Here is a 68,048-nt window from a genome sequence, read left to right as displayed (position 1 = left end):
CGCCGGAGAGGGTAGATAAACATGGTTTTCAATCACTCAAGAGAAAAACTGAAGGAATTTGGGAAAGTGGAGCATCAAAAATCTATTAAAGCTCAATGGTACCTCAAAAAGCTTGAACTTAGAAGTAAATTTAGTGCTTCCGAAGACTCTATGTCAAAAGGCTGTTTCCCCTTTCAAAAAAAAAAAAATCAAAAAAAAGAAAAAGAAATATGAAAGGAAAGGAAACCAAAAGCCTAAAGAGTCTAGGATGGCCGAAATCATTGGAAGCAAAGGCTACAAGTATTCATCTGTAAGGATTGGTTTTAAAACCTGGACAAAAATCTAAGTCTGGGGGAGTCATGAGGAGAACCTGAAGATAGGAGATCAAGAATCTTAAGGCAAGAAGAATGTGACTGGAAACTGTGGGGGCATTTATAGTTCCATCCTCTCTTGCTGTTTTGCATAATGTCATGTCTCTCCAGAAAGAGGTAACCCTAAACACATCAAGCCTTACCATTAAAAAACCATTTTGAATACCTAGCCTTGATTGCTTTACTAAAGTCCTTTGATGAGAACCACTTGAACTTTTAAATGAATGTTAAGAGCTAGTTGACTGGAGGATAGGTTTAAGTGTGTAGATTTTTGCATGACGGATCAACGGACTAGTTATGCCTGTTCTTTAGTGAGAATTTTCTAGACTATACCCGATTTGAGCATAATGATTAAACTCTTGTTTGGAAGCATTTTCTCTGAGATTTTGTTAGTTCCAGCGATTTTCAAACCTCTTCTCTAGGATTCAGATCTTTGGTTTTGTTTGAGGACAAACAATGGTTTAAGTCTAGGGGAGTTGATAACACCTGATTTTGACCATTTTTATGGATCACTTTTAATATCTTATGCAGGTGTTTTCACTCAGTTTTAAATGGTTTTAAGTTATTTCTATGTTTTAGAATCTCAAAAGAGTTTTCAGGATATTTTGACAAAAGGAATGCACTTGGGAGCAAAAAGCATAACTTTGGATAAATTCAGACCGTCGGAAGTTTGGTAACAAATGGAGGCCTTCCACCGTCTGATCATCCCCAACTTGTGATAAAAGATATAGGAGACAACCAGCTTTCCAATACAAGTGGAATCAAAGCAATCCAACGGTTAGATCTCCAGATATGGTCGATAAACTAAAGGTGAATCGTCACAGTCAGAAGCTCACCCGCGGCCAGAACATCATTCGCCGGGGGTGCGAAATTTTAGAACGCGGGGAGCTCAATTCCGAGCCTAAGAAGTCCATATCAAAGCCCAAGTCACTCCCGTCATTATTCCTGCAAGCCCTAAGCGTTCCTGAGGACTCAAGACACTATATAAACCCTTTTTTAAGTCGGTTAGAAGGGTGTGCCACATTTTTCACCAGGAACCTTAGAAGAGAGTCACGCCCAGAAGAGGAGCCACCGAGAGGGGCACCATCGGATCTCCTGCTTCAACCTGTTCTTCGTTTCTAAACTCTGTCTATTTCAATTTTCTGCAATTCTAAATACTCTTGTGATGTTGAATTCAACTATGTCTGAGTAGTTCCACAGTTGGGTTTATAAGGGATTTTTCAAAGGGAAATTCATGTCTTGATCTTATGCTTTATTCGATTTAGGTTTTAAAGTCTTCTAGGAGTCCTTCGTTCATTCTTGTTCCCTATGTTGTTTCTGTTGCTAACCGCTTCGAAATTGATCTCAGTAATTGGAGCCTTGAGAGTGCTGTATCGAATAACCAGACCTAGAAGTGATCGAGCGAAATTGATGTAGGAGACGAAAGCTACCTACAGAGAATCGCGAGCGTAGATGAATTCTGTTTTTAATGCATGATCTTATTCCCAGCATGAGAGCGAGAGTTAATTGCTGTGTTGAGTGATTAGATGATTAGGGTGACGACAGTTGGCTAATCTTATATGTGTCTATTCTAGTTCGGGATCCTCACTAGATGATTACCTTTATCAATTTGTATGTCTTTTGATCAGTTCATGAACCCCTGCGAAAACCCTTTGAACCCAGGGCCTGTTTCTTATTGTTTTACAACTTGTTTATTTCGATTGCTTTTAGATTTAGTGACACCAAAACCAAAACCCCCATTTGTTTGTTCTAGTAGTCTTAAGTCTTGATTGATTTGTACTGAAAGCTCAAAATCCCTGTGGTTCGACCCCTAAGTACTACAGCGTACATCTGTGCATTTGCAGATATTTAGGGTTATAAATTTAAAACGTGAAGCTAGAAGTAACCCTTGATTCTCTTATCATCAAGTTTTTGGCGCCGGTGCCGGGGAATTTGATTCCTTTCGTTGCGAATCTCTGCTTAATTCTGTAGAACTTTTTCTAATTTTTGTTTTTCTTTGATTTTTCAGGTACTTTTTCGATGAGGGGTCAAGAACACATCCTTGATCCTCTCGCTGAAGAGGACCCTTTTCTAGATGGTGATCCATCAGATGATGAGCTTAAAGACCCAATCGATGATGGCAATGAATCGATTGGAGAACCAGAGTATGCCAAGAAGGGAGAACAGCTGATTGGAGAATGTGATACACACAAACTTTTCGCAGATAGGCGAGCAATTCGACCACCCTTACCTAAGGATGGCGACTCTGAGCTAAGGTACAATACATTAGCTATATCAAAAAGTATAACGGGTTTTCTACTGAACACCCAATCGATCATATTGAAAATTTTGAAGAGTTGTTTTCAACCATAATGAAAAAATACCGATTACCATATGTGTGTCCTTTTCTCATTCTCTCTAACTGGTAAAGCTAGTGAATAGCTTAAAACTTTGCCACCTACGTCCTTGAAGATGTGGAAAGAGTGTAGAGAGGCTTTCCTAAGTCACTTTTACACCAGAGATCGTTCCAATCTCTTAATTGACAAGATCCAAAAATTTCAGCAGGAGGACACAGAAGACCTCTATGATGCCTGGGAAAGATTCAGAGATTACCAAAGAGATTGCCCACACCATGGTTTCTCTGATGACCATCTTCTACCATGGAGTTAATGAAGAACTGAAGTTTTCTTTTGATACCTCTAGCAATGGAGACTTTTCCACTAGAACTATAGATGAGGCTCACACCTATATCACTAATCTAGCTGGGAGTATCTGAAATAGGAGGCTTCTAACCCAATCTAGATGTTCTAAGATCGAGAAAAAAGAACCACCTGTTAGTAAAGAATGTTTAGATCAGATTAGGGAAGACATCCGGAAGATTCTTAGTGCGATTGGTCCGATTCATAACTCTGATGATAGAAGCAAACATAATAAACCCTGCGTCGAAAAGATAAACGACCTTGGGGTAGAGAGGAGTTTCCGAACTCAGGAGATGATGCAAACTGCCGATGTCTATCAGATTGAAGAGGCTGAGCAGAATCAACCCCACCAGGGATGGGAGCCTTTCAACCGCGGCAAAACTGACCTCCACCGCGGGTGGGAAGCTTTTGGCCGCGGCCAAGAAGAGTTTCACTGCAGGTCAGAGCATTTTGACCGCGGCAAGCCTAGTTTTCAACCTACCTTCCAACCTTCTTTTGAGCAAAGCCAATCTGATCAATCCAATCCCACAATACCTCCTTATTATCCTTTCTCCAAGATTGAAGAACTAGAAAAAGAGGTTGCAAGACTCAAAAAGAAGATGCAGAGCCAATCAAAGAAGCATGAAGATGCTATTAACAAGCTCTCCACCCTTTTTCTTCTTCAGAATAATGATAAATCAAAGGAGACAGATTCTTCTGTTAATGATCTTGATGAACCTTTTTCTGAAAGAATAAATGAATTGGAGACCTCTGATCATTTAAAAGCAATAACCCTCAGGAGTGGTTTAGCTTACAAGGAACCAGAATATCCAAAAGATTACGAAGAAAGAGAAAAAGGAAAAGTTTTGGCTGATAAAGAAGGAGATGCAGCAGTTGAGAAAGTGCTGGCTAACCGTATTTTGACCACTTTTATGGATCGTTTTGAAATACTAATCTATGTTTTTAATTGCTTTTAAGTACTTATTATGTTTTTCTAGTATTTGTAGTTCCAAACTCTTTTCAGGTAACTTAGGGAAAAGCTTAACAAAATGGATAGAAAACCAGATTTCAGCTCAGAGTAAAACCGTCAGAAGTTCACCCCTGATTGAAGGCCTTCTCACCGTCTGATCCAGCTCAAATTTGGAGATCTTAAATATGGAAGTATAAACTTTCCAGCACACTTTACAGCTTGGCAATCCAACGGTTCAATCAAAAGATACGCGAAGAGCAAGATGTCATGTCAACCAGCCGGCAAGCATTTCCACCCGCGGCCAACAGACCAATCCCCGCGGTCAGAAGCACCGCGACCGCGGCCAGCCACCCATTTCCCACGGTCGCACTCATCCCGACCACGGCCAGCCAACTCCGACTTTGAAGGCCCATTTCTGAAGCCCGTATCATTTTCCCAGCCTCAAATCCGGAACCCTAGACACCAGAGAGTATTGGAGACTATAAATACATGTCATTTAGGTCGTTTTTAAGAAGAGAAAAAGAGACACGAAATACTTTACAGAAATTTTACTTTAAGCTTTGTTTTTAGGTTTTAGGGAGAGAGAGATTTGTCTCTTGAACCCTTGTTCTTTCTTTTTCAATTTCGGTTTCTATTCTACTTTTTAATACTATGTTTTTGATTCCGTTCATTATGTCTGAGTAGTTTTATTGTTGGGACTAAGAGATTTTCGATCGGGATTTATATGTTCGGTGAGGATTCCATGAGCTTTTGAGCCGAATCTTAGAACTTGTTCTTCTGAATTCTTTTTTACTGATGAGAGTAGCGTCATGAACTACAATCTGATCCAGATGCTTAGTGACACGAAAGTGTTCATCCGGTGTCCGATCTAGTTTGGGAGAGCAAAACAAACATAGGAGTGGAAACCTACCTATGGGCGATTTGTGAATGCTGACGAGTCTTAAACATAATGCATCTCTTCTTTTCCAGGGCCAGAGTGGAAACCTACTGGTCAGGGTTGAGAGAGATAGTTGTCTATGACCACGACAGTGGCGTATTCATACGTCTGTGACTCCAGTTCAAAAAGTTTAAGCTAAGATCTTATCAAATTTATTCTCTAGCAATGTTTTGAATCGTTCGTACCCTTGAGAAAACTTCCCTGAACCCCAGCACCTCTTTTCTTATAGATTTACACTGATTTTCATTCAAGCTTTAGTCTAGTTTATTTACTCTTTCAAACGATTTTCATTTAAGCAATTAGGTTTGCCGTTTTTCTCGTTTTTACTCTTTTTCGTTAAGCTTAGTTATTAGGTCATTTTAATTCCCGTATTTTCTCTTTAAGATTCGTTTTTACATTTTAAACACACCACCAAAACCCCCACAAAACCGTTTGATTCTACACTTCCTTACTTTATATTTCTTTCGAAGGCTTTTGCAGGAAAGATCCTCCTTCCGTGTGGATTCGATCCCTAAGTACTACAATCGATCAGCTGTGCACTTGCAGCTATTGATTTCATTTAGGGTAAAACTTGACAACCCTCGACACACACCGCATCAAGTTTTTGGCGCTGTTGCCGAGGAAGGCACGCATTTTCTTTTCCGCAAAACCCTTAGAAAGGTTGGTAAATCGACTCTAGAACCTCCTTTTCTGCATTTTCCATTTTTCGGTTATTTTGTTTCATTTCTGAAGATATGGATCCTATAAATCGAAATACACACTATGAGGAAGGTTTCTATAACACTCCTCAAGCCACCAGACGCAGAGAGAAGCAGTACTTACGCGATCTCTACGAAGAAATTCGAACTGAAGACTACAAAACGTTCCAGAACGAGCCCTACGTACCTCCAATGGCTAACCCTAGACATCCTGCTCGTCGTCTGCCTAACCAAGATGAAAACGTCCAACTCATTCACCGATTGAGTCGACTAGAGATGGTGGTCATGCACTTAATCGACGCTCAAGCAACATCAAGAGCCGCCCTTCGCGAGAAAATTGACAACATGTCAACTCACTTTAACAAAAAGCTTGAAGATCTTTCTGCTCAAGTCAAAACCATCGAAACTCAAGCAAACAAGGATGCTGAAACTATCAAAGAGAGGATGGAAGCAGTTGAAGGACGAGTTGGAGAGAACGAAGTTAGCATTCGCAAAGCTAGTGGAAACACCCGCACCTTAGAGGTCAAGCTGGATGAAGCAGAAGAAACTATTAACGACCATAACAACCAAACCTACTCCTAACGTGGAAGAGATTTGGGATGGAGTACACAAGGTTCAAGACAAAGCAGAGGAAATCGACTCAACCGTGGACAAAGTTGTCTATGCTCTTGATGAAGTTGAAGAAAAGGTTGAGGAGATCATACAAGGACTTGGAGAGCAGATTCCAGCAACCAAAACTAAAGACTTGAGTCCAGAGAGGAAGTACATCAAGCCAGAAGACCCAGGAGATCATCCAGGAAGCAAAGGAGCAAGCAACAGCAGCAATTCAACTCGGAGACATCTTCCTGCGGTCGCGTCGCTTCCGACCGCGGCCAAGAAGCATCTTCCCGCGGTCGTGTTAGGTCTGCCCACGGCCCATGGTCGTTTTCCCGCGGTCGCGTCACCTGCAGTCAAGGCCAACCGGAAAAACGTTCCAAAACAGTCCCGTTCGACTCATACAAGCATCTGTGCGTCTGATACACCTCCTGGGATGACTAAACCACTCCATCAACAACTGGTTCGCTCCATCAGCACCCAAAGATCTGAAGACAAGGACAAGTCGTGGCCCTGCAACATGGCTTTGTCTTGTGAAGATGAGTATGAAGAGCAATACTCTGAAGATGAAGAGTATGGGTTGTTTGTAGAAGATCCAAACGCAGGATATTCCTCAGAGGACAGTTCAGGAGAAATTCAATGGATCACAAACAACATCAGTAGAGAGAAGCTAATGGAATTGAACAACGTAGTCAGGTAATTCCCTGCTCACCTAAGTTTTGATGAAATCTGGAAGCTTGGTCGTTTGCAAGTCTTTTTCAGGTACTGCAAGGAGTCTAAAGAGGATATCCATAGAAATTTTATGCGAGCTCGATACATGACAACACCAGAAGCAGCTGTCTATGCGATTCACCTCAAAAAGCCTGAAGACTGCAGCCACTACACCAACAAAATCAGCAAGGAAAAGCTCGACGATTTCAATGAAGTGGTTCGAAATTTGCCTGAAGGAATCACCTTTGCCAGAGCTTGCAAAGACTTCATGATAGGCCATTACTTCTGTGAGAGCAAGGAATCAACCCCTGAGATAAAAGACTTGTTCAACAATGCAAGAAGAGGTAAACCTGTTCGAACACTTCACAAAATCGAAGGTGTAGGTCAGTTTCCTATCTCTTGTTCTATTAGAGGAGAAATGTTTAAAAACGTGCTTTGTGATTCTGGAGCTTGTCTTAACATAATGTCCAAGGCAATTGCTTTGAGACTTGGTATTAAACACCTGCGCAGGACTAGAGCAAAGATTAGTCTAGCTGATGATTCCAATGCAACACCTCAAGGAATAGCTCATGAAATTCCTTTGAGAATAGGAGATTGCATAGTGCCTGTCGACTTCTACATTGTCGAGACGAGAGATGCAACATATCCAGTGATTCTCGGATGGTCTTTTCTAGCAACTTCCGGAGCTATAATGGACTGGCCAAACCGGAGGATTTCATTTGCTAATATCGACAAAGATGTCTTCACAGAAGTTGTCCCATACAACACCAAAGCAGGAAAACGTTCTGCAACAGAAGAGTTTATGGAAGAACTTTGGAGTGACGAAGAACCTGCTAGACAAAGCAAGGAGATGTCGAAAAAGACTTGTCTAAGAACAAGGTCTTCTTCATTAGACTAAGCCACGTCCAACACCAAAAGTCGAGCTAAACGACTTAAAACAGAAGAAGCGCTTAATGGGAGGCAACCCATTTAGGTATTGTTTTATATAGGATTTTTCTTTCTTTTTCTATTGATCTTTTTCTTTTTCTTAGTTTCATGTGTTCTTATAAAATAAAAAAGCCAAAAAAATCAAAAAACCCGAAAAAACCAAAAAGAAGGATGGTCCCTGACTGCTCGGCCCAGCAGGAACCAAGGAGAAGCAGGAAGAGGCCGCGAAATAAGCTCCCGCGGTCGCAGATGTTCTGACCGCGGGAAACACCCATTCGACCGCGGCCGCGTATTCCTAACCGCGGCCAAGCACAGGTTTGCCGCGGTCGCGTGGCTCCTGACCGCGGCAAATGGTCGTTGAGATCAAACCTGACCCCAAACCACCCACTTCACCTCATTTCACCTCACCAATCCCCACTCCACCTCATTCATCACCCTCCACCACCTTCATCACCACCTATCACCTTCCCAAACCTCTTCGAATGAATCCGGTTCATCTCCACCAGCATCCCGGATCCAGGTAAGTTCTCTTTGGCCTTACCAATTCGATTATCTATGCATTTTTCTCATCCAATCTCGACTTGTTTCACACTGAGGACAGTGTGATTTAAGTCTGGGGGAGGATTTCATCCGTTTCTAACCACTTTTCTTTCATGAGTCTTGCATTATCTACACTTTTTCCTTAAAGTTTTTCAAAATCGGTTTTCAAAATACGTTTTAAAAGGGAATGGTGAACATGAATCAATGATAGTTGACTGTGTGATTTTAGACTGTTCCTAGTGACATGCTCATTCATGATTTAGGACTAGACTAGGCGGTAGCTAAGCACATTTGAAACGAAGTACCCCAGAGGAATTGAATGATTTCGATTTAGATGAAGGAATACACTAGCTCTGTTTTATTTGGACTTAATTTGGACTTAATTTTCTCATTGAAGCATTAGACCAGGGAAACGAATCATACATTCAGGACTCCTTTATCCTTTTACCACTCTCAGTTGATCCTGAATGGCTAGTTCATCTTTAGCTAGTTCCCCACCTTAACCAATCCTCTTTCAAACCACATGCACTCTTGTTTTCTATTGTCTTATATGCAGATAAGTGCAAAAATGTTGGAGAGAAAGAGGAACGACGCAGTTTTCAGTCACCAAGGACAGAGACCTGCGATTTGCCAGAAAAGTTCCCGGAAGGATTCAACACAAGAGGAAGCTCAGTTTGCCTTAGAAAAATCTCAAATTTTGGTACAATCTCGTCCTCTAGTCTCTCTCTCTTTAAAAGGCATTTCCTTTTCAAAAAAAAAACCAAAATCCGAAAATAAGAAAAGAAGGAAATAAAAGCCTTAGAGAGTCTAGAGACGTCGAATTTTAAGTCCCAAAGCAACTGGAGTCTGATTTTATGGAGTTTTGGAGATCATTTTCTGATTCCCGGAAAGAATCTAAGTCTGGGGGAATAGCGGTTTACAACAAAGGAGGAAGGATTATGCAGCAACGTTTGGCAAGAAGAAGTGACTGAAAATTGTGGTCATCAACAGGTCCTTATCTCTCTTGCGGTTTTGCATATTATCTTGCATTCTCCTGATCTTCAGGTAACCTAAAACACTTTAACTCCACCACTTAAACAGCCCTTTAATGCCAAACGCCGTCTACCCTGGATGATGTCTTTAATGAGAACTCACTATTGAACTTAATGAATGTAGAAAGCTAGTTGACTGGAATCAAGATTTAGATTGTTTAAGTTTTGCATGACGGAAAAAGTGGACTAGTATCTTTTGTTCATTGGTGAGAATTTTCTAGACTAAGTTGTGGATTGATGCACGATCTTTGGTCCTAGTTTAGGAGTTCATGTCTCTGAGATTTGTGCATTCCCTATTTTTGTTTTCACTTCACCAGTTTAGGCTTTTGCTTTGTTTGAGGACAAACAAAGGTTTAAGTCTGGGGGAGTTGATAACACCGTATTTTGACCACTTTTATGAATCATTTTGAAATACTTTTTCTATGTTTTTAATTGCTTTTAAGTACTTTTATTACGTTTTTCTAGTATTTGTAGTTCCAAGACTCTTTTCAGGTAACTTAGAGAAGAGCTTAACAAAATGTATAGAAAACCAGATTTCAGCTCAGAGTCAAACCGTCAGAAGTTCACCCCTGATTGAAGGCCTTCTCACCGTCTGATCCTGCTCAAATTTGGAGATCTTAAATATGGAAGTATCAGCTTTCCATCACACTTTACAGCTTGGCAATCCAACGGTTCAATCAAAAGATACGCAAGGAGCAAGATGTCATGTAAACCAGCCGGCAAGCATTTCCACCCGCGGCCAACAGACCAATCCCCGCAGTCAGAAGCACCACGACCGCGGCCAGCCACCCATTTCCCGCGGTCGCACTCATCCCGACCGTGGCCAGCCAACTCCGACTTTGAAGTCCCATTTCTGAAGCCCGTATCATTTTCCCAGCCTCAAATCCGGAACCCTAGACACCAGAGAGTATTGGAGACTATAAATACATGTCATTTAGGTCGTTTTTAAGAAGAGAAAAAGAGACACGAAATACTTTACAGAAATTTTACTTTAAGCTTTGTTTTTAGGTTTTAGGGAGAGAGAGATTTGTCTCTTGAACCCTTGTTCTTTCTTTTTCAATTTCGGTTTCTATTCTACTTTTTAATACTATGTTTTTGATTTGGTTCATCATGTCTGAGTAGTTTTATTGTTGGGACTAAGTGATTTTCGATGGGGATTTATATGTTCGGTGAGGATTCCATGAGCTTTTGAGCCGAATCTTAGAACTTTTTCTTCTGAATTCGTTTTTACTGCATGAGAGTAGCGTCATGAACTTCAATCTGATCTAGATGCTTGGTGACACGAAAGTGTTCATCCGGTGTCAGATCTAGTTTGGGAGAGCAAAACAAACATAGGAGTGGAAACCTACCTATGGGCGATTTGTGAATGCTGACGAGTCTTAAACATAATGCATCTCTTCTTTTCCAGGGCCAGAGTGGAAACCTACTGGTCAGGGTTGAGAGAGATAGTTGTCTATGATCACGACATTGGCGTATTCATACGTCCGTGACTCCAGTTCGAAAAGTTTAAGCTAAGATCTTATCAAATTTACTCTCTAGCAATGTTTTGAATCGTTCGTACCCCTGAGAAAACTTCCCTGAACCCCAGCGCCTCTTTTCTTATAGATTTACACCAATTTTCATTCAAGCTTTAGTGTAGTTTATTTACTCTTTCAATCGATTTTCATTTAAGCAATTAGGTTAGCCGTTTTTCTCGTTTTTACTCGTTTTTGTTAAGCTTAGTTATTAGGTCATTTAATTCCCGTATTTTCTCTTTAAGATTCGTTTTTACATTTTAAACACACCACCAAAACCCCACAAAACCGTTTGGTTCTAGACTTCCTTACTTTATATTTCTTTCGAAGGCTTTTGCAGGAAAGATCATCATTCCCTGTGGATTCGATCCCTAAGTACTACAATCGATCAGCTGTGCACTTGCGGCTATTGATTTCATTTACGGTAAAACTTGACAACCCTCAACACACACCGCATCAGAAAGAAAGTGATAAGGAGAACGAAAACGCCCCTCAAGAAATCGTTGAAGAAGAACCTGTACCTCCTCCTCTTACTCGTGTCCACAAGCCCAAACCACCATACCCACGAGCTTTGAAAGGACCAAAGAAAGAGAAAGAAAGGCTAAGCTGAAAGAGATAATCGAGCAGTTAAATGTGAGGTTACCTTTCATTGAAGCTTGTGCAATGATACTTGCTCTTAGGAAATACATGAAGGGCATTCTAACAAATTCTCTAGCATTAGAAGAAGGCGTTATGATGATAACTCATTAATGTAGTTCCATCTTACAAAACCATGTCCCCCAGAAGAAAGAAGATTCGGGAAGTTTTGTACTCTCTTGCACAATCAGGAATATGACTTTTGAACGTTGTCTATGTGATTTGGGATCGAGCATCAACATGATGCCTGTCTCAGTCGCAAAACGCTTAGGATATCATACTTTCCAGACCACAAAAATCTCTCTGATCCTTGCCGATCGATCAGTCAGACGACCAGAAGGATTTTTAGTTGATGTATCAGTCATGATTGGAGAAAACTGTATTCCGACTGATTTTGTAGTGCTTGAATTAGAAAGAGAACCAAAGGATCCTATGATTCTCGGAAGATATCAACTGCAAGAGCAATAATCAATGTTTCGGAAGGAAAGATAGACCTCCATCTAGGGAGTCTGATTATGCAGTTCGATATGAACAAGAGTCTTGAGAAACCCACCATAGATGGCGGGCTCTGTCGGGTTGATGAGCTTGATGTTATTACTGAGGGAGTTTATGAAGAAATCCTTCTTGATGACCCTTTGAGAATCATCCTCACCACCACAAATGATGATCGTAACCTGCTCGAAGAAGTTTCAAAAGAGTGTGCGCAAATGCTTGATAAAGCCGAGGATTATGCAAAGCTTGTGAATTATCTAGACCTGAATGAGAAAACTCACATCCCTACTTCTCCCAAAGATACCTTGGCAGCTATAAACGACCCATGGAGCGAGCTCAAAGCTCCAAAAGTTGAGCTTAAACCTCTTCCTGATGGGCTCAAGTATGCTTTTCTTGGACCAAACTCAACTTACCCTCTCATCATAAATTCTGGCTTAAGTAGAGCTGAAACTACTAAGCTGTTAAATGAGTTAAGTATAGGAAAGCCATAGGTTATTCTCTTGATGACATACAAGGAATCTCCCCAGACCTCTGTATGCATAAGATAAATCTTGAGGACAATGCCTAGAATTGGATTGAGAGCCAAAGAAGGTTGAATCCAAACCAGCTGGAAGTGGTAAAGAAGGAGACCATGAAACTTTTGGAAGCAGGAATCATATTCCCCATCTTGGACAGCACCTGGGTTAGTCCTGTACATGTTGTCCCGAAGAAGGGAGGAGTAACTGTTATCAAAAATGAGAACGATGAAATGATTGCTACAAGAACAGTAACGGGACATCGAATGTGCATTGATTACCGAAAACTGAATGCAGCAACTCGGAAAGATCATTTTCCTTTACCCTTGATTGACCAAATGCTAGAAAGATTGGCAAATTACGAATACTACTGCTTTCTAGATGGTTATTCCGGATTCTTCCAAATTCCAATTAGACCGGAAGATCAAGAAAAGATGACATTCACCTGTTTATACGGAACTTTTGCCTATCGGCGAATGCCTTTTGGATTGTGTAATGCACCTGCAACCTTTCAGCGGTGCATAATGTCTATTTTCATTGATTTCATCGAAGATTTCATGGAAGTCTTCATGGATGATTTTTCAGTCTATGGATCCTCTTTCGACACATGCTTGGCAAACTTAGGGAAAGTTTTGCAGCGCTGTGAAGACAAGCATCTTGTCCTTAACTGGGAAAAATGTCACTTCATGGTCCGCGAGAGAATTGTGCTTGGACATAAAATATCTGGAAAAGGTATTGAAGTTGACAAAGCAAAGATTGAAGTCATGACTAGCCTACAACCTCCAACTAATGTGAAGGGAATCCGAAGTTTTCTTGGGCATGCTGGAAATTGCTAGACCTCTCACACGCCTGCTTTGCAAGGAAACAAACTTTGAATTTGATGATAAGTGCTTGGCAGCATTTCATAAGATCAAAAACGCCCTTGTTTCCGCTCCAGTTGTGCAACCACCTGATTGGGAACAACCATTCGAAATCATGTGTGATGCAAGTGATTTTTCTGTTGGAGCTGTGCTTGGTCAGCGGAAAGAAAAGAAACTACATGCAATCTACTATGCAAGTAGAACTCTGGATGAAGCTCAATGTAATTACACGACTACAGAGAAGGAGCTTTTAGCCGTCGTTTTTGCATTTGAGAAGTTTCGATCTTATCTCGTAGGATCTAAGGTTATCGTCCATACTGACCATGCTGCAATCAAGTATCTAATGGCAAAGAAAGATGCCAAACCAAGGCTGATCAGATGGATACTCCTGCTGCAAGAATTTGATATTGAAATCCGAGATCCGAAAGGAGCAGATAATGGAATAGCTGATCATCTTTCTAGAATTCGAGTAGAAGAAAAACTCCCTTTGAATGATAGTTTTCCAGAAGAAAATGTCTACGCTATGGAGACTATACCTATTACCATGCAAGAAAAGCCATCCCAACCTCCTATACGGCGGTCAGATGCTTTTGACATCCCATGGTTTAGGCATATAGCAAACTACTTAGCTGCAGACATCAAACCTCCACAATTCTTTGGCTATAAAAAGAAGAAATTCTTAGAGGAAATCCGGCATTATTTCTGGGACGAACCTTATCTCTATAGGAGATGTGTAGATGGTTTATTCAGAAGGTGTGTGGCTGAAGAAGAAATAGAAGGAATACTGTTTGGATGCCATAGTTCAGCATATGCAGGACATTTCGCGACCTACAAAACAGTTCCTAAAGTTCTTCAAGCAGGATTTTGGTGGCCTACTATGTTCAAAGACACTCACGCCTACATCTCACGCTGTGATCATGCCAACGAATGGGCAACATCAGTAAGAGGAATGAAATGCCTCAAAACTTCATTCTTGAAGTCGAAATCTTTGATGTATGGGGAATTGATTTCATGGGACCTTTCCCAACTTCTTTCGGAAACCAATACATCTTAGTAGCGGTAGACTATGTCTCTAAATGGATAGAATCAGTCGCCAGCCCTACTAATGACATAAAAGTGGTTATAAAGCTGTTTATATCAATCATTTTCCCTCGTTTTGGAGTTCCTCGAATTGTGATAAGCGATGGAAGATCCCATTTCATCAACAGAGTCTTCAAAAATCTGCTAAAAAAGAATGGAGTCACGCATAAAGTTGTATCTCCATATCACCCTCAAACAAGTGGACAAGTGGAAATCTCTAACAGAGAGATCAAATCGATTTTACAAAAGACAACTGGCATAAATCGCAAAGATTGGTCTGAAAAACTCGACAATGCACTTTGGGCCTATCGGACGGCATACAAAACTCCTTTAGGGACCACGCCGTTCAATCTTGTTTATGGAAAAGCATGTCACCTCCCTGTAGAGCTGGAGTATAAAGCACAATGGACTATTAAGGAGATGAACATGGACTTTAAGCCAGCTGGAGAAAGAAGAATGTTTCAAATGCACGAATTAGAAGAAATCCGCCATAATGCCTATGAAAACTCCAAGATATACAAGGAGAAGACGAAGGCATATCACGATAGAAGGATCATACATCAGTCCTTTGCTCCAAATGAAAGAGTTCTTCTTTTCAATTCTCGCCTTAAGCTTTTTCCAGGAAAGCTACAATCTAGATGGTCTGGACCTTTCACAGTAAAGGAAGTCAAACCGTATGGAGCACTCATTCTTTAAGGTAAGAAAGGAGATACATTTGTCGTCAACAGACAACGTGTAAAACCATACCTCGCAGAAGAAGAAGGAAGAGAAGCAATGCTCTTGGCAGACCCGCCAGGCTAGAGCATCACCAAAGTCAAGCTAATGACTTTAAGCAAGCGCTTAGTAGGAGGCAACCCACTTGGTATTTTACTTATTCCCTTTGATTCGCCTTTTTTCTATTTTTGCTGCTTTGTTTTTGTTTTCTATAATTTCAGGTTTTTAAGCGAAGAACGAATAAGAGGTAAACAGAAATCACAAACCAGGAAGCACATTACCAGGTAAGTACACTTAAACATTCCAAATTTCAGTCCATGATTATCCCATCCTCTCAAAGATTTGACACACTGGGGGCAGTGTGATTTAAGTCTGGGGGAGGATGTTCATCCTTTACTAATGAAATTTGGTCTGTCTTGAGTTTGTGTTTCATAAAAAGTTTTCAAAACAGGAACACCGGAACAAAATCATATGCTTCTAGACTTTACATGTTAGTTCTTTTGTGGTTAGTACTAGACTAGGCGGTAGCTAGAGTACTCGCACTACGAACTCCCACCAGAGGATTTCTATTCACGGAGATATTTTCTGCCAGGATACACTAGCTCATTCTACTTGAACATAATATTGACATCTAATTTTCTCATCATTATTTTTAGGCAGACATCATGATATACATCTAGGACATCTTTACATCATTATTACCACTCTTTGTTGTCCTAGATGGCCAGTTCATCTGTAGCTGGTACCACAACCTTTACCCAGAACCATTATTTCAAACTTCATGCATTCTCTCTTTAGCTCTTTTGGCAGATATGTGCAAAAACGCCGGAGAGGGAGGAACAACATGGTTTTCAATCACTCAAGAGAAAGACTGAAGGAATTTGGGAAAGTGGAGCATCAAAAATCTATTAAAGCTCAATGGTACCTCAAAAAGCTTGAACTTAGAAGTAAATTTAGTGCTTCCGAAGACTCTATGTCAAAAGGCTGTTTCCCCTTTCAAAAAAAAAAAAAATCAAAAAAAAAGAAAAAGAAATATGAAAGGAAAGGAAACCAAAAGCCTAAAGAGTCTAGGATGGCCGAAATCATTGGAAGCAAAGGCTACAAGTATTCATCTGTAAGGATTGGTTTTAAAACCTGGACAAAAATCTAAGTCTGGGGGAGTCATGAGGAGAACCTGAAGATAGGAGATCAAGAATCTTAAGGCAAGAAGAATGTGACTGGAAACTGTCGGGGCATTTATAGTTCCATCCTCTCTTGCTGTTTTGCATTATGTCATGTCTCCAGAAAGAGGTAACCCTAAACACATCAAGCCTTACCATTAAAAAACCATTTTGAATACCTAGCCTTGATTGCTTTACTAAAGTCCTTTGATGAGAACCACTTGAACTTTTAAATGAATGTTAAGAGCTAGTTGACTGGAGGATAGGTTTAAGTGTGTAGATTTTCGCATGACGGATCAACGGACTAGTTATGCCTGTGCTTTAGTGAGAATTTTCTAGACTATACCCGATTTGAGCATAATGATTAAACTCTTGTTTGGAAGCATTGTCTCTGAGATTTTGTTAGTTCCAGCGATTTTCAAACCTCTTCTCTAGGATTCAGATCTTTGGTTTTGTTTGAGGACAAACAAAGGTTTAAGTCTAGGGGAGTTGATAACACCTGATTTTGACCATTTTTATGGATTACTTTTAATATATTATGCAGGTGTTTTCACTCAGTTTTAAATGTTTTTAAGTGATTTCTATGTTTTAGAATCTCAAAAGAGTTTTCAGGATATTTTGACAAAAGGAATGCACTTGGGAGCAAAAAGCATAACTTTGGATAAATTCAGACCGTCGGAAGTTTGGTAACAAATGGAGGCCTTCCACCGTCTGATAATCCCCAACTTGTGATAAAAGATATAGGAGACAACCAGCTTTCCAATACAAGTGGAATCAAAGCAATCCAACGGTTAGATCTCCAGATATGGTCGATAAACTGAAGGTGAATCGTCACAGTCAGAAGCTCACCCGCGGCCAGAACATCATTCGCCGGGGGTGCGAAATTTTAGAACGCGGGGAGCTCAATTCCGAGCCTAAGAAGTCCATATCAAAGCCCAAGTCACTCCCGTCATTATTCCTGCAAGCCCTAAGCGTTCCTGAGGACTCAAGACACTATATAAACCCTTTTTTAAGTCGGTTAGAAGGGTGTGCCACATTTTTCACCAGGAACCTTAGAAGAGAGTCACGCCCAGAAGAGGAGCCACCGAGAGGGGCACCATCGGATCTCCTGCTTTAACCTGTTCTTCGTTTCTAAACTCTGTCTATTTCAATTTTCTGCAATTCTAAATACTCTTGTGATGTTGAATTCAACTATGTCTGAGTAGTTCCCAGTTGGGTTTATAAGGGATTTTTCAAAGGGAAATTCATGTCTTGATCTTATGCTTTATTCGATTTAGGTTTTAAAGTCTTCTAGGAGTCCTTCGTTCATTCTTGTTCCCTATGTTGTTTCTGTTGCTAACCGCTTAGAAATTGATCTCAGTAATTGGAGCCTTGAGAGTGCTGTATCGAATAACCAGACCTAGAAGTGATCGAGCGAAATTGATGTAGGAGACGAAAGCTACCTACAGAGAATCGCGAGTGTTGATGAATTCTGTTTTTAATGCATGATCTTATTCGCAGCATGAGAGCGAGAGTTATTTGCTGTGTTGAGTGATTAGATGATTAGGGTGACGATAGTTGGCTAATCTTATATGTGTCTATTCTAGTTCGGGATCCTCACTAGATGATTACCTTTATCAATTTGTATGTCTTTTGATCAGTTCATGAACCCCTGCGAAAACCCTTTGAACCCAGGGCCTGTTTCTTATTGTTTTACAACTTGTTTATTTCGATTGCTTTTAGATTTATTGACACCAAAACCAAAACCCCCATTTGTTTGTTCTACTAGTCTTAAGTCTTGATTGATTCGTACTGAAAGCTCAAAATCCCTGTGGTTCGACCCCTAAGTACTACAGCGTACATCTGTGCATTTGCAGATATTTATGGTTATAAATTTAAAACGTGAAGATAGAAGTAACCCTTGATTCTCTTAGCATCATCGGATTTATCCGGAATGGATGCAAGACAGGTTCATCTTATGTTGGCCATATCTTTCAGATCACTAATCCAAATCCATTGATTCTAAGTGTTCAGGAATCATTATTCGATCCTCTTGAGTTTTGATGAATACCCCAAAAATTGGATCGGACGGGAAGGCTTTCCGGTACCGCGATCTTTAAAGCGTCTCAGCGCCTTGGAGTTTTGGCCAAGATAACATGCAAGCGGTACAGGTTTTGGCCGAGAGATTGCAACCCGCGGTAAGATTTTTGGCCGAGAAGTCCTTCCTTCGTACACCAGTTTGGCCGATAAACTCCATATGTTCATTTTCACCATTTCTTCACCTTCTTTCACCATTTCTTCCACTGGTTCCATCTTTTCCACTCCAAAATAAGTTCCAAAGCATCTGATTGACACTCTAAACATGCAAGACTCACTTGGACCTAATGCAAAATCCTAAAACTCTAAAACAAGAACAAAACATGAAGAATATATCTAAAATGCATGCATGGGACTCAATGCTTGGACCAAAAATGCATCCCAAACATGCAATGTGAATATATCAACTCCCCCACACTTATCCTTTGCTTGCTCTCAAGTAAACTAGAACAAATGAGAGAGAGGTTTAGGAGTTCACATTTCTTTAAAGAGAGAGAGAGTTGATCGTAAAAGAATTCAAGCTCACGATCCTAGTTGCTAATTCTGAAATGCAATGCAAACAAGATTACTCATAAAACATTAGCCATAGTCATCACAAAGTAAATCAAGCCAAAGCATCAGCCTTCACAAGGACTCATAGTTCCAACCCTTTGACATTCATTAAAGTTTCATGTGGATCCTGTTCATGCAAAAGAAGTCGACTCATTTGGCTAGGGACAATTAACTTCTCTGAAATAGTTTCACGGGATTCATCTAATTGTCTTGATCATTGGATACGATTTAGAAATAGGAATCCGTGTTATCAAAAGATTTCATGCGATTCTTTCTAGTATGGATGAGTCAATCATCCACTTTGGTATCTTATTGAACAAAAATGGTGATATTGTTCCTCCATTGATCAAGAATTTTGATTTTTGAGAAGTATTATGATCATCCAATAAAAAGGGTTTCAAGTTTTTCAAATGAACGATTTGAAGACCTATTGATTCTAACAACTGGTTAGGGTCTTGAGATTAAAGTGATCTCAATTAAGCAACTGGTACTCCATGCAAGGGATCTCTCAATGAAAAAGCAGACTTTAGTAAAATGCTAAAAGGGTGAAAAGCAATGGATGCATACAGAGATAGAACTACATCTACCCGACACCCCAAATGCTTTCACTCCCTAATCTATACCCATAAAATCTCTCTGTCTAAGCTACCCTCTTCCAAAAGGCGTTTTGCCTGATGATCTCCAGCTCTCATTCATTTATTTCGCTTCGTCTTTAGGGGAATGCTCTTTTTCCTTTCAACACTTGGTGAGTTTTTTTTTTTCATTAAACACTTAGCTCTCTTTCTTTCTTTTAGTCTCTCTCTTTTGATCACTTTCATTTTTTTTTTGTTGAGACTACTTGTCCACTTAGAGCTTTTCTTTTTATTTCTCACTCACCACTTTCTTTTGCAGAGTTCATTCCCCTATTCCATTCCCATTTCTTTCCTCATTTCCACACTCTCTAAGATATCACTTTCAGCTCAAAGCTCAATCAACCCTCAAACCTCAACCAATCCTAGGCTATTCCTGATTATGGACTAGAATCTATATGCAGCCCTATCTCTGTCGCTCTAGACCCAACACTTTTTACCAATTCTACTTTGAAAGAGGCCTCACATGCACAAAGTAATGATTTGGCTTCAAGGATGGTTAAGTTCAAGGTGTGGTAACTGTCTTAAAAGTGGAGAACAGCTATTTGAGTTAGCAAGAGTGGCAAAAAAGGATAAGAAAGTTCAAATATGTATAGTGATACCTATTAATCAACAAGCAGATGCATGAACATGATATTTAAGAGGTCAAATTCAGGGTTATCACTTTAAGTAGGGCTAGAACTATTCAAAGCCTGATCCAACTAACACAAAGACAGTGAGAACAAGTTCCAAGCATGAATCAATCTTGATTTCTTTCTTGTTTGCAACCATCAAAGAATTAGAAACTAGGGCCATGAACTAAATTCTTAAGATGATGCTCTCTCAAAGAAACCTATCATTACTCCCATGCAAATGATGCAAACCTATATGATTATGCAACTCTGGACTCGGTCCTAAAGTGGGAATGCAACAAAATGAACATTTTTGTGAAAATTTTTCAGATTCTTTATTTTTTTTGGTTTTTGTATGCACTTAGATGCTATGCATGATCAAATGAGACTCAAGGTGTAGAAGAGAAAATACAAACATAGAAAACATGATTAGTAGACATAAAACCCCTCCCCCACACTTAAATTACATAGTCCATGTGTAATAAAAGCATGAGAAAGAGGAAAAATCAAACAAAAATGCAAAATATAAAAGAAAGAAGCTATATGCATATGTACAAAGTTTGGAGTGTACCTAGCTACTCAGGTCTGACCCCAAGTAGTAAGAGAGGTTTGAAGAGAAGCAGGAAGGAGTGTTTCCCAATGGCAAGCCGCCCTCTGATGACTCCTCATGGAAAACCCCGGAAGCTGTATCAGACGGGAGGGCTTTCTGGTAACACGATCTTCGAAGCGTATCGGCGCCTGGGAGTTTTGGCCGAGAGAACATGCATGCGGTACAGGTTTTGGCCGAGAAATTGCAGCCGGCGGTAAGATTTTTGGCCAAGAAATCCTTCCTTCGGTACACCAGTTTGGCCGATGAACTCCATATGCCCATTTTCACAATTTCTTCACCTTCTTCCACCATTTCTTCCACCGGTTCCATATTTTCCACTCCAAATAAGTTCCAAAGAACCTGATTGACACTCCAAACATGCAAGATTCACTTGGACCTAATGCAACGTCCTAAAACTCTAAAACAAGAACAAAACATGAAGAATCTATCTAAAATGCATGCATGGGACTCAATGCTTGGACCAAAAATGCAACCTAAGCATGTAATGTTATGAATATATCATTGGGACGAATATATTTTTTCATCGTCCCGAGGAATTTCTATCAAACGTTAGATGTCGGTCAGAATCTTGTCAGAATCGGAGTTGGGCCGAAGATATTTTCCATTGTTTCCGGGAAATTTTTGAGAAAGCTAATCTATCAGAAGTTCCGATAATTTTTCGATGATATTCTGGTCAATTTCCAAGAAAATATTTTCTCAAAATTTTCCTAAAATATTCCGAGTAGATTGCGAGAAACTTTCTCGAAACATTTTCTTGTCGAAAATTTCCGAGAAAATACAAACGAATTTTGTTGGTTATGCGTCAGCAATTTTCCGACAACAGATTTTGTCGGAAATTCTCGTAGGAAATCCATATGTTTTCTTGTAGTGTTGCCTAAGGATTCCAGTTTTGATATTTGGGTTTGATTTTTTTAGGGACAAATGGTTTGATTCTTTGAGGCTGCAGTCGAATAGAAAAGGATTGAAGAGTGCAATCGACAAAGGTTTTTGTTAAACCCTAGGTATGTAACTATGATTTGTCGAGTACGTATTTTTTCGGGTATCTGAATACCTGATAGGTTTTCGGTTAATATCCGGAGCCGAATTGATACCCACGGGTCTAAGCTCTAGGATCCATCAGGTGTAATGTCGCTATTCACACTTGATGTGGACATCGATCCAACAAATCCATCAAATATCTTGGAACACTTGCCACCGGTCCAAGATGGAGCCATAACGCAGTCTAAGATTAAACAGATGAGAAACAGATATATTGCCGGACTTACAAGTCATAAACTAAGATTAGTATTTCTCATCATTTTTTTATTTCTATAACGATAAGAATTGAGATGATATTAGCATCTGTTTTTTCAAACTAAGATTAGTATTTATATAAAATTTGTATTATTAGGAATGATGATGAAGGAGGCGCAAGGAGCACAGTGTCGTGACTATCTTGAAGGAGACTATTGTGACAATAAACGGTGTAACTCTGATTGTGCTGCCAAATGGAAAGGTGGAGTAGGTTCGTGTGTACCACCAAAGGTCAAACTATTAGACGAATACCAAAGCTGCTTTTGTACTTTTAACTGTGAAAATAAAATTTCTGTTTTTATATATAACTAGGTGTTTGGCCAACACCTTTTATCTATTTATACATGATAAAATAAAGCAAACCGAAAAAGTAAATTCTATCTAAAATTAAAGAAAAAAATGTTTAGTAAATAAATGTATTGAACTCACAAACCAATTGAAGTAAAACAAAAATGAGTATTTCGTCTTCACATAATTGTTACATCTTCTTCTTTTGTTTTCTCTTATTTATCTTTTAACTTTTCTTCTTTATCATCTTTTCCTTATATTTCTTTATCATCATCCATCTTTATCTCTCATTCTTCTCTCACATCTTCTTCTTAGTTTTCTTTCATTTTTTTTTTCCTTTTCCTCTTCATACTATATATCTTTTCATACTTTTTATTCTATTTTTTTGTCACATCTTCTTCTTATTCGCTGTTTTCCACATCTTTTCTCATCTTCTTCCTATTCTACTTCATATTCTTATTCTTCATCACCTGCGTCTTCTTCGATCTCTCCGACTTCATATTCTTCATATTTTCCTTCGTCTTTTATATCAATCAAATACATATACGTTAAAACTTTAAAACTCTCTCTCTTTTTCCCTTCCATGCGTACATCCCTATCATTCTTTATCCTTCCCTTTTTCTCTTTAAATATTTCTCTCTCAGTCTCTCCATTTCCCCTTTTGTCCTAAATTGTATATATCATATGATTTTGAGAACTACATTCAAAGTTAGAAGTGTTTCAGTTCTAAAAACCAACAACACATAAATTAGGTTTACTAAATAGATTCCATCTAAAATAAAAAACAAAAAATTTTACTAAATAAATGTATTGAAATCTCAAACCAATTGAAAACAAAAACGAGTTTTTCGTCTTCACATAATTGTTACATCTTCTTTTTTTTTTCTCTTATTTATCTTTTAACTTTTCGTCTTTATCATATTTTCCTTATATTTCTTCATCATATTCCATCTTTATCTCTCATTCTTCTCTCATGTCTTCTTCTTAGTTTTCTTTCATTTTTTCTTTTTCCTTTTCCTCTTCATACTATATATTTTCGTACTTTTTCTTCTATATTTTTTGTCACATCTTCTCCTTATTCGCTGTTTTCCACATCTTTTCTCATCTTCTTCCTACTCTACTTCATCTTCTTCTTCTTCATCGCCTTCGTCTTCTTTGATATCTCCGACTTCATATTCTTCGTATTTTTCCTTTGTCCTTCATATCAATCAAATACATATACTTGAAAACTTTGAAACTCTCTCTCTTTTTCCCTTCCATGCGTCCCTCCCTATCATTCTTTCTCTTTCCCTTTCTCTCTCTTTAAATATTTCTCTCCCTTTCCCCCTTTGTCCTAAATTGTATATATCATATGATTTAGATAACTACATTCAAAGTTAGAAGTGTTTCAATTCTAAAAAACAAGAACACAGAAAATAAGAACTAACATAGATTTAATATCATGTACCTATAAGGTTTAACTCTTTCTACCATTTCTCTCTCTCTCTCTCTCCCTCACACACTCTCTCTCTTCATCTACATGTCCCTGAAAGCTTTAACTTAATTTCTGTCGATCTCCCTCTTTTTCCAAATTCATCATCCACTTCTCCTTCTTACTCTTCAATATTTTCTTCTTATCATAATTTTTTTTATTTATGATTTTTTCTTTTTCTGTTTTTCGGTTTTCTTCTTTGTCTTTTCCTTCTTCTTTTTTATCGACCTCAATTTCCTTATTCCTTATCTTTTCTTTCCTATTCTTCATCATCTACAGCTTCTATTTCATTTCTCTCTTTTGATTTGTCTTCTTCTTTCCTCCTCCTCTTTTGTTTTGTTTTACGCTTCTTCCTATTCTTTATCTTTTGGTTTAGTTCTTCTTTGTATTTTTCTTATTCTTTTTTTTTGAGTTTTTATTCGTCTTCTTCTTCAGTTTCCAATTTTAAAGCTTTTGTCTTCTTTTCTGTCCCAAATTATTCATCTTATTTTTCCTCATATTTTCCTTCTTCATCTTCGTAATCATCTTTTACTTGTACTTTTTTCTCATCATCTTTTTTCTCATATTTTCCTTCTTCTTCTTCATCATCTTTGAGTTGTATTTTTTGTCCTTCTTCATCTTAAATATCTTTTGATTTTCTTATTCCTCACCCTTTTCTTTCATCTTCATCATTGTCTTTGACTTCTTCTTCATCACTTTTGTATTCTCTCAGTTCTTCTTCTTTTTTAATTTTATTAACCTTCTTAATTCTCTACTTCTTATTCCCTTGTGGTCTTCATCAAACTCTTCTTCCTCTGGTTTTTGTTCATCTCTTACTCATCTTCACCTACTGCATTTTCCCATTTCTTCTTATTTTACTTTGTTTTCTTCATCTTTCATTTTTTTCTTCTGGTTCTCTTCTTTAACTCCAACATCTTTTTTCTTATCTTATTCTTCTTCATTATTTTGTGTTCTCATCTGCTTCTTATTCTCCATGGTTTTATTCAAATTTGTCTTTTTTGAGTTCTTATCATCAACTACATCTTCTTCTTTATACATCTACTTCTAAGTTTTAAGAATTGTAGGTGAATAAAAGTAAGAGCAATATATACGTTTTTTAGAAAAACTATATGTACGTCTTTTATAACAATCGATAACAATTATGAACGGGTAAAAATAAGAGCAATATATAAATTATTAATTAGCAAAAACTAATTAGAAATCTGTTTAATTGGTTATTTTTATTGATGGTTATTAAATTTAAAAAGTACATTAGGGAATAAATTAAAATCCAAACACAATAAAAAAATCTAAAAAAATTGTTAAAATAAGATAATTAAGGAAAAAAAAATCAAAGACAATGCAAAGAATTGACGAAACTTTTACTAAAAAACATTGAATGGATCTCCAAACACGAAAAGGATTCATCATAGAACCTGCACGTAACAAAGCAGTGTACATCATTTGGAGAGAGGAGCAGGAACCCATTGACTTGCCTCATAGAAAGCTTTGACATACTCGGTATCATCATGAATTAAACCCAATGCAGAGCATGCATCTTTGAAAGTAGGGTGGATAACACCACTAATTGTTCTTATATCCATATAAAAACATGGATCGCGAACGACATGCAATGAAACCCTCAAGTAGTAGGCTTCGCCAGAGTTAGGATTACAGTTGGCTATAATACTAGGTCTGGAGTTGCCGCAAAGACAGGGATGCCATTGATGTTTTTACGATCCCAAACCCAATGGGTTAGAAATTAAGAATACATATAGGATATGGTTTTTGGATAGTCCTAATTAAACTTCAACTAACCTGTAAATTTATCATTGTAAACATCGACAAAAAAATGTTCATCTTCTGTAAAAACGATTTGAGATGGAAGCAGATGATATGGCAAAATCTGAGGATTACGGAGGGGACGATTGCTAGTCGCTTCAGAAAATTCATAAGATTTTTGAAGGAAATAATTATTAAGCAATAGATTTACATAAGAAGAAAGTCTAGAAGCAGAAAAAACATTTAAAACACGAACTAAAATTAAAAAATATTAATTTCTATTTATTCGACAATTCTATTGTAAGTCAAGAGATAAAATATTCAATCAGCAAAGTATGAACTATAAAAAATAGTAGGTTGTCATTACGGAAATGCATAAATAATATTATATATCAATTTTAAAAAAAGACGTGGATGAATTTTTAAAAAAGATGCTAGCCTTAGAAGACAGACATTGCATGTAAGAAAACATGAAGACCGAGAGGAGTATGCTAGGGTTTAGGTTAGTACTAACTTTGATATCGGTGGCTAATAAAAAAAATTGCTGGCCCATAATAGAGTAAAAAACCATGTCACAGGTATTTACACTTAGGATTAATAACTAAATTCAATGGTTATGGCCGATTTCGAGATCGGTGGTACATAAACAAAATCGTTGGCCCATAATTGAGGGAAAAACCATGTCATAGATATTTACATGTAGTATTAATGATCGGCCTATCAGAACTAATTAAAATTATATGGCTAGGGCCGATTTCCAGATCGGTGGCACATAAACAAAATCGTTGGCCTATAATCGAGGAAAAAAGTCATGTCACGGGTATTTATACATTGGATTAATGATCGGCCTATCAGAACTAATTAAAATGCCACATGATTTTTTTTAATAATGACACGTAAGACAATCGCTATAGAGACGACACATCAGATTTTTGACCTCACAAATAATAGTATTTAGACTATCATCAAAATCTAATAAAATAATGAATTTGAAATAAAAATAATGTTGCGATATTTTCTAACTTTTATTAACCTCATTAAAAAATTACTCCCTTGGTTTACACAGAATTTTATATAAACCGTAAATCTGCCAATTTAAAATTAAACTGAAAATGAAACCAAAATTCAGAACTTAACCGTACAATTAAGTTACCTCAATACTGAACCAAAATTGCCAACAAACACCTATCCTCAATCAGGAAACACGACAAACTCACTCAACGAGAAAAAGCAACGTTGATGATTATAATGATGATGATGTATTCTTAATTGAAGAGACACCACCATCTACAAAGTTTGAATTGAGAGGCTAGCTCTGCGAACAGTTCGAATTTAGAGTCAACTCAGCCTTCAAAGCCTCTATGGCATCCATCCCTACCAGTCAAGAGATTGTCTTAGTTATCCAGAAGCTAAATCCAAATAAATCTCCAGGACCAAATGGCCTTACCTCTGGTTTCTTCAAATCTGCTTGGTCTGTTTTAGGAAATGAAACTATTGCTGGGATTCTTCACTTCTTCAACACTTAATTTCTGCCAACTGCTGTAAACTCCACAATCCTCACTATGATCCCTACAAAAGCCTGGAGCCTCCTTGGTTGCTGATTTTAGGCCCATATCTTGCTGCACCATCTCAAAGCTTCTTGTGGCCAGACTTAAACCTATATTGCCTGAGCTGATTCTTCCAAACCAGAGGCAGATTGTTAGTTGAAAACACTATTCTTGCTGCAGAGATTGTAAATGGTTATCACAAGAATAAAGACCCAAAAGAGTAACAATAAAAGTGGATATTGCCAAAACATTTGACAGTGTGAGGTGGGAGTTCATTTTTATTTGTCTTAGAAGTTTGGAAGTGCCAGAAATCTACCTTTGATGGCTTGAAGCTTGTATATGTACTCTTGCCTTCACTGTCGAGTTTAATGGCTCTGTCAATGGATTCTTCAAAGAAAAAAGGGTATGTGGCAAGGGGACCCTCTGTCTCCATATCTCTTTGTTATATCCATGAATTGGCTCTCTCATCTTCTGAACAAAGCTGCAGAAGAAGGAAAATTTGGTTATCATGCTAAGTGTAAAACACACAAAACTAACCCCTTTATGCTTCGCAGATGACCTGCTTAGTTTCACTGAAGGCTCCACTCAATCTGTTCAAAATATCTTGCAAATCCTAAAGGAATTTGGATCCCTCTTGGATCTAGCTCTAAGTGTCTCCAAGACATCCTTCTTCTCCTCTGGTCTCTCACAGCAAGAAATTCAACAATTAGAAACAACATCTGGTCTGTCTCATGGATCTTTGCCCATTCGATATTTTGGAGTGCCCCTATGTATTAAAAATCTTACCTTGCTCAACTGTGAACCACTGCTTCAAAAAATCAAGGCTAGGATGTCATCTTGTGTGGCTAAACATTTGTATTTTGCTGGTCGACTACAACTTCTTAACTTTTTGATCGCAGGCATCACCAACTTCTGGTGCAGCGCTTTTGTTCTTCCAAAAAGATGCATTACATTGATAAATTCTCTTTGTAGTGCATTCTTATGGAAGGGCACAACAGAGGGAATGCATACTGCTCGGGTTGCTTGGGAATTGGTTACTCAGTCGAGAGATGAAGGTAGTTTAGGGCTGAGGGATCTGCTAACTTGGAACAGAGCCTGCAACTTCAAGATGATGTGGCTCGATTTGGGTAGCCTGGTACAAGAGAGAAGTTTTATCTGACAGTTTGTTCAAAACTTCCTTGAACCAGTCAGGTCCATTACATTTTGGTATCGATCTACCTTCTCTTTGAACAACCTATGGAGAAACAACTCATGGAGAATCCCATCAGTAAGATCAGATCCACAACTGCAAGTTCGAATACACCTAATCACTGTAAGTCTTACAGATTAATCTGATTGCTACGAGTGGTGGCCCGAGGAGAAAAAAAAGAAACTACTTATGCAACGAGTAAAATTTATAGACTACTAAAAATTAGAGGAGTTGTGGTACCTTAGTTGAAAGTGGTTTGGTTTCCTGGAAGAATCACAAAGTATAAGTTCTTAGCTTGGCTCTTTGTTTGTAATCTATGTCCTACAAGGGATAAACTTCTGGGATGGGGAATCCAAACTGATCCATCATGTCTCCTCTGTGCGTCAGCTCATGAATCCCAAGCCCATCTGTTCTTTAATTGTAATTTTGCTTGTAGCATCTGGGAAGTGATAGCTAGGATAGTGAATTTGACTCCTTATGGAATATGGGAAGACATGCTGATTTCTCTGAAATCACTGGTAGGGAACAGAGTGGGCATCTCTCTAAAGTTCCTAGCTTGGCAAAAGATGATCTATTGCCTCTGGATTGAAAGAAACCATCGTCTTCACCGCAACAATTACAAATCCAGTGAAAGCATCATCTCCACCATCAAAGGCCTCATAAAAAACAGAGCTTCAAGCCTGAAACAGACCCAGCCTGTTTTTGCTTCAAATCTCTTGGAGCTCTGGTTCCACGGGTCCTCCTCCTAAAATCGACCCTTGCTCTACTCCCAGTAGCTAATTACGCTGCTATGGTGCTAATGGCTAATCCCTACCTGAACTATTAAAATTTGTATTGATTCATACCTGAGAAATTTAAGTGTGCGATTCCATACCTAAACTCATAAAAATTAGAAAATATATACCTATACTAATCTTTTCTTGGCGAATGCCAACATTGACAAAATACCCGTTAGCCAACCCTATTATTCTGTTGGCTGAGAGATGACTCGTGCCACGTTGACTGCCCCGTTGTCACGGAAACCTTAAACGACGTAGTTTTTGACATAGAAAATTTGAATTTTGTGGACTTAAAACATATTTCGTGGATATGAAAACAAATTTGAAGCACTGAAAACTATATATTTTAGGGTCAAATTACCCAATATGGCGATGTTTTTAAGTCTACAGAATTTGAATTTACTATATCTAAAATTATTTATTGTTTAATGCTTCCATGACAACGGGCAGCCAACATGGCATGAGACATCTCTTTGTTAACTGAATAAGAGGATTGATTAATGGATACTTGGTCAATGTTGACATTCGCCGAGAAAAGATTAGTCCAGGTATGTATTTTCCAATATTTAGGATTTCGGGTATTGAATTGCACACTTAAGTTTTTTAGATATGAATTGGTACCAATTTTTATAGTTCCGTAGAGATTAGCCGTTTTTCCATCATTAATTTTGGTGGTTGGTTGGTTCGGTATTCTCTCTTCAACTGATTCTACTTCTGGTTCAATTCTGATTTTGGTTTGGTTTTAGTTTGATTTTAACTGGGCTGTCTAATTTAACATCTAACTAATTTTCTATGGTTCAAATCCATTTTTACCTCATGTGTGTAACTACTAACTAGTATTTTTGGGCTACTTCGCTCAAAAACTACAAAACTCTGGGCCAGGCCCTGTATCTTTTGTTTCTCATGCTTTTCAATAAAAGAATTTGGTCAAAATAAAAAAAAAAATGAGAGAGGGGAAAGGATGAGAGGAGTCGGAGGACCGTTGCTATCAATCGGAGATCTTCTCGCAGATCTCGTTGAAGAAACTATTCTTGAGTCACCGGAAAACGCTCCAAATCCTGAAAGTGCATCGAAACTCGACCCTGATCCCATCTCTGGACCGTTGGATCTAACCCGACTCTTTCAGGTCAATTCTTATACGAATTCAATGGTGTCTTTGTTCGGTTCGGTACCAGGAATTCTCTATCGTTGCGCATTCATTGATGCATTTTTGAAATTGTACCGACTTGTTATAGCAGACTTTGATATAATTTCTAACATAGCTCTTATCAAGAGTAAGCCTATATTGAATACAATGGACTTTTTTCGGTTCTGAACCAGAGAATCTCTATCACTGTTCATTCATCATAATGAAATGATTGATGCATGTTATATCAACCAATTGTTTCATTTATTCTTCATATTCTATGTACCATTGCAGTTTAATTTGGAATTTTTCCTACGCTTTGTTCGGTTCTACTTAGACAATCCAATCGTACTAAGCGGTTATTTAGAACGATTTGAGTCCAAATCAGGGTGGAGTTAAAAATTGTACTGTGATTCGTTCTAGAAATTGAAATGTGGATATGAAAATTGTACTGGAAATATTCCTTAATCCATATAAGTGATTCATTCTTGAAATTGAAATTTTACTGACTTCTTTTGTTATCCTCTGATCAACATTGTTTCTATGATTAGTATTCAATTTGGATGTAATTTCTTACTTAGTTCTTGTACGCCTATTTTACGACGCAATTATAAAAAAGAAAAAACTTGTTTTGTTTCAGGAGAACTATGATAAACTAAACAGTGCGTTTGCTGGTTCTGATCACTCATGGACCGCTCTAACATTGGAGGTAATTTGAAAACTTTATTTTCAGGACTTGCCATCAACAAATTCGTCTGTGAACATTTTGAATTATCATTGATTTTTTCTGTTCCTTTCAATGGAAGTATTTTGTCTTTAAAATCGGTTCTACACTCATGTAACTGAATGAATAAATGATCGGTGATGCCAATATATAAAGCATGTAGAATAATTCTTAGCTTCCCTAGAGACATACATAAACTAATCATTTACTGTCTTTCCCTTCAATTTCAGCTTTGCACTTCCCTAGAAACTGCAAACAAGTTGGTCCATGCCACGACCACAAATGCAAGATTGTTGTCAGAGAAGGTAGAAAAACTCGAGATAATAGTGAAACGAGGAGATTCTGCAGTAGCAGCTGCCAGAACAGTTCACGCCATGGTTCACCAAAAAGGATTACCCTCGCTGGACATTTAAGGTTACCAATTAGTTTTTTCCTAAGGTACAAACTAACCTACTAAGGTGTTGATTGGTTCATCCGCTATCACTCGTAAACGCTGCATTTGCAGTTGGTAGTGATTAGTGGCGTTTTATCACAATCATAGAAATCGCTGTAAACTGCTCTGTATCGTTTTATACCGCTGAAATCCAAAAGCTGCTTCCCGCCAGCGTTTGCGGTTGCGGACGGTAGCGGTTGGATAAAAAAAATAAAAATAAATAAATCACGCTAAAAAAAAAATCACATTAAAAATAATTATAAAACCCTAACCCTACTAATCTTCTCTTATATATATAAACCCTAACCTCTCACTTTTTCTATCAAGTTCTAGTATCTAATCATGGCTTTCATATCAGTTGAAAAAAATTAAGATACAAGCATATGTGCCATAATACTTTAGTTTAATTTATTTATATTAATGGTTCTGTTCCCACTTTTAAATTTAAAGTAAAAAATTCTAAATATGTATCTTATTAATTACAAAATTAGTTTGTTATAATTCTTTTTCTTTTTGTTCTTCAAAAATTACATGATCAAACGAGATGACATGTGCGTTACTTCAACGGATCATTGTAGAAAAACAAAATCAAACCAAATATCCTAGATTTTTTAGTGCACTCCAGAAAGAACGTATTTTGAAGAATACTAATGAGCAATTTGGAGTTGATTGGAGTTGGGATCGTGATCTAATCGAAAAAATTTTACATCATGCATAAGACAAATCCAGAAGATCTATGTATTGGAGCAAATTTTTTTCCGGTCTATTACATTATTAGACACAACTTTGGGTGATGTTCCCAATAATTGAAATAAAACATATTATTATAAATTTCTTAATTTTTAAAATAATTATTTAGTATTTATTTATAATTTATTAATTATTTTAAACTATTGATTTTGATATTTATCATAGTAATATAGTTTTTCTGTTTTTTTTATATAATTATATATGATGTTTATTTTGGTAATTTTATGTTTAACCGCTAAAACAATCGCTAGTTTGCCAGTCAAAATTGTCCCGCAAACGGACCCGCTTTAAAAAATTTAACCAGTCATGCAAACCGCTGAATAACGCTTAAAATCGAAATCGTCCGCTTCCGCAAACTCCCGCACTCGTAACCGCAACCGCTGCGTTTAAACCAGTCAAACCCTAAGTTCTGTAAGTCCTTCAGAAACGACTCTATGTCTTTGTTTAATGGGTATGTATCCTGAATGATTAAGGATATAAAATATACAATCTTCTACAATTTAAGAGCAAGCATGTATTCAATTTGATTATTGAGAGACGGTAGGATTTGGTTCCAACAATATTATAAGATCTATATATATATATAGTGTATTACTATTTGGAGTATTTTTGAGTTATTAATATCCATTATAGGCACTTTTCAAATTTGACACTGTTTTGACGTTGTTTATCTAAGAAAAAACGAAATCATATATATTATAAGTAAAGTAAAATTTTGAGTTAAAGCTCTCTCATTCATTCTTAGGATGGCTAATTACCTTTTATCCCTCTTTATATTTTTTAAAATTAAATTTAATAAAAAATTATTAAAAATCATAAATTAATTAAAAAATTATTAAAAATCATAAATTAATAAAAAAAATTGTTAAAAATCGAAATTTAATCAAAAAACATTTAAATTTAATAAAATATTAAAAATCGAAATTTAATCAAAAAAATATTTAAAATAAAAAATAACAAAAATTTAAAAATTGGAATTTAATCAAAAAAACATTTAATATCATATCATATATAATATATGCGAAGTAAATTTTTCGCTATAAGGTCTCTCATTCAATCTAGGTAACTAATTCCCCTTTATTCGTTAATAAAATCTTTTTTAAATCTTCTTAATTAATTAATTTATTTTCGTAGTTTGTATAACAATTTTGCTGCCACTTTTAGTTATTTTGATAATATTAAGATAATTTCAATCGGATTATCTGTTGAGGAAGATTATCTGGAAAAAAATATACATGTGATGTGGGAAATCTTAGCTTAAGTTGAGAGCTATATATAAATATATTATTTTTTTAAATGTATCTTAAGCTCAATTGTGGTTTGGTTTCTACATTGGTCGGCTTTTCGTTGTATTGTTTACCATCTTTATTTTTTATAAATCAATTTTTTGATTTTTTCTATTGTTTTTTCCGTTTTTCAGTACCAGTAGTAGTGTTCTTCAATTATCTGTTGTTGTTTTATGTTGTCAGTTATTCTTCCTTACTTAATGTGATTAAAACCATGTCAACATATCATAAATCATCTTCATTGTCTAATGAACAGGTTTTAAGTTTTTTTTTTGTTTGTTTTAAGTATGGCTTTCTGAATTCTGTTTATTTTTGGAATAATGTAAGAGAAGCCAAATACACTAGCAGGACGCAGAGGAAAAAATCGAAAAAGAAAACAGAAAAAGGAAAAAAGAGAAAAACGAAGTAGAAAAAGAAGAGAAAAAAGATAAATTGAAACATATAGAAGAACATAGAGTTAACGAAAACGTCAAAAAATGAGGAAAAAATGAACAAAAAATCCTAGACCATAAACGATAAGATCAAGATGGGTAACACAAAATAGTGAAGAAGAAAAATAATAAGGAGATGAAGAACTCAAAGTTGAAGAAAAAAACTGAAAGAAAAAGAAGAACAAAAATGGTAGATGAAGAAAATAAAGTATAAGAAGATGAAAATCTGACGGTGAAAAAGAAAATAAAAAAGAAGAAAGTAAAGATGCGAAAAAGACAAACAAAAATTAGAAAGAAAAAATGTTTGGATAGGACAAAAATGATCAAGAAGAAGTAAAAAGCAGAAGATAAAAACGGCTAATAAAACCAAAAGAAGAATAATAGAAGATGTTAAAGAATAAGAATTTAGAGAATATAAAGACAATAAAATAAAACAAAGAAGAAGGGGCAGACAAATAAAACAAAAAAAATCAACAGAAAAAATATCAAGAAGTCAAAGAAGATGAATAAAATACATAAGAAGAAATAGTCAAAAACAATGAAAGATAAGAAGGAAAAAACAAAGAATAGAAAAGCTAAAAAATAAAGAAAAGGAGAAGAATAAGAACGCATCGATTATCTGAACAAAAAATAATACAGTGAACAAGTAAGATAAAAAATAGTCGGATAGGTCGATGACGATGAACAAAAAAAATTAAATGACCAATTGGAGAAGAAAAAAGATAATCAGAAGAAGAAGTCATAAAAGAAAACCAGTAGATAGTAGAGGAAGTGAAAGAAAAAATAATAAAATGGAAGAAATCTAGAAGATGAAGAAGACAAAGTTGAAAAGGGTAAATATGATGAAAAAACGAAGACAAATCAGATGAATAAGATGTAAAAAAAATGAAAACAATAAAGAAGAACAATTTGAAAACAAATAACGATAAAAAAGAACTCAAAAATATAAGGAAAAAACTAAAAAAAGGAAAATATAAACCATGAGAGGAGTAAAAAGACAGATAAGACAAAGATCTTTAAAATATGATGAAGAATTTGGAGAGAGGAAGAATAATTGGAAGAAGAGGAATAAGAATCTGTTGAAGGAGAAAAAAAAATAAATTAGAAGACAAAGTAGAAGAAGAAGATATGGAAGAGAAAAAATTGGATGAAAACCTTAAAAGATGAGGAATTGGAGAAAGTAGAGGAATATGAAGATGAGGTAAAAGCCAAAAAACACCAGAAGAATAGGAAGTCAGTGATAACAAAGAAGACGATGACAATGAATAAGGAAAAGAAAAAAAGAAGAAGAAATGGAATAATAAACATTGAAGAAGAAGAAAAAAGGGAATAAAACCTGGAAGAGAAGAAAATCAAAAGATGTATGAGAGGCAAAAGAAAAAGATGTGGAGAAGAAGAAGAAGATGTGAAAGAAAAACCAGCAGAATAAAAAGTAAAGTAAAAAACATAGAAAATAAAGAAGAAAAAAAACAAAAAAACAAAAAAGAAAGAAAGAAGAAAATGATAGAGGAAAAAAAATTAAAAGATAAAAAGAGAAAAAAATGAATAATTTATATTAATCTTATTTAAATTTGTGTTTATTGATTTCATACACTTATTAGTATTCATTTTAAAGTTTTTAATGTTAGACAATAATTATTTTCATAGATTAGCTTTATTTTAATTTTGTATGTATCAAATTCTTGATCTAATTATTTTTGATTTATGACATAAAATTTTATTTTAGGTTTTAATGAAATTTTTCGGTCCGCGCAAGTCGTGGACTAAACACCTAGTTTTCTTTTAAACGTATGGGATCCACATAATTTACATTTATTTTTATTATTTTTATTATATTAATATAACAAAACACCCATATGTATTTATCTTTATTTATCACTTATTATAAAAATAATCAAATAATTATTTTGATATTATAAATTATATATATTTTTAATATTTAATACTTATTTTATAATTTTTAACTTAATTATTTTTGTCGTTTATTATTATTACATACGTATATCCATATAATTGCTTATATATAAATACAAATATTAGATATCTATGCAGATTTACATAGATTAGTTAATGAGCATTAATTTAAAAAAAAATAGTTTTGTTAATATGTTATTCGTTATTTTTTTGCTTTTTAGTTGCTTTAAATTAAACTGAAAATTTGATTGGATCTATTGTCAAAAAAGAAATTTAAAATTTATATTCGATCATTAATAATATGTGTGATCCAATTATTAAGGCAATTTGCCACCATAACCAAATTAGAAGTAAAGTATTATCGTTATTTAAAACATGCATTGATGCTTATCAATGTCTAAATTATTGATTAATTTTTTAATGAAAACCTAATTCATGATTCCATCCAAAATTATTTTTTATAGTTTATTTGTTCTATGTGATTCGTATATTATGTAAATCAAATATTAAATAAATATAAATAACATTTTATATATAAAAGTTGAAGCTATAAACTTCTAAGGGTGTCCACATAGGATTTAAAAACGTAATTTTATTGGTTCACATCAGTATTCAAAATTAAGGAAAATTTACAAATTATAATATCATTATTGAATAAAGAAATTAAAAAACTTACAAATTCTAATATTATTGCTGAATAAAAAATTATGAATAAAATTTTTATTGGTCCACCTCAACATTGAAAATTAAAAAGTTTCCAAATACTAATATTTTGAAAAAAAGTTATTAAAGATAAATAAATTATATATAAATGTTGGGTTTCACTTATAGAATAGAGTTAGGTTTCACTAAAAAATGAATCATTATAACGTAAAATTAAGAACCAACTTGACTAAATTATATGTTTAATTATTAGCTAAATTAAAAAGAATATGATGAAAAATATATAAACAAAGCCACTACAAGCCGAATTAATATTGAAAAAGAGACCGTAAAATAGAATAAAGCTTGGTCACCGGGTTTGAGAAAAATGTAAATTTTAAGTAATCCGAGAAATATGTCAAGTGATTGATACCTGAAAATTTTGAAAAACGAAAGACTAAAAATAGAGAAAGAGGTTCTGTCATTAAGGCGAAAGAGATTGAGGTATATGTTTAACTATTAGCTAAATTAAAAAAAATATGATGAAAGAGATATAAACAAAGCCGCTATATGCCGCTTTAATATTGAAAAAGAGACTGTAAAATCTCTAAAGTTTGGCCATCAAATTTGAGAAAAATGATCATTTCAAGTAATCCGAGAAACATGTCCAACGATTGATACCTGAAAATTCTGAAAATGAAGCACTAAAAATAAAAAAAGAGGTTCCGTCATTAAGGCGAAAGAGACTGAGATATCTGAAGAAAATCTTTGGAATAACATGATATCTTACAAGATTTTAGCAACTCAACCTGAACCACAAAAGTAACAATTAGCTGAACCAAACAGAATCAGAATACATTCAGTAAGCCTCAAAACATGGAAAAGAGACCAAAATCACTTGCCGCAACGAGTTTCATGTGAGATCTTCCAACGTTAATATCTAAATATATTACAAATAAAATCTGAATCTATATGCCTCTAAGAGTGTCTACATAGGATTTAAAAATTTCAATTCTATTGGTTCACATCAATATTTAAAATTAAGAAAATTTTCAAATTTTAAAATTGTATTGTTACATATATATACACATATATTTAGAGACTCTTACATTAGCTTCCAAATTTTTGTTACATAACTATAATAAATTTTATGTTTTTTTTTCCTGTGTGTACAACCGTTTCAAATTAAAAACAAAAAAAAAACAAAAAAATAGAGTTAGATTTCACTAAAAAATAGTCATTACAACGTAAAAGAACCAACTTGACTAAACTATATGTTTAACTATTAGCTAAATTACAAAGAGTATAATGAAAGTAATATAAACAAAGCCACTACAAACCGCTTTAATATTGAAAAAAAGACCGTAAAATCTCCAAAGTTTAACAACCCCATTTGAGAAGAATGAAGAATTATGAGCAATCCAAGAAACATTTCAAGTGATTGATACCCGACACTTTTGAAAAATAAAGCACTGAAAATAGAGAAAGAGGTTACATCATTAAGACGAATGAGACTGAAGTATCTAAGAAAGATTTTTGAAATAACATGGCATCTAATGAGGTTTTAACAACCCAACATGAACCACAAAAGTAACAATTAGATGACCAAACATCATCTGAATACATTCGGTGAGGCAATACATTCGGTAAGCCTCAAAATACGGAAGAAAGACCAAAATCACTTGCTGCAACGGGCCTCGTGTGAGATCTTCCAGCTTTGATTTCTACATCTGATGAGGCCATCGAACCATCACCAGACCCAAAGATCGTTCCCGAGCTCAAAGAAGCACCAATGACCCGTTCCAAAGCAAGGAGGCTTAGAGAAGGGTTCAACTTGGCCGTGGAATCATTACTAAGTACCATGGAACTTGGAGATGTGTTCAAAACCGTGATTCAAGAGCAATACACGCGAGACAGCCCCAAAGGACCCGATTTAGACATAATGGAGGGTTTCGCGCGTTTGAGCCTCAACTAGAACCAGGTATACATGTTTGCTTGGCAGGAAATGGAACACGGAACACCAAGAATCTCGAAGAGACCGCATTGGACCCTCAAGATACAACCGTTTCAAGACACGGAGCCGATAGCGAGCAAATGAGACAAGAAGAGGAACATGAAGTGGGACGCGTGAAGAAACTTGAAGAACTCGCAGGACACAACGTTAGCAGGACTCTAGACGAAGAAAACATCAAGACTAACGAAGAAAACCTCAAGACTAATGAGCTACTCAACGACGTAACCAGCAAGCCCACAACCGGCCGTAACCAGGTATTTTCCATTTATACGATTTGTGCAGGTAACATGGGAGTATCCTAGTGGTGTCTAACACACTGGAGAGCATCAGAGGTGCACGAAACAAGTCCAGAAAAGGTTGCACACGATTAGTTTCTTTTCCTTTTTTATTTTTAAGCGAACTTTCCATTTTTGTGTCCAAATGAGACGCTTTACCATTTTACTTAATTTTTTTTACAAGTCCTGTTGTTTTGAGTCCTTAGTGTCGTTTTTTATTCCTTGAGTCAAACCCTAGAAGGTTCAAAGCTGACGGACTGTTTATAAAGTTCCACATGCAGCTTTTGTACTTTAACCTTTTTCCCGATATCAATAAAATAATGTCGTTTTCCTCTTAGCTTGTGCTTGAGAAACTTTGTTTGTGTTCTTGCATGTGAGATTCACCAAGAGACAAGCCACAGTATCAGAGATCCTCCATCATCTCTGTGGTGCTTTCGTTCCACTTCACGACCATTAACCGATCCCTCAAGAGAGAGCGTTAAAGCTAGCTTGACATATCCCACCTCGATTCAAGCCTTGTGAAAGCAAGCCTTGTCTTACCATTCTCATCCACAGATCCACACGAGAGAGCGTGAAAGCCAGCGTGTTGATCCCACCAAGCCATCGATTCCGTAATCTTATAAGTCTCACCCGAGTCTTATACAATTTTGGTATCAGAGCCAAAGGTTCCTGCCTTTGGTTTTCTATCCCTTGTACTCTTTCATTTGATTCATACTCGTTTAGTTTATTTTGATTCATAAAACCGAAAACCCTAGAAAAATTTCATTGCTTTCGTATTCAATAGTCAAAAAAAAAAAAGAATCCGTTGCCTTGCTAGCTTTTAAGACTGTTAATTCTTACTCGTTTCAAACTAAAATTTGAAAACCCTATAAAAAGTTATTTAGCTTCATGTACGTATCGAGTTACATAGTCTAGCATTTTGTTATCATTAATATTCAGTGGTACTTTTGACTAGTTGTTGTTTTTGTTGAGTATAAGGAGAACCTGTTCCGAACGATGCTCTTGTCCAAATGATAACCGCAATGAGAGAGGAGCTGAGGAACATGACTCAACAGATGGGAAATATTCGTCAAGAACTCGGAGCAAGAATAGATCGAGTTGAGGCACAACCAAGGAGAGCCCCAGTTCGAGGAGCACAAGTGCAAGCCGGTGACGCGAGTGATGATGAAGAGATGCCCGAACTAGAGGATGAATTTCCACCTGATCCTCTTCAGCATCGACAGCAGAGGAGACCGGATCCTCTAAGAAGAAATCCAGCTAGGGTAGTAGATACCCGAGAGCAAACTCATGATCTCAAGCTAACACCTCCTACTTTTGCAGGAAAGTCGGACCCCGAGGCATACTTGGATTGGGAGAGGCGACTAGAGCACATCTTTGAGTGCTATGGCTACGCTGAACGCAAGAAGGTGGCTGTTGCGGCTGCACAGCTCACTGATAATGCCTTAGCATGGTGGGACAGAAATGTAGCCGAGAGAAGGAGGCAACGCTTTGGACCAGTCGTCACTTGGAGCGACATGAAATTCCTCCTACGATTTAGGTATGTACCTGAACACTATCATAGAGACTTACAAAAGCGTTTTCGCAAATTGTCTCAGGGAAACAGAAGCGTAGATGAGTATTTTGAGGAGTTTGAGAAGCTGATGAACTCGTTGGAGTTAGAAGAATCGGAGGAAGCCTTGATGGCGCAGTTCATCGACGGGTTACAAGAGAGAATAGCAAGAAAGGTGGAGAGAGCTCAATATAGTGGGTTACACGAGCTATTGCATCTTGCCGTTCAAGTAGAGCAGCAAATCAAGCGCAAGACCGCTCTTACTAGCCGCAACCGTACGAGCCAACCATGGAACGCCAGCAGCTCTAAGCCGGTAGACAAAGGCAAGGCCGTGGAGATCGAGTCCAGGTTTAAGGGCAAAAATACCGAGGCTCCCAAGTTCAACCGAGCTGAGCCAAGTAAGCCTCCTAATAATACCTCAAGGACTCGTGATATAACTTGTTTTAGATGTCAAGGTAGGGGTCACATGTCAAGGGAGTGCCCAAACCAGCAAGTCATTATCATTACCCCTAGTGGTGACTATGAATCGCAAGATGAACAAGAAGATGAGTCTAACGACATGGAGGAGGAGGTTGAATATCCGGATACTAGTGAACTCTTAGTGATTCGCCGAGTGCTAAGCGTTCTAGTTCACCCCGAGGAAACAGCCCAAAGAGAGAACATATTTCATACTAGATGCACCGTTAAAAACAAGGTATGTAACCTTATCATAGATGGTGGTTCATGTAGTAACGTGGCTAGCAAGTATATGGTGGACAGATTAGGTCTTGAAAAGACAAAGCATCCTCGCCCTTACAAACTAAGGTGGCTGAACGATCAGACCGAGCTCAAGATCTTTGAGCAAGTATCCGTACCTTTCAGCATCGGCAAGTATCATGATCAAGTCACTTGTGACGTGGTGCCCATGCAAACAGGACATCTATTACTCGGTAGACCGTGGCAATTCGACCGAGCCACATCCCACAATGGCCGCACCAACAATTATTCTTTCATGCACAAGGAGGGTAAATATAATCTTGCGCCTCTAAGCCCCACCGAGGTACATGAAATGCAAGTGCACATGAACAAAGAATCCGAGCTAAGTAAAAACAATCTTTATTTATCATCTAGTGATGTTTATAAAACCATGAGTGCCAATGGCACTGTGCTACTAATGATGTTTAAAGAGTGTCTAAGCGCAGGTCTAGGTGACTCTGAGATACCACTTGAAGTACAAGCTATTCTGAACAAGTTTAAGGATGTATTTCCCGAAGAGATACCACCAGGATTGCCACCACTACGTGGAATAGAGCACCAAATCGATTTAGTTCCCGGTTCAGCTTTGCCCAACAAGCCAGCTTATAGAATGAACCCCGAGGAGACTAAGGAGCTAGAGAGACAAGTACGAGACCTAATGGACAAGGGTTATATCCGTGAAAGTCTCAGTCCTTGTGCTGTGCCGGTTCTCTTAGTACCCAAGAAAGATGGTACATGGAGAATGTGTGTGGACTGCCGTGCCATCAACAACATCACCATCAAGTATAGGCATCCCATTCCACGCCTAGATGACATGTTGGACGAGCTAAGCGGATCCACAATCTTCTCAAAGGTGGACTTAAAGAGTGGATACCACCAGGTTCGAATGCGTGAAGGAGACGAGTGGAAAACCGCATTTAAGACCAAACAAGGCTTGTATGAGTGGTTAGTTATGCCTTTTGGCTTGACTAATGCACCAAGCACCTTCATGCGCCTTATGAACCAGATTCTTCGAGCTTATATAAGTAAATTCGTAGTTGTATATTTCGATGATATACTTATATATAGTAAGAACCTTAATGATCATCTTCAACACCTCGAACTAGTGCTTAAAACACTTCGCAAGGAAGGCCTATATACTAACCTTAAGAAGTGCTCATTTTGTACTAACAAGCTTGTTTTCTTAGGCTTTGTAGTAAGTGAACAGGGATTACAAGTAGACGAGGAGAAGATCAAGGCAATACGCGAGTGGCCTACACCAACTACAATCGGTCATGTTAGAAGCTTTCATGGCCTGGCCAGCTTCTACAGGCGTTTTGTACAAGATTTCAGCACGGTGGCCGCCCCAGTCACCGCGGTGATCAAGAAGAACGTGCCATTCTCATGGGAGCCAGCCCAAGATGCAGCTTTTGAAGCCATGAAGAGCCGATTAACACAAGCACCTGTCTTAACCCTACCAGACTTTGACGAGATGTTTGAGGTGGAGTGTGATGCTTTAGGGGTGGGAATTGGAGCTGTACTACACCAAAGAAAGAGACCAGTGGCATTCTTCAGTGAAAAACTCAGTGGAGCCACACTAAATTATCCCACCTACGACAAGGAGTTATATGCCTTAGTCCGAGCATTGGAGACCTGGCAGCATTACTTGTTGTCCAAGGAATTCATCATTCATACTGATCACGAGACTTTAAAGCACTTAAGAGACGCCATGCTAAATGGTTGGAGTTCATAGAGACTTTTCCTTATGTGATCAAGTACAAGAAGGGACAAGAGAATGTGGTGGCCGATGCACTATCAAGAAGGCATACATTGATATCTACTATGGAGGCCAAGGTACTCGGCTTTGAGCATATCAAGGAGCTATACAAAGAAGATCTCGAGTTCGGAGAAGCTTATCAAGGCCATGGCAAGGGAGCTTATACCTCATATCACCTACACGATGGGTTTCTTTTCCGAGACAAGAGACTATGTGTTCTACAAGGGTCTTTGAGGGAGCTATTGCTGAAGGAAGCACACGGTGGAGGTCTCATGGGTCACTTTGGAGTGGACAAGACACTAGCCGTAATCGCTGACCACTTCTTTTGGCCGCACCTCAAGAAAGATGTGGAGAGACACTGCTCACGATGTGTTACTTGTCATAAAGCCAAGTCCAGGTTACATCCTCATGGTCTATATTTACCTTTACCTATCCCTAACGCACCATGGGTGGATATTTCTATGGATTTTGTACTAGGCTTACCCAAGATCAGGCACAAAGACTCGATCTTTGTTGTTGTTGATCGCTTTTCAAAAATGGCACACTTCATATCCTGTGACAAGACTAATGATGCCACACAAACCGCGAATTGTTCTTTAAAGAGGTGGTGAGATTACATGGAGTGCCAAGAATGATTGTCTCTGACCGAGACTCTAAGTTCTTAAGCCACTTTTGGAGGACCCTTTTGGATAAAGCTTGGCACCAAGCTTCTATTCTCTACAACTTGTCATCCTCAAACGGATGGGCAAACTGAAGTGGTAAACCGTACGCTATCTACTTTACTTAGGGTCACTCTTGGTCGAAATTTGAAAACATGGTTAGATTGTTTGCCTTTCATTGAATTTGCTTATAATCATGCTACTCACTCGGCTACTAAGATGTCTCCTTTTGAAGTTGTGTATGGATTTAATCCACTGACGCCTTTAGATCTCTCTCCAATACCCCAAGCTGAGCAAGTTAATCTAAACGGCCTCAAGAAAGGAGAATTTGTGAAGATGATACATGAAAAGGCCCGAGATAACATAGTTAAGAAAACGGAGGAATACAAAAGGAGAGCTGATAAAGGACGCAAGAAACTTGTATTCGAACCAGGAGAGTGGGCCTGGCTACATATGCGACCAGAAAGGTTCCCACAGCAAAGGAGTTCCAAGCTTGCCCCTCGCAAAGAGGGACCTTTCAAAGTGTTGGAAAAATCAATGATAACGCCTACCGACTAGAACTTCCAGGTGAGCTAAACATTTCACATAGTTTTAATGTTGCTGACTTGTCTCCTTATGATGCAGGTGAAACAGTTTTGAGAACAAAACCTCTTGAAGAGGGGGGGAATGATGAGGCCATCGAACCATCACCAGACCCAAAGATCGTTCCCGAGCTCAAAGAAGCACGAACGACCCGTTCCAAAGCAAGGAGGCTTAGAGAAGGGTTCAACTTGGCCCTGGAATCATTACTAAGTACCATGGAACTTGGAGATGCGTTCAAAACCGTGATTCAAGAGCAATACACGCGAGACAGCCCCGAAGGACCCGATTTAGACATAATGGAGGGTTTCGCGCGTTTGAGCCTCAAAGAGAACCAGCCTCAACTAGAACCAGGTATACATGTTTACTTGGCAGAAAATGGAGCACGAAACACCAAGAATCTCGAAGAGACCGCATTGGACCCTCAAGATACAACCGTTTCAAGACACGGAGCCGATAGCGAGCAAATGAGACAAGAAGAGGAACATGAAGTGGGACGCGTGAAGAAACTTGAAGAACTCGCAGGACACAACGTTAGCAGGACTCTAGATGAAGAAAACATCAAGACTAACAAAGAAAACCTCAAGACTAACGAGCTACTCAACGACGTAACCAGCAAGCCCACAACCTGCCGTAACCAGGTATTTTCCATTTATACGATTTGTGCAGGTAACATGGGAGTATCCTAGTGGTGTCTAACACACTAGAGGGCATCAGAGGTGCACGGAACAAGTCCAGAAAAGGTTGCACACGATTAGTTTCTTTTCCTTTTTTATTTTTAAGTGAACTTTCCATTTTTGTGTCCAAATGAGACGCTTTGCCATTTTACTTTATTTCTTTTTACAAGTCCTGTTGTTTTGAGTCCTTAGTGTCGTTTTTTATTCCTTGAGTCGAACCCTAGAAGGTTCAAAGCTGACGGACTGTTTATAAAGTCCACATGCAGTTCTTGTACTTTAACCTTTTTCCCGATATCAATAAAATAACGCCGTTTTCCTCTTAGCTTGTGCTTGAGAGACTTTGTTTGTGTTCTTGCGTGTGAGATTCACCAAGAGACAAGCCGAAATATCAGAGATCCTCCATCATCTTGGTGGTGCTTTCGTTCCACTTCACGACCATTAACCGATCCCTCAAGAGAGACCGTTAAAGCCAGCTTGACAGATCCCACCTTGATTCAAGCCTTGTGAAAGCAAGCCTTGTCTTACCATTCTCACCCACAGATCCACACGAGAGAGCGTGAAAGCCAGCGTGTTGATCCCACCAAGCCATCGATTCCGCAATCTTATAAGTCTCACCCGAGTCTTATACCAACATCTATTACTAATAAAAGTTAAAGCTATATGCCTATAAGAATGTCCACATATGATTTAAAAGTTCAATTTTATTGGTGCACATCAATATTTAAAATTAAAAAAATTCACAAATTTTAAAAAATTATATTGTTAACAAAAATTATATTTACAGAAAAATAAAAGTTAAAGCTATATGCCTCTAACGACATCCACATAAGATTTAAAATGATAATTTAATTATTCTACAATGACAATTTATAAAATTTATAAATTATAAAATTATATTGTTAATACAAAAAATATAGAAAAATTTTTATTTAAATTATTTTATTATTAATAACATTTAATGCTATATTATTTTCAAATAATCCACATTACCATTTAAAAATTCAATTTTATTTGTATATATCAAAATTGTAGATTAAAAATTTTTCCTAATTCTAATATTATGGTTAAGAAAATAAATTAAAAAATATAAAAATATATATTAACAAAAAAAAACTAACATGATATTAAATCTCCATTATCACTGTTTAAGCTACAAATTTAATTTATTATCTATCTAAAATTATATGCTACTTATAAAAGTTTGCGATACTCAATTTTAAGATTTTTCATGAAGAATTTTAAATAACTAATAATTATGATTTATATTCATCTAATTTTTTTACATATGCAAAACATATTTCCACATAATCTCATGTAATATATTATGCGAAAATGATCGAAAATTTACATTTTATACACTCGACTTGGAATTGCAATACATTAATATTGAAGTTCTTAGTTTTGAGTTGTTCAATTTATTATTTTATTTTCCTAAATTTGTATGTATTAAATTGTACCGATTTTGCATAATTAATTATAATTAGAAGAAGTAAGAATTAATATAATGAAACTGAATATAATCATAAAAAATTATTAAAATAAATAAATATGATATATTCATTGAAAAACAGATATAACAAGAATAAAAATGAACATGATGAAAAAATTTCATTTTTTAAAAAGATAATTGAAAAATTATTTAAAAATTTACACAACCAATTGACACAAATATATTTAATTTAAAAATTTTGTGTGATTTTATTCCTTTCATATTTAACTATTGTTTTGATTTCAAATTTAAAATTGTTATTAGTCTCAAAGCAAACATTTTATTTATTAGAATTGGCTAATATATCAAAATAAAAATGTGTATTGGTTAAACAAGAAAAGAAAAAATTGAATTTTAAATTTTCTTGTTTTTTACTATTTTTAAAGAACATATATATAATTAGAATAAAAGTGAAAATAATGTTTTATCCACATGATTTAAAGAAGTAAATGTATAATATTTTATCATGTCAATACTATGTTTAAAAATAGTATTTTTAAAAATTTTAGTTGGTTTGGATATATTAACTTATAAGTGTTTGACCAAATAATACGTTTTTGAAATATAACATACTGTATATAGATTCAAAACAAAATCGTTAAAACTTCACAATTTACATAAAACTTATTAGATTAATACCATAATATTTTAAATACAATACTAAAATACTAATATATTTAAACGTTACTTCCTCTCCTAATAACCCTTCTCCTATATTTCTCGCATAGATTTAGATCTTACACATCTCTAGCTTCGAATACGAAGAAGAGGGTCAATGAAGAAGAAGTCGTTTCTTCTTGCCTTTTCATTCATGTACGATTGTACGTAGTCTTCTCCTCTCTTTTTTTTGTGTGCATATAGTCCTTTTATGAAGAAAATTGATTCCCTACAACAAAAAGAATAATCGATTTTTTCATTTAAAAAAAAAACCGAGTAAGACTGATGGGTTGTGGTGTCGTGGTGCGTAAATCAAATCGCCAATAGATTATACATTTTGAAGATGGTTATACTAAATCATGGATCTCAGGGTAATGTAATATGCAAGTAAATATATTATTCTATATAAATTTTGAAAGCAAACAATCAAAACTGAAAAGTTTTCTACTTGATAGTGTCCACGATTCTACATTAAAATATTTTCTCATAAGGACAAATTTGATGTTCCATGTTTGCTTTTGGTGGAAGGTGAAGAATGGTAAACAAGGCTTCAATTTCCGACATATACAAAGATGCAGAAAAAAAAAACTTGAAGATGTACGAACGTTTGCTAAAGAGCTCGAAGAACCACCACAAAAAGAGAGAAAAAACCCCTTATATGGGGTAAGGTTCATGTTACATTAGGTCAACTATATTTTAGCACTAATTGTCATGTTTCTATGTTCGATAGGCTCCACTAAATCTAAATGTAGTTCACAAAACATACTATAATAGGCTAAGTTACATATCTTTTCTATGATTTTCGTTTTTCAATCTGGGAATGATCATGAAACGGGATGCTCAATTACTTAAGTATGGATAAGAAATAATTATTGGATTTGCAGTTACATGAATATCTACTTCACAGTTACACATTTTAACTCGCATACTACAAATAGGATTGACGTGGACTTACACATCGCTAATCTTGAGAATATCAAGGATGCCAACACAAGAAGAAAAAAACAAAAACCGTTCAATCTGTTTGTAAATGTTTAATAGAAAAAATATGTCAACTACTTACCATGCAGCCATATTTTCCATCATAAATGGATTGTACAATGGATAATAACAATCCTACCTTATACAATTATAGTCAATTTAGAAAAAAAAATACAAACGTTCTACAATTACAAAATATATATTTTTTTAACAAATAACATTAGAAAAATACCGCGTGTAGCGCAGACAATCCACTAGTATTAACAAAAGTGAACAATAGTTTCTCCCGTAGTTGCTTCTACGTAGAATAGTTGCTCTCCAAAGTTGACACTTATGGAATGTTTGGGAAGTCATTTAACTACCCGAATTTCTTAAATCTGCGTTCCTCAGATATGTCTCATGTGCTTTTTATGTTGAAAATACTTTGTATAATGTTTTTCAATATGTGACTAATCTGTTCTTGTCTGTTTTCTGCAATTTCTTAAATGAACATGTCTACTATGGGCACCTAAAAATGGTTTTTATTGTCACCTAATCAACAAACAAATGTATAAATACTTGAAATAACATAGAAACACCTGTAAATATTGATAGCAACACATACATATTTGATGATAAAAAAAATAATTGATAATTGTGAAGCTATTGTTTTCATGGCCGACGAAATAAACACATACATATAATCATTATCCATCTTCACATCTAAGTTTTCTGGACTCATTATAATTCTCTTTTTAAAAAACTTATGATTAGATATTGTGGCTAATGATTCAAAAAAAAAAAAAATTACATCAATCAAAACACTTTAAGCTTGTCTACATCGTTTTGCAAAGAACTTCTCAAAACGTCTCTAGAAACGATATCATTTTAACTATTCAATGAATCATCAATGTTAATTATTGATCAAAACTTCCTAACCATTCAGATTCTAATATAAGAAGCTCTTCAACTGCAGTTATCTCATGGCCGACGAAATAGATGCTCTTACAGTTCTCCGCCATGAAGCTATTGTAAGATGATATCTTGTCAACTACGAACTACAAACAAGGAGTGTTCGGTTTTCTATACTGGTCACAATCTTCAAATTCGCATCAGGTTCGTTCTTCGTTCTTCTTCGTATTAGCTCCTTTACTGTTGTTATCTTATTTCTAGGTTTAGGAATTATTCTGTAGTATCTGATACCTGGGTTTAGGAACGAGGAACTGACATTAGTATTATGTCCTGCAAAATTTGAGTTCGATTGACTTTGATTGATGTGTCGGGTGATAATTAGTTGTGTCTTAACTTCGTAGAAATACTGTAATGGCATCATTTGGAGGAGATAGTAACTCGCTTCAATTAATCTTGTGGAAGCCAGGGGCGGAGGTAGTTAAAGAGGAGTGGGGTCAAGTGCCCCCTACTCTTTTTTATTTTTCTTTTAATTTTAGGATAAATTTAATCAAAATAAATTTAATTTAATAATAAAAATAATTTTTTGCCTCCAACTAATTTTTTTTCTTTCTTATTTATAAACTTATGCCCCCAACTAAATTTTTTTCTAGATCCGCCACTGGTGGGAGCCATTACGCTTTCGTAATGAAGATGAGGAGCAAACGCGTAATGATGAGGAACACCAGCCAATGCAACTGCTGAGTATGTATTTTAGTCCAAATCAGTACAACAAGGCAATAAAGTTAGGAACTCAGTGTTGGATCCACAAAGCAGTGGATAATCTAGAGTCGGCGTCTTTGGAACTGAGACCCGATGAGCTAAGGTGGTTTAGCGAGCATCCTCAATTCAAGCACTTCTGGCATATGCACAAGGCGATGTATATGGATACAACCCATAAGACTCAGGGGATGTGGATACTCCTTCTACGCACAGCAAAGACAGAGAAGAGGAGAGAGTATTGGTTTGTTGTTCATGGCGTTCCAATTCGGTATTCGCTTAAGGAACATGGACTCATATCTGGATTAGACTGCCATGAATAGCCAGAGAATTATGAGATGGTGGGCAGTAGTGATTTTAAGGATAAGTATTTTAAGAAAGGAATTATCCCTTCACTTGCTGTTGTTAAAGAGAAGATTGAAAAGAGGCAGGGTGGTCCTGATCGCTTGAGAATGTGTGTTGTGAATTCATTTGATGCGAATCTCAAAGAAGTCGATCATACATTGAGGCACTTCAATTAGGTCGTCGAAACTGATTCTTGGACATTTCCTGGCTTTGTTACTCCCTTGGAGTTGCTACCTTTTGAAGCAATACCTTGTTTGAAGGACACATATAATGAAGAAGCTAAAGGAGCAGAAATAGGGTGTCCTTGGATGTGTAAGACGAAGTTCAGACCATTCACTCTCAAAGGTTTCCTTTCTCGGACTTCTACGTAACACTCGGTAATACCAAAGATATCCAGAGTATATTGCAACCATCTCTTGATGAGGAAGATATGTTAGTTAGTATCATGGAAGGGTATGAAGACCCAGATACCGGTGATATAATTCCTGATAATTGGACGAGGCGTATAGTTGAGGATGGGAAGAAGATATTCTTGAAGGATATGAGCTTGAACGATGAACCAGCGAAGAATGCCTCCTCTAAATCTCCAGCGCCGATTGGGATTGTGAACCAGATTCAAGGGTTGAAGAAGAATATGGATGAGCAGTTCCTCCAAATGAGAGACCTCATCGATGGCATTGATATAGATTGAAGTCCGTTGAATATGATGTGAAAGAGGTAATTCCAAGAGAAGGTCTAGGAGAAGAGAAAGAAGGAGAAGAACAACGTGAAGATGAAGAAGGAGAAGAAGGAGAATAGAATGAAGAAGTGGGAGGTGAGGTGGCATAGAAGGAGAACGAGAAGGATACGAAGAAAAAGACGAAGCCAGCGGTTGTTAGGACGTATTTCACCAGAAGACGTAATGGGATATAGGTATTTTATCTTCATTTCAAATGTAATTGTATTATTTGGTACTCATAGGTAAAACTATGGTGTGTCACGATTAAACATCACATATCTGTGTTACCATGTAGGAACAACTTGGCGCTTCATTAGAGTAAGGGGAGGTGCATCATGAGAAGATGAAGAAGAGGAAGATTTAACATAAATGTTCCCTCTATCTTACTGTCAATTCAAAAAAAAAAAAAAATTTTGAACAAATATGACTGTTAGATCGTTTGTAGATTTAAATTTATTTTAAGGATATTGGTTTGGTCATGATTATAATCATTTTAAACTAAATTAGAGTTGAGGATATCAGTTGTTTGTAATCGGTTTAAATTAATGTAGCTCTTTTGGTTGTCGGGTAACTGTCGAATCATTTAAATTAATAAGCATTTATAAAACGACGCATGTGGGAATGCCATCATAACTTACGTGTACTCATTTTAATCAATTTGTATTCCGACATGGAGTTGAACCAGTCGTACATCGAGATACGCATAATTTGTATCGCGAGTCGACGCAATTAATGCATGCACCGCATCACTTCTTCTTCTTGAATAGAACTCCCTCGCCTTCTCATTTCACCACACCATCTCAGAGAAAGAAATCCTAAACTCCCAAAAAACTTTTATCTTTCCCATTTCCTTTTCTCTCCCAAATGGCGGCTAACCAACCAAATGAACCAAGGGCTCTCTACTGGATCCGTCGCTACCTACCCAAACTGCAGCAAAACCCGTCGGAGATCTACTCCGTTGGGGTGAAGGCGGAGGATATGTCTGTCTGGACAGTGACCATAACCGGTCCATCGGAAACTCCCTACGAAGGGGGTATCTTCACCTTGCGCATCCACTTTCCGCACGAGTTTCTTCTGAAGCCACCAAAGGTGCACTTCAGGACTCCCATCTTCCACCCCAACGTGAGTCATTGCGGCAACATCTTCCACCCCATGCTCATGCTGGACACGTGGGGCATCGTGACTTTAGTGGCCCAGATGATGATGACTCTGGCCACCATGCTCTTGCATCCGCTGGTGGAGGAGGGCGACGTCGTGAGGGAAGAGGTGGCGGTGATGTACCGCGAAGACAGGGTCCGCTATGAGGAACTCACTCGTAGCTTCACCCAGATCCACGAGCTATGAACATCTTTTTAATTATGTTATTTTCATTTTCTTTTGTTTTTCTTTTTATGTGTACATTTTCTTTCTGTTTATTATCTAATTATTTTTTTTTGTGATTAATGAAATTTTTTCACAAAATTTTGTTCACAAAAAAACGATAAAATAGGAACAACCTAGATGGAACCCTAAAATTTGGAAAAATACACGATAGTATCTAAGATCAGATAATAAACCTTAAAATGGAAAATTAAGTAGTCTCTGAAATCAGAAAAAGCCCTAAAAGAGAGACCTTAGTTAAAATATTTTTGATAAAACTTTGTATAATTCTATAATATTATGTAGAGTTGATTTGTAGACTTGGTAGTTATACAAATCTTACATCGACAATGGACGCATTTATTTACCCCATTTACTTACCTCATTTATAACGGTTACGCGTGAAGACGTCATCAAGCACCACCTCCCTTTGACACCACTTCTCATTTCATTTCATTTATAGTAACACTCATTTGATTCTCTTTTCTTCAGAAACTCTAATTTTCATTAACTGTCCTTATCCTTAAATACTTCACTATCCTTCTCATCTCATTAAAGCACTTATTCCTTCTCTTTTCGTCATAAACCCTAAAATTCATTAACTCTCACAAAATGGCGACCCCACGAGAACTCATGGCACTCTTCCATATCCGAAGGTCCATCAAGGACTTTGAAGACCACTCCTCTCCCTTCTACTCCACCTGTGTGAAGGACGACGACATGTATGAGTGGACGGCCACAATCACTGGTACGAAGAATACACCCTATGAAGGGGGTGTCTTCTCTCTCGGCATCCACTTCGATCCAGGATTTCTGCTTAAGGCACCGCGGATGCACTTCAACACACCAATATTCCACCCAAACGTCAGTCCTGAGGGCAAAATCTTCCACCCAATGCTGGTGTATGACATGTGGCACCCAACGCGACGGTGGGCCAGATGTTGATGACGATTCACGACATGCTGATTCATTTGTGGATCAAGGAGAAGGACATGGTGAGGGAGGATGCCGCAGATATGTTTCACTGTGAAAGGGTCTGCTTCGATGAACACGCTCGGAGGTGGATCCAATTGCACGCCATGGCGTAATCATGCATCAAAAAACTTTTGTTTGTTTTCTTATTTTATCTTTTTGAACCCTTTTGGAACCTTTTCTCCTGTTGGTAATTTTCACTTGTTTTGTTTTTAAAAAAAAAATTATCGCAAACGTCGTGTTCAATAAATGATATGGTTTACCAGACTTGGTAGTTGTACCAGTCTTACATCGAGAATCGATTCATTTTAATCATGAGTGGACGCATTTAACTACCCCATTTATAACGGTTACGTGTAAACACGTCATCCAGCACCACCTCACTTATCCATAAATACCCTAAACTCCTTATTTCATCAAACCACTCTTTCTTCAACAGAAACCCTAATTTTCAATAACTCTCTATTCAAAGAAACAGAAGATGGTGCAGGAAGTGGTGGACGATAGGACGCGCGAGTTAGGAGCCTGAGATATGAGTGAAGAGAAGAAACTCTTCTCTCAGAAACTCTTTTCTCAGACTCCTAAGTTGCTCTTCTTTTTCGTCTACCACTTCCTGCACCATCTTAGTAATCAAACCACTCTTTCCTTCTCCTTTCTACATGAACCCTACTCGCTATACAAACATTACGTAAGTTGGTGCAGGAAGTGGTTGACGAAGACGAGCAAGCTAGGAGTCTGAGAGAAGACTGAGGAGAAGAAAATATTCTCTCAGAAACTTTCTCTCAGACTCATAAGTTGCTCATCCTCTTCATCTACCACTTCCTGCACCATCACTGTAATCATCTTTTTATCTTTTTATTTTTAGTATCTCGAACCTTTTTTTGGTTATATTTACTTATTTGTGAAATAAATATTTCTCACAAATGCTGTGTTAAATAATTTATTACGTATTTAAATCCCTAAAAAGTGAAGAAACCCTTAAATGTAGAAATTCGTATAATTGATATAAAAATGTATAATTCGGCCTAACTACGTGCAAATTTGTCAAACTATAATAAATGGTACAATAAGGTATAATTCAGCCCAAATATGTGAAAATTTGTCAAACTACAATAATTGGTACAAATTGGTATAAGTCGGCTCAACTACGTGCAAATTTGTCAATAAATAGTACAATTTAGTATAATTCAGCCCAAGTTCGTGGAAATTTAGAAATTTGTCAAACTACAATAAATTGGTAATACTTGGTAAAAGTCGGTTTAATTAGTACCTCGCGCAATGCTCATGAATCTCATTTCTTTACATAGTAATCTCTTCATCGACAACATGATCTCATTTTTTCCGAAAATGGTAGCCATCATTCTACATATAAATTCAGCAAATCAAAACAAGTTATTCGTATTCCTAACCCCTGAACCCAGACATTTCGACATCTAATTCTAAACCCTAACCCATGACCCCAGAAATTTATACATCTAATTCACAATCTTATAAGTGAACTCAGGAATTTAGACATCTAATTCGCAATCTTAAAAGTGAACCCAGGAAAATTAAAATCCCAACCCTTGAATCCAGAAATTTTGAACAACTAATTCGTAATTCTAAAAATAAACCCATAAAATTAGAACAATTAATACCTTAAACACTTTGCAGGTGTAGTATCTCTTTCCCGGATCGTCAGAGATCTCCTGGATGATTTTTCCACCACATGGACATTCTTTCGGAATCCCATAGTCACCATCGGCTATGTGGAAAAGCATGTCGTATAGTTTCTTGTTTTTTTCTCGTTTTCGTAGCTCGGGTCCATAATCGTTTTGATAAGGATTCAGAAAAGAAAGAACAGAATGGAAGAGGGAATAGAAATATGAATAGATAGAAAGGAAATAACCTTTTCAAAAAGGAAAACTGGGAGGAAGTTTGAAATTTTCTGAGATTGGGAGAATTGGGGAGAAATTTAAAAACCAAATTTTCTGAAATAAATATAATATTATTTAAATATTACGCAGAATACGGACCCGTCTCATGTGCCACCGTCAAAAGCTAATGTCCAATAACGCGTGGACCCATGTCAATTCTTCTTAGGAGGTTTGATACGTTTTTGTACCAATATGTCAGTTATACAAAATCTCTCTAGTAGTTGTACTTTTGCGATTTTAAACAAAAAAATAGTAATACCTCTATTAGATATATAATTGTGTAGTTGTACTTTTCACTAATAGCAATTATTTTACTGTCCCAACATTTTCATGTAACCAGATTTCTTGTTTCACTTTATACGTATTGTTCGATGCCTTATATGGTTACTCCTCATGAAGTCTTCATAGAACTATGTTGCGCTTTATGAGAAATGTTTCTTTGAAGTTCAAATATTGTGAGTTTGCATATTTTGTCTAGTTTAAATGTTAATCATAACATAACTATGCATATAATCTACAAGAATGTCATCGCTTGCACTTGATTTTGTATAATTCAACATTTTCATGCGTCTTGTAATTTGAAATTGGTTTACCAAACCAAGAAATACCGATACCGATAACCAAAAGGAATATAATATACATATTAAATAATCTATGTCTGAAAAAAGGGTTTCAAGGTATGTCCTCTTATTTTGTCTTATTATGTCGGCCCACATGTATATTCTGAAAAAGTAAAAAGTAACTGAGACGTGTTCTCAAGGAAGCTCATTTTTCCGATGAAATGAAATAGAACATTCTCCCTCGTTTCCCAGAATTGTTACAAAACAACATTGGACACATATCATATTCTTTATTTTAACACGAAAGAACAAGCAACCAACCTAGATCTTAACATAGTTGTACCAAGTTATTCATACAATTATAAATTAATAATGTTCACTCTCTCCTGCGTATTACCCTGTGCATTTTCGTCAGGATTACTGACATTAAAATAGGGAGCCCAGCCTCCACCCTGAGTATTACCCTGCCTTTTTTGACGCTTATTACTTGGTCTTGGGCCACACTCTCAAACCGAAGCAAATCTTCTCTGTTGCCGTCTTCCCTTCTTTTTCTCATCTCAGGTGATTTTGGGGCAGCCATATTTTTGATATCATCTGGAATTAGCCATTGTGAACGATGAGGAACAGGGTATACCGTCCTGGAATATGCAAGTGTCCATAATTCAGTAGTATAATACTTCGAGTACAAATCATGCCATAAAAATCCTCACTACGGCAGCTTCATGGACGCAAGGATACTTATCTATATCAAAACGCATGCATGAGCAAGATTTGCTTCTCAAGTTTACCAGATAAGTCTTCCCATTTTTTCCGACCACAGTGTATTCAAGCAGAAACCAGTTCAGCTCAGTCACATTTAGGGTGGTCGCAACTTCAATAGTTCCGTGTAATACATTTTCGACAAATGGAACCAGTTTAAGTGCTTCAGGTTCTGTTTCACACTTCTTCCTATGTTTGTTACACCACTCAGATATCTTTGCTACAATGGCATCCATCATAGGTAATAAAGCATACTTCCTCGCATCATCAAACACACTGTTCATAGACTCTACACAGTTTCTAGTGTTGATGTTGTACCTTTCTCCCGGAAGCACCTAACCCATTTTTCCTCAAGCAAACTATCATAAAAATACGTAGTTGCATCTAGATACCTTTCTCCCAGTTGCCCATAAGCATCAAGAAACTCAGCCTCTGTATACTTCTTTGCACATTCCATGAACTTGCCTACAACTAAGTCTTTCTCTCTCCGAACGCTCGCTTTCACATTCTGGGCCAAATGATATATGGAAAAACCATGTTTAGCTTATGAGTACACCTCCCTTATTGCCTTGATCAGACTTTGATTCCTGTCCAAAACAAACACCAATTCTGAACTGTCATGTATCACGGTTTTAAGGTTACTGAAGAACCACTTCCAACTATCATTCTTTTCCCCATCAACTACCCCAAACGAAAGGGGATAATGGTGATGATTTGGATCCTGAGCTGTTGCAATACAAGGCATCCACCAAATCCATTCTTCAAAAAAGTTGCATCAACGATGATCACTTTCCTCATTGCCACAAACCCTTCAATGGTAAGACCCAGAGCGACAAATAAGTACTTGAATATTACAAATTCATCGACTTCCACACTTGATTTTGTACCCAGATTCATCTGTTCTAGCATGTACAAATATCAATGCAGATGCTCATAACTCTCTTATGGAGTACCACGAACATAACTTATAGCTTTCTGTCTGCCTCTCCATACCGTAGAGTATGGACACATCCACACGACCTTTTGTTTGAACCATAAGCATGAGACTTTTAGGATTTGGTGGTTTTAATTAACCTGGGTATTTTTTACTAAAAATTGCTGCAACTTATCCTGGTGTGCCTTTCCTTCGTTTGTTGCTTGTACAGGCAGAAGCCTGAGAGCAAGAATGCATTTTCCTATATAGTCTAACCATGAAAATATTTGAATTAACTGACTTAGCGGCATTTATATACCAGTTACATCTAGCTTCAGCTTGATCGCATTTCACATAGTATCGACTCTTATCAGACTTGTGTACAATGATACCAAAACAATGCTTATGAGAAGCTCTGTAAACTAAATCTATCAGATCCTGCTTACAGGTAAACTCTTCACCTACTCTTAGCTTCATACCATCTCCCATTCACGTTCAAAACATTGTTCTTCAACACATGCTGGAGGTTCAACAATATCAAGCATTCGATATTTTTGACTTATGTTATCATCATCTCCACCGTTATCCTCATTCTCACGAGATAACTTCACACCATTGTCATTCTCCATCACTGGCTCACGATGTTGTTCTGCTGAATTGTTTCCTGTGTAAATAACAAGGACACCATCATTAAATTCAGCATTACAGTCAGAAATTACTCCATCACTCACTATATAATTAGCTGTGCTCACACCATGATATTCACATCATCTGGACTTACCCTCTCTACACGTGAAACTTGCTCAGCCACCTGAGATTCTCCAAATACATTGATGACTTCTACATGTAAGACACTTCTGTGTCATTCTTTATCGAACGACATCAGATAGACACCAAGATCACCGTCATCAAAAATGTAAAACTTTTTCTTCTTTTGAATTACTACCTGAAAATAACTCAGCTTCAACTTTGTCGATGGTTCCCCTATCCCAACCTTCCTGCATATCCTACCCACTAAATCAGAATACTTTATCTCCTCTAAGCTTGATGTCTTAAACATTATATCGTAATCAAAGAGTACTTGAATTATGACCTCCGTAATCAAAGAGTACGTTTGTTATCATTTTGTTCTGAAATAAAAGCATAAACACTGCATATCAACTTAACTTATTAATATCACTTATTCCTAGTTATACGAAAAATCCTAGTATTACCAAATTGTGTAAATTATCCTCAATCCGCGAATTTGGTGTAGAATTAAATCTACTTACGATTATAAACATAACATAAACATAACTAAAATTAACAGTCCATTAAAATAATATGCGACCCAATGTCCATCATAAACATGAATTTTCCCCATTTTGAATTGCCCTATTTTGTAAATCAAAATTGTATTCCAACACAATGGTTCCTCAGCAACATCGAATCAAATACATCTACTAATTGACAAATTCTCAATAATATAGAGGGCCCGAGGAAGAAGAATAACTTACCTCGTGCTTCGGCGTTTGAATGGAAGTGAAGCTTCATCGAATTGAAGTGGAAGAGATGTTGTAAACCCAGTAAAAATGAATTCCAGTCGTCAAATACCTAGAAACGAATTAATAATAATCGGCCTGATTTCTGATTGGCTGAAATTTGGTCCGAAATGATTTTATTGGCTGAAATCTCCTTATTTCCTAGTAGTCAACATTTCCCACCAAAACAATGAAACCCCAAAAAAATTGATTGACTGAACTTTCTCATATTCATTTTTGTTATTTACCGAAATTAAGAGTAATATGAGGATAACACATTTCAATAAAAGAGAAGGGGACCCACCAAATATTTTGATTGGCTGAAATTTCTCAAATTATCATTGGTCGATTATTCATTTTTGTTATTCACCGAAATTAAAGGTATTATGGGGATAACGAATTTCATTAAAAGAAAGGGGACCACCATTGGCATGAAAGAATAACTTAGGCATGCTAAGTTATTTTCTCACCATTTACTGGTAGATGAGAATTTCATCCGAAGAGAAAATAGGAACAAGTTTTACTGCAGGGTGTTTTAGGAATTTGACAGTCCAAACAGTATAAAAGAGTTGCAGAAAGTATTCTTAATTCAGAAAGTGTATGTGGAAGATATTACTATTTTAAAAGTACCTCAAACGGTAAAACACTTTTTTTTTCATTCACATCAACCCAACCAGAAATAGAAACTGGTTACAAAAACTAAACCAGAGTAAAATTGAACCGAACACTTTAGAATCAATCGAAGGTAAACAAAATCGCCAAAAATGTGAGAAGTGTTTAATCGATTTCTTCCTCTGTTCAATGACCTTACCGGCGACTACATGAAGAGAGCTTTGTGGCATGCTGACAGTCCATCATTGACCAGCCGGAGAGAAGACCCCAACCGCCAAGTCTGAACCGATGAGCAACCTGATCCTCCTTTGGCGAATCAATGCCGATACCTATAGCACCGTAAAAACAAGAATAATACATTGAGCCATCGAACCGGATCTCAAAAGCCCTCAACAGTTACCAACAAGTCCATTCACCATCGAGAACTTCAATATGGCAAAGGAAGATCCAAAACACCTGGATTATCGAGGAAATCACTTACCTGTTTGTCGTCGTTGATAACTATCTAGTTGCATAGGTCTTTACTGACCACCGTGGCACCTTGCTCCACTCGTGGTGCCACCCACCCAGCTGGAGCAATGATTTCTGCTACAGACTGCAGCTTCTGCTCTGCTGCCGATATTTCTCCTCCTTGCTCGCTATGCCACCGACTCTAGCAGCTCTGGTGCTAGTATAAAAAACAAATCAATTTATGTTCTATGCATCTGTCACAGCACCGCCTTGCCACTACAGCTGAATCAAGACTCATCACCACTGGAGAGGAGACCGTCAGTTCTCTGATTCCTCCATGCAACCAGCAACCTTCATTGAAGAGCATCTTTTGCTAACATGAACCCCCTCTCTCGTAGCCGGAAAGAAAGCCAGACGGCAGAGAGGGTTTCAAAACTCAACTAGATTTTACCCCGTGCATCCGCACGAAAATTTTTTTAGTCAAAATTGTAACATAATTTATGTTTTCTTTATAGATTTATTTTTTCTAATAAGTGATAGAAATTTATTTTTGCGTTTATTTTTTTTTAACTCTTTTTTAGTATTATTATGACCACTATCATAAAACCATAATTCTAACCCAGCCATTCTGTTAACTGAAAAATGGCTATTATTATAAAAATATATTTCTAAATCGCTCATTTTATTAATCCAAAAATAATTATAGTTAAAAGACCATAATTCTAATACACCTGTTTATATTACTATATAATATAAATATTTATTAATTTTGAAATAATTTTTATCTTAATATCGTGCATGTTTTTATAATCTAACCCGTATAAGAGCACAATTATAAAAAATATCTAACTCACTCCATCAAATTACTATATAATATTAATATGTATCAGTTTTCAATTGTGAAATTTTAGTTTGATTGAATATGATTGAAATAAATAATTCGTTAATCATATATGTGTTATTTTAAAATTATTTAAATTTCAAATGTTAAATCAAATCTAACCTATATTTAAGGAAGTATAGAGATTTTAATTATTATCTATTTTTCAAAAATAAATTTAATTAAAAATAAATAGTTTAAAATTAAAATTAAATATAACCTATCTTTAGATATATAAACTAATATAAACACTTCAATTTTTCAGAATTAAATATATATATATAAAATATATTTTTAAAATAATATTACTACAAAATAGGATAATCTTAAAACAGTTTCTAAACAATTTTTTTTTTTAAAAAAAAAACTTTGGAAGTGTTTGGATGCAAGCACTAAAAGTGCTTCTGTTTTAATAGAATAGATGTATTTTTTCTTTAGGGCAAACACCTGAGAGCTTTTTACAACGATCAAGCTTTTTTAATTCTAGGGATACATTTTTTTTGGTAGTGCACTGGAAATTAATGTTGGGTTGGTGATATAAGATTGGAATCCACCAAATCTTATAGTTCACAAGATTATCAAAGACAGCAAGTTTTGTTGCAGAAGTAGGTGGTCGTTTTGATTAACTTTCTCAATCGATGGTGATTAACTCTCTTAATCAGTAAACAAACAAGGTTGTATGAATCTCACAAACCAACTTAATCTGCAGATCAATAGATAAGAAGGGCCTCACATATTTAGAATCTAAAGACAAGAACAATTCTCCAAAGACTTGACTTTGAAAGAAAACAAAATACTCCAAAGACTTGACTTTGAAAGGTGAATTTACAATGAAGACAATAGTGAGCTTATATAATGCTCTGTACAAGACTATTCTAGAAATCAAAATACAAGGAATAAAAATCAAAAACTAGCTGTTAGACTCATAATGAGTGAATCTCAGCCAGACATGGAAATTAGAGGTATGCTTGAGTCGACAGCTTAGGCGAGATGATGTGGTATCTAGGGACCTCCAGATTCAATGAATACTAGGTGTTTTGTCCACGCTTTGTGCGGACAAAAGGGTTTCATTTAATAACCACACTAGTTAGATTATTAAATTTATTACTAATAATAAACCAAACACAAATATGAAAATAATGTATGACATATGATCAACAAACAAGAAAACATAAAAATAATAATTATATGTATTCATAGACACTAACGAAAACCAATTATTATATCAAAACCACAAATATAGTTAAATTAAGACAAAAAGACCGGTTTAAAAAATATTGTAAAACACTTCTTTATATACAACGTTCATAGTCTTCTACTGTGACTTACCTTTTGGATTTATAATTAAAAATCTTCAATGTTATCCTTAATTCTTTGTTCTTCGGATCCAGAATTCTTTCTCCTTTTTATAGGAATTGTTTATTTTTCATTAGTTCTTATCTTTCACGTAAACATATGCACAAAACAATACTATTATAGCGTATGTAAAAAATTATTTTTTAGTTTGGATGTCATGTTAAGCTAATATCTAAAGTAATTATTATTTATATAAATTAAGTTTACGCATTGTTTTATTTATTCATTCTTTAGTCTCAGATTTCTCCTTGTTTTGACGGATTTGACTCTCTTTGCCGATTTTTATATTTCTCGTAAGCGTGGACATGAAACCATATTATCTGGCTGTATGTAACCAATCTTTTTTGCTAGCTTTGATATCATGTATTTGTTTCATCTCTGAATTTGTCATTATATATACACATTAAGTTTAAAGATAATTCTAGTTTTTGTTCTACTTCTCGAGAACTTCTCTGTTTCATGGAAATTATCTCTCCTTGTCAGTACTTATCTTTTATACAACCGCAGACATGAAACTTTGATATCAGACCGTAGGTAATTGAACAATCATTTTGGTAGTTTTTATACCATGTTAAACTTCATCTCTAAAATAGTCATTATTTGTATACATTAATTTTATAAAGTATTGTAATTTCTCATTCTCCCTAGCCACAAATTTTTTCCTCTTTTGTCAAAATTGTCTCTTATTCTTGTCGGTTTTTATCTTTCATTCAAGCGTGAACACGAAACTATTTTATCGGAGCGCAGGTAAACAATCTATTTGTTAGATTTGATATCATTTTAATTTTTAAATCTGAATTACTCTCTATTATTATACATCATTTCTATATATAAGTTTATTTTTGTTCTCCGTAACCTGAACTCTCTTCACACGGAAAGACGATTACACCAATAATAAAAAACCGCAGGCTTTACAATGAAATGTGCCGATAGACTTTAGAAAAAAAAACCACTTTTTTTTCCTCTACCCAACTATTACAATCACATTTGGCCTATCGAAAGAGTGGTCTGAGGGCCATCCTTGATTGACTTGTTATGATCGATTTGAGAAAATATGACTCCTCTTGCTTGAGCTCCTTTTGCAAGACTATCCGCTCGGACATTTGAACTCCTCGGGATATAGGATAAACTGAACTCAGAGAAGCTCTCTCGAAGAATGCGTAACAATTCCAGCCGTTGGAGAATCCGACATACTCACAAGATCCGTTGGAGAATCCGACATACTCACAAGATCTGTACAATCAGTCTGGAAGTGCACCGCAGTCATCTGTAAAAAGCTAATTGCATTCAAAGCTGCTTTAAGAAAAAGCTAACCTGAATGTAAATATCGAAGACACGCCTCCCAAGCCGGCTATAGGTTTCATCATTTGTGAACCGCAGCTCAGCAAAGTCTAGATTTACAGTGTATTTTGTGTTTTCCAAGCAGGCGTGGAAGTAAGCAGGGCCGGCCCAAGCTCATATGACGCCTAAAGCGTAAGGACTGGCCCAAGATCAAATGATGCCCCCATCAGACACAAAGACCTATTTATAATGCAGTTTTTCTTCTAAATTATGCTAGTTTTTCAATGTGGGACAAACCAAAGCCTTAATTTTTTTAAAAAATGTCGATGGGCTTTAGTTAAATATGGGTTAAAATTAAAAATCAAGTTATATTTTGTTGCCCCAAAATTTTTGATATAAGAGCATCTCCAATGGGAAATGCTTAAGGGGTGCTTAGATTAAAATTTGCCAAAAAAATAAAGTTTTATTGCTTATTTCTTTAAGCAGCGGTGCTTCTTTAAGCGTTTTTAGCATTCCTAAGCACCCCTGTCGTGCTTGTTTCTGATTGGTGGAGACAATTCTTTTTTTCTTCTTCTCTCTCTTTTCATTACAATTCTTTTATTCTCAAACTCTTCTCTTTCCTCCCTTCTGCAATTCCCGATCCTCTCTTCTCCTCCCTTCATTTCTTTCTTTCCTTTTTCTTTTAACAGCACAAAGATAAGCTTCCATTAACAACAAAAAAAAACCCATCGAAGCCCCTATTCCTTCATTCCTCTCTTTCCTTTTCTACTTTTCTTTCATTATCTTTTAAACAGCCATAGAAGATACATACAGATCCTATAAATTTGAACCACAATTTTATTTTTTAAGCACCTCACTTTAAACACCTCTCATTGGAGGGTGGGAACTTGAAAAAAATTAGTAGAGGTGCTTAAACAAAAAAGTATAAAAAAAACTAATATAAAATTGGTTAAGCACTTTGTAGAAGTGCTAACCATTGGAGGTGCTTTAATGGGTTGTCCTGAAGCCCTTGCTTCATGGGCTTTAGCCCTGGGCCGGCCCTGGAAGTAAGTAAGAGATACTGGAGCCATTCTTGCTGTTTTGTATAGTTCAGACAGGTTAGATGAAGGGACAAACACAGAGAATCTTGTGTTTTGGAAATTGTTGTAGTCCATGTAGTCCCCTGTGCTGCTGAATCCCCAATAAATTTGGCTTCAAAAAATACTTAGCAGCACCACCTTCAGCCTCTCCATCTCCTTCATATAAGATTTTGTTTTTCTTTTCCTTTACTGTTAGATCACTTCCACCACAGTTCACATGGAGGCAGCTAGAATCTGCCAGATAAACCATATTGCATAAATGAGAGTGAATAAACGACTGAAATTTCTACATTAACAATGATAACAAGACAGGAAATAGCAATATTGACGTGAGAATATTGTGAAACGATCTACCATCACTAGTCCTATGTGATTTGGCGACACAGTTGAGTAGGTAAGTGTACTTACATCGAGGACATTTGAAATCATTGATGCACGGAAGAAACTGGCTCCTACAAAAAAATTAATTGGGAATTGTATATCTGTATCAACTGTGGAATTCGTTTTTGAAAAGTACAAACATTTCACAATATTTAAGCTACAAACACGAAATCTAGATGCTAAAGATAACCAAAAGAAAGGACCTTACGATTTTTTTTGTCGAAGTGCTCTGAAACAAGTTTAGATTCAAATTCCTAAAACAAGAAAAATCCGGATAAATCATAAGTTAGAATGCCAAATTATGTCAACAAAAAACGTCAAAGAAGAAAACACGGACAATATCCTCACATGTTTGGCCGACAAGAACGACTTCAAGAAGGCAAATAACAGATGTAACTTACATATTAGAAAAACCTGTAGAGTTCTTCAACGAAGGAAATGGTTGGACTGGTCCACCTATATCACTGATCCTCCTGAAAACAATTGGTCATTGTAATAAAAGTGTCATCTGCATTACTATAGAAGAAAACAAACTAAGTTTATGGAGATAAAAAATGACATCAAAAGAGTTATGTCTTCTCACAGATTAGAAAGATTGTTCAGAACCGAAATGGCCGATGGAATTGGACCAGTGAGACCAGATGCAATCATTTCTCTACAAGCAATAGAAAGAACTCCATCATTGAGTACTGAATAGATAAACAAAGAAAGAGTTTAAGAAGAAGGATTTTACAGTCTCTTGAGTTCCGTCCAATTTTGTATGTAACTAGGTATCGTTCCACTGAGCTGTAGATCGTTGATTCTGCTGCATTTGTGTAAAACCAAGCAGCAGATGAGCAAACGAGACGAACATACTAAGTAGTTAAGTTACGAGAAAACAGAACAAAAGTTTTTGAGAAGGATTAAAGCGGTTGATCTTCACACTTTCTATAAATGGCTCTCGGTTCAATTGAAGGGACAATTGGATCCGCCTGATCCAATGCATTTTGGTGCAGCATGGAGTGTTGTAAAAAGCTTCTAGAATTATGTCAAAGTCTCCTGGGTGCCACTGATTGTTGGACAAACTTAATTGAAGTCTAATGTCTTATTAATTTTGTAAAGTGTGAAAAAAATAAGAGATTATTTATAGAGATGAAATATTTTTTTTTGGGTCAAAAGTGTTTTGAATTGCTGGTCAACCATACATTTTAATTTAATATTGATTGTCTCCTTTATTCACAATTGAGTGAAAATCAATTTGAATTTGTAACCTCCACATCTCTCCATTATTGCTTAAATTTATTGGGAAAATCTAAGAGACGAAATACAAATCTGTCGATATTGTCATAATTTACATCATTTTAGCATGCATTTTAGTTAGTGTTTAGTGTCTAAAGCATGCATTTTCATAAGTTTCTTAGGTCCTAGTGTGTTTTTGCATGTTTTAGAGTCTGTCTAGGTACTTTGGAGGAGCTTGGAGCACTTGGATGATGTAGAGCTTGGAGAAGCTTGGAGTATTGACCAGAAGTTATGTTTCTCGGGCTTTGGTACATTAGCATCGGCCAAGCTTGGCCGATGTGCTCAGACCGATGCTGGAGCCGGATAAAGAGGAGTGCAAAATGTGAATCATCGGCCATGTGCATCAGCCAAAGCCAAGTGACCGAAGCCGAGGAATCCTATGTGAGCTTCCATCGGCCATTACCATCGGTCGTAGCCATATTTTCCGAGGCCTATGAATCCTACACGAGTCTTTATCGGCCAAGAACCTCGGCCAATGCCAAAATGTCCAAGGCCGAAGATTACAAAGCTAGTCTCCATCGGTTTGGTGCATCGGCCAGCGACCAAATGACCAAGACCGAGGATCCAGCAGAAAGTCTCCATCGGCCCCAGCCATCGGCCCCAGACATCAGCCTCCACACCTGACCATGGCTGATAGATCTTATGCACAACCCAGACCTGATAGGGTCAATACCTGGTTTGTTCCGAGTTGACCCGGTCTGACATTGTTAACTATTTAAAGGAAAAACCTAAGTTTTCTTGAATCTTTTTGTTTTATGTAACTAAGTTTCAAAGTTTCAGTATTTCATATTTTTTAATCTCTAATCATGATTAACAACTCATCTTGCAAATGATTAATAATGTTCTTCATGATTAGTGAGTTAGCCATTGTGTGTAGATTAGGGTGCCTAGGTATTTAATTTATGATGTTTAGGTTTAGATTTTTCGTTTCTTTTCTCTTTTAGTCTCCTAATGTCAGATTTCCTTGAGAAAGTGAAATCTGGGTTCATAGGCATTCCATGCATCAAAAATGTATAATGAAATGCCTGAATGACCAAAATGAGAATCTAATACTTTATTCACATGGGAATGTTTGTTATACTAATGATAATTAGGTCTGCTAATGATGATAAGAAAAGTGATTAGTATACCTTAAAAAAGGATCAGTCAAGTTTAAGAGTTCTAAGCTAAACAAAATGTCTTTTTGATTATTTTAACATCATCGATTAGCACTGAAAAACACCCTAATCCATTATCACACTTAGAGGCTTATCTTTCATCTATTTTTGTTAATCTTGTTAAGTTGTAAATTTGCTTTTGTTTGATCTTTTCACTTGTTTAGTTTAATCATTAGTCTTAAATTAAGCACAACTCTATCTTTTTTGCTTGGATTAGGCTAGTTTCATACATGTTTGGTGTCTGAATCTTCCCATTTCGTTTGACCCTTACGTATTACATTTGCATAAAGTTAATTTACCATTACGATAAAATCCTTTTATCAGCTGTCTTCCTCATTTGGTCTATGAGTCTCTCTCTCTCTCTCTCACACTCTCTCTCTTTCTTTTACAAAGAGAAAAACTCTCTTTTTACACAGAGAAAAACTCACAGAAAACACAGCAATCTTTCATTTCCGCTTTGTTGTTGTTATTTTTTTTTTTTTGCTTCTTCTACAAAAGGTTTTCTTCTGAAAATCTTTCATATTTTATATTACAATATTTGTCTCTGCATTTTTACTTCAAACAATCTTAATTGAAAATAATCCTGTTCCATCTTAATTGGATCCTATATTGCAAAATATTTCTTCTTTCTTACGGTTTTCAGAAAACGTTTTCCTCTATTTTTTCGTAAACGCCTTCCGTGACCATTCTCCAAATCGGTTTTCCCTGATCGTTTCTAAGATTCAAGGAAAAACAAAAGTCATATACAAAGAAAAAGTTTCTGCGAAGGCCATTGGCAAGTTACGCGAAACGTTCTCTTTCATCAAGATCTAAATGATCTAATCGTAGACGAGACAATCGATAAGAACTTTCCTACACGTGTACAATTCGTCTCGGTACACCTCTGGCAACATCCGTGAACATTTTTTGAGTTTAATAGTAAATAAATAAAAACTTTAAACGATTCTTGAAATGCTTTATAGTGATATCCATAGAACATATTAATTAGCGACTAAC

At 36.4% G+C, this 68,048-nt stretch overlaps 4 protein-coding genes and 1 non-coding gene across 5 annotated transcripts; 4 read left to right on the top strand and 1 right to left on the bottom strand.

Annotated features, from left to right (window-relative positions):
* Positions 1-2,858: 2,858 nt before the first annotated feature.
* Positions 2,859-2,968, bottom strand: LOC112085846. Its single transcript, XR_002899134.1, has one exon. It is a non-coding gene; the product is annotated as a small nucleolar RNA R71 (small nucleolar RNA).
* A 9,720-nt stretch (positions 2,969-12,688) lies between these two features.
* On the top strand, positions 12,689-17,789 carry LOC112085478. The gene is made up of 5 exons (XM_024154695.1): positions 12,689-13,379; positions 13,471-13,629; positions 13,729-14,185; positions 14,374-15,046; positions 17,664-17,789. The coding sequence occupies exons 1-5, from the start codon at positions 12,689-12,691 to the stop codon at positions 17,787-17,789; spliced, it is 2,106 nt and encodes a 701-aa protein (XP_024010463.1).
* Positions 17,790-30,087: 12,298 nt separating this feature from the next.
* Positions 30,088-33,017, top strand: LOC18014541. Its single transcript, XM_006397262.2, has 3 exons — positions 30,088-30,318; positions 30,959-31,027; positions 31,273-33,017. Exons 1-3 carry the CDS (start codon positions 30,154-30,156, stop codon positions 31,453-31,455), a joined length of 417 nt encoding a protein of 138 aa, XP_006397325.1. The 5' UTR covers positions 30,088-30,153; the 3' UTR covers positions 31,456-33,017.
* Positions 33,018-51,443: 18,426 nt separating this feature from the next.
* Positions 51,444-51,923, top strand: LOC18014540 (ubiquitin-conjugating enzyme E2 29). Its single transcript, XM_006397261.1, has one exon. The coding sequence runs from the start codon at positions 51,444-51,446 to the stop codon at positions 51,921-51,923; it is 480 nt and encodes a 159-aa protein (XP_006397324.1).
* A 627-nt stretch (positions 51,924-52,550) lies between these two features.
* Positions 52,551-53,026, top strand: LOC18014762 (ubiquitin-conjugating enzyme E2 28). The gene is made up of 2 exons (XM_024154694.1): positions 52,551-52,838; positions 52,922-53,026. Exons 1-2 carry the CDS (start codon positions 52,551-52,553, stop codon positions 53,024-53,026), a joined length of 393 nt encoding a protein of 130 aa, XP_024010462.1.
* The last annotated feature ends 15,022 nt before the right edge of the window (positions 53,027-68,048 follow it).

This window comes from Eutrema salsugineum, unplaced genomic scaffold, assembly GCF_000478725.1.
Source record: "Eutrema salsugineum unplaced genomic scaffold, Eutsalg1_0 scaffold_3, whole genome shotgun sequence".
Classification (NCBI taxonomy): Eukaryota; Viridiplantae; Streptophyta; class Magnoliopsida; order Brassicales; family Brassicaceae; genus Eutrema; species Eutrema salsugineum.
Note: the sequence above shows the minus strand (reverse complement) of the source record. Positions and strands in the feature narration are given on the sequence as shown.

Coding starts and splice junctions, on each gene's coding strand:
- LOC112085478 (XM_024154695.1), top strand. CDS start 12,689: ATGAAACTTTTGGAAGCAGGAATCATATTCCCCATCTTGGACAGCACC. Junction 14,186..14,373: donor GTAGATGGTTTATTCAGAAG/GTGTGTGGCTGA, acceptor GGGCAACATCAG/TAAGAGGAATGAAATGCCTC. Junction 15,047..17,663: donor TATACAAGGAGAAGACGAAG/GCATATCACGAT, acceptor TATTCGATTTAG/GTTTTAAAGTCTTCTAGGAG.
- LOC18014541 (XM_006397262.2), top strand. CDS start 30,154: ATGAGAGGAGTCGGAGGACCGTTGCTATCAATCGGAGATCTTCTCGCA. Junction 30,319..30,958: donor ATCTAACCCGACTCTTTCAG/GTCAATTCTTAT, acceptor GTTTTGTTTCAG/GAGAACTATGATAAACTAAA. Junction 31,028..31,272: donor GGACCGCTCTAACATTGGAG/GTAATTTGAAAA, acceptor CTTCAATTTCAG/CTTTGCACTTCCCTAGAAAC.
- LOC18014762 (XM_024154694.1), top strand. CDS start 52,551: ATGGCGACCCCACGAGAACTCATGGCACTCTTCCATATCCGAAGGTCC. Junction 52,839..52,921: donor AAATCTTCCACCCAATGCTG/GTGTATGACATG, acceptor TTGTGGATCAAG/GAGAAGGACATGGTGAGGGA.
- LOC18014540 (XM_006397261.1), top strand. CDS start 51,444: ATGGCGGCTAACCAACCAAATGAACCAAGGGCTCTCTACTGGATCCGT.